The sequence below is a fragment of the Salmo trutta genome, chromosome 6 (assembly GCF_901001165.1).
Source record: "Salmo trutta chromosome 6, fSalTru1.1, whole genome shotgun sequence".
Lineage (NCBI taxonomy): Eukaryota > Metazoa > Chordata > Actinopteri > Salmoniformes > Salmonidae > Salmo > Salmo trutta.
Genome location: NC_042962.1, coordinates 25800860 through 25861807, shown reverse-complemented (window position 1 = coordinate 25861807; position 60948 = coordinate 25800860). Strand labels below are relative to the sequence as shown.

Here is a 60948-nt window from a genome sequence, read left to right as displayed (position 1 = left end):
TTGATCTGTAGCTCTCTAGATGTTGTTCTCTAAACAATACAACACAATGTAGGAGTGTCCTGCCAGCCAGTTCCACAAACCGAGACTATTGATTTTAGTGACACCTGGGTCCCTGCCTGGCATAAAGTGTAAGAACTCACCGCGCTTGAATGTAGATGGGAAACATCTTGGCCTCTGTGACTGAGTGGCAGAGTGATGTTGAGAGTGGGGCAGGGACACGGAGTGGTCACGTTATGGAGCATCTGATTCAAGGGCCTACCAACCATGTGCTGCTTATTAGCTAAATTGAATTATAGATAGACACAAGAGGAAAAGGGAGCATTTGGCTTCCCTACGATCCTGCAAAACAAACCTTACATTGATATCTACAGGCTTCAGAGAAAGGAGGAAAAAAGGGAGGCCGAATGAACATTTACTAACTTTTTATTTGGTTCACAGGGAGTCAAATGGGAATGAAATCCCACACACACGTTGTCTATTTATACATCATATTCATCTTTTAACCACATTGTCAAACAAACAGATAAGGGGTTTCCGATCTGCAACAACAAGTTAACAGAGTCAGGGGCCTGTAAAAAGGTCACAGACCACATAATTAGCTAATAATTACATAATTAACCATTTAGAAAAATTGGGCAGCGTAATATGTGTCCACACATCAAGAGGTCAACATGTCATGTAATAGGCCTAATGTGTACTGTCATATGTCATCCTTGAACAATTAATTACACAAATTCCAAAGTTTTATAAAGACGGTATACTGTATACGTAATATAGTATTTCTTTCTGATTCAAAAAGAAGAATAAAGCCAGCGAAAGAGTAGAAATACTTCCCCATTGTATAAGCTGATAGTTTTCCTTCCTATGCAATGTGACGCATCCTCTAACATACAGCATCATTGCCTAGCTCACCCCCATATAAATTGACTTCATTGCTTAGACACAAAGAAACTGATAAAGTGAAAGATACACTGCTACCTGGATCAGCCTCCAACTCATCAGATTACACTAGCCTGAATCCTCAGCATACATTGCATTACTATCTGGTCAAAACACCTGTCCCTCATCTCTACACCTCCTTGTGAGTTTTCCTCCTGTGGTGCAGCTGCAGTTCCCCTCTTGGTCAGCGGGGGGTAGATATGAGCTGGTAACGGCGCGGCACGTTACCGAAGCTGCTAGACTCTGGGCTGAGGTCAATGCTGTCAGGTCCTCCAGGGCAGGAGAAGGAGAAACGCTGCAGCAGAGACACCAGGAAAAGAAAGATCTCCATACGAGCCAGAGATTCCCCCACACAGGCACGCTTACCTGCAGAGAACGCGAAGAAAGCAGGGTTCTTCTGGAAGTTTCCGCTCATATCTAGGAAGTGACTGGGGTTGAAGGTTGTTGGCGTGGCCCAGTGGTCCTTGTCTCGCAGAACAGAGTGCAGCATGGGAAGGATCACGGTGCCCTGAGGGATAGTGTACCCTCTGAATGAGATATTCTTGGTAGCGTAGTGTGGGAGGTTGAGCGGGACGAGGTCCAGGAATCGATGCACCTCGTGGATGACAGCGTCTGTGAAGGGGAGAGACTTCCTGTCCTCCACTCGAGGGACGCGGTGTCGACCAATCACTGTGTCGATCTCCTGCTGCATGTGCTCCTGTATGTCAGGGTATTTGATGAGAAGATTGAGGGCGTATCTCATAGTGGTGCTGGTGGTCTCTGTTCCTGCCAGGAAGAGGTTTAACACTGTGGACACCAGGTTCTCATAATGGAACTCAGAGGAGGACACATCCTTCTCCTGGTTGAGTCTGGTGAGGAAACAGTCTATGAAGTCTCTAGGGATGCCTGGGTCCATGGTCTCCTGGTGCTCGTGGATCTTCTTCATCACAAAGCCTCTCAGCTCGTCCACCTGGCTGAACATGACATGCTGCCGACCAGGCAGGCGTTCCATCAGCCAGGGGAAGATGTTGTAGAGCTGTCCCCAGGCGGTGCTTCCAAAGCGCAGTAAGTTCGTGAGGATGTTGAGCAAGCGCAAGAATTTGTCGTCCTCGTAGTCGAAGCGCTGGCCAAACACCAGGGAGCAGATGACGTTGGACACACTGCGACTCAGGAAGGGCTGGGGGTCAAAGGGCATGGCTTTAGTGCCGTTCAGACTGTCTATGAGGTATTGGCTCTCCTCCTGTATCCACTCCTCCATCCTCTTACGGCCCATCCCAAAGTCTCTTAGCGTGGTCAGGGTGAAACGACGCAGCTGGCGCCAACGCTCCCCGTTACTGATGACCAGGCCATATCCCTTGGTAGCTCGGACCAGGAAGGGGATGGGAGCTCGTCCTGTGAAGTCCTCAGCCTGGTCCACCAGAGCCTCCTTGACCGCCTCGTACCCCACCAGCACCACGGCCCGCTGGGGCCCCAGATACACCGTCATCACTGGCCCATAAACACCACTCCACTTGACGAAGCTCTTGTAGGGGGCCTGTTTGTCCATCTGAAGCAGGTTGCCTATCAGCGGCAGGCCACGTGGTCCGGGAGGTAGACGGACATGTCGCTTCCTCCTCAGCATGAACAACCACAGTAGAACCAACACCAGGCCTCCCAACATCACTGTACTACATATCTCCATTACTCCGGCCTGCAAAACAAACAACGTCTCTTGTTCTTGTTCTTTCTTCTTCTTTTTTTAACCCACCTCTCTTTAGTGTTTACCTTCTATTCTGCCCTTGAATTGCGTTCCCATGCAAAACTAGGCAGATAGCTAACAACTAAGTCTTCAATAAAACTCCCAAGGCGTGACTTTTCTTGAATGAATATTGAAAACGTTTATGTTGTGAAACTGCAAAATACAGAAAAGAATATACATTCGTATTCAATTCAAATCGACATACTGTAGCTGTACATTATACATTTCAAGTTGAAGTTGCCTGAAAATACAAATCAAGTCCCGAGGGTACCATGGCAAAACGCTAAAATGTAGCTAAATGTTACTCATATGGTAATTGGCTAACTTCTTTCATTACTCTAATAATGTACAACCATCTCTGTAGAATAACAAAGCATATTACACGGCGTACATGAAAAGCATTGCAATTTGTGTGAGTAAATACAACCAACATTGATATGTAAGCAACTCTATCAATAACAAGATTATCATCACTAGCTAAATGCTTGAATCTAATTTACAAAAAAATATTTTCAGAGGCTGAAGCGTGACAAGAAATAGCTACACTGAAAGACCTGCACCATAGCGTTGTTTTTAGCTGCTTCTATGCGTGCTGAACGAGTTCTCTACTTCCTTTTTGCGTACAGTCTAAGTACCAGAAAGCTCCACTAGGGGGCAAATAACACTATGGGACACAATGAAAATCCATCTTAACCATTGTAATAAAATTATCTGTTACCTTCTAACAGGATGGCAGCACACCTTCTCTCTGTGCAACATTGGCTGTCTGTCTATGTTGCCTGCCTGACTGTTTGTGTGTGTGTGTGTGTTGCAAATGTTTGCTGAGATAAGGGGTTGTGTTGATAATTCTCTGGGACAGAGTTGAACAACAGATCAGTGATTGGCTGCTAACATTACATTAATGCACCTTGCACCCATGTAAACAAAGCAAATGAAAACCCAAGGAGTGGAAAGGACTGATATCTTATACTGTGTCCGTCTAGGTTTAAAACAAAATTATACAAAAATTACGGAATACAAACAAGACAATGATAAGACAACCATAAAAGCTGAGGAAGACACGACAATGCTCAAAAAGACAAGCGCTCAAAAAGACAATTACTATATAAGCAATGCCATGTGATCTATCAATTATAAATAAAGCAGACTTGGAACGTTTTGTCTTTATAGTAATGTGCATTAATTCTAATTCATATTATTCAATAACAATTTTGTGGACTTTCTCAATAATAGGCCTAATGAGTTTCCAAAACACTCACTATTGCTCAGAATCTCTTTCTGGTTTTTAGTCAACATTCGAAGATAAATTGGTGCCTAACAAATTGTAAACAGGTTGGGTGTTAGAGATAAAATGTTATCTTGCAGAAGTATTGTGTTATAAACTGAAGGAATATGGACTTTGAGGTCACCCAAGATCATTTGTGGGTTAATATGTAGTTTGATGGAATGATGGGAAAGCCACTCTTGAACCTTTAAGAAAAATGGAACCACTGTCGGACAGTACCAAAAAAAATGCATTAGGCCTACGTCCTCTTTTTCATTACAGAACCTGCATTTTGACTTTGTTGACAGAATTTTGTGGGAACTCTTGTGGGAACTCACATATGTGGGAACTCTTGAAGGAGTTTCCACATATGCTGAGCACTTGTTGGCTGCTTTTCCTTCACTCTGCGGTCCGACTCATCCCAAACCATCTCAACTGGGTTGAGGTCTGGTGATTGTGGAGGCCAGGTCATCTGATGCAGCACTCCATCACACTCCTTCTTGGTTAAATAGCCCTTACACAGCCTGGAGGTGTGTTGGGTCATTGTCCTGTGAAAAACAAATGATAGTCCCACTAAGCGCAAACCAGATGGTATGGCGTATCGCTGCAGAATGCTGTGGTAGCCATGCTGGTTAAGTGTGCCTTGAATTCTAAATAAATCACTGACAGTGTCACCAGCAAAGTACCCCCACACCATCACAACTCCTCCTCCATGCTTCACGGTGGGAACCACACATGCGGAGATCATCATTTCATCTACTCTGCGTCTCACAAAGACACAGCGTTTGGAACCAACAATTGCACATTTGGACTCATCAGACCAAAGGACAGATTTTCACCAGTCTAATGTCCATTGCTCGTGTTTCTTGGCCAAAGCAAGTCTCTTCTTCTTATTGGTGTCCTTTAGTAATGGTTTCTTTGTAGCAATTCGACCATGAAGGCATGATTCACGCAGTCTCCTCTAAACGGTTGATGTTGAGATGTGTCTGTTACTTGAACTCTGTGAAGCATTTATTTGGGCTGCAATTTCTGAGGCTGGTAACTAATGAACTTATCCTCTGCAGCAGAGGTAAGTCTGGGTCTTCCTTTCCTGTGGCGGTCCTCATGAGAGTCTGTTTCATCATAGCGCTTTATGGTTTTCATGACTGCACTTGAATAAACGTTCAAAGTTCTTGACATTTTCCGCATTGACTGACCTTCATGTCTTAAAGTAATGGACTGTTGTTTCTCTTTGCTTATTCGAGCTGTTCTTGCCTCATGAAGCTGGTTGAGAGAATGCCAAGAGTGTGCAAAGCTGTCAAGGCAAAGGATGGCTACTTTGAAGAATCCCAAATATATTTTGATTATTTTTTTTTTTTAAATGGTTACTACATGATTCCATATGTGTTATTTCATAGTTGTGATGTCTTCACTATTATTCTATAATGGAGAAAATAGTAAAAATTAAGAAAAACCCTTGAATGAGTAATGTCCAAACTTTTGACTGGTACTGTATATATATTATGTAAGCTGCACTGCAATTCAGTTTTACTGTAAACTGCCAAAGTGCTCCGTTGTGCCACATGTATTTGTGTAAATAAAACCTAGCTATCTAACATGCAAATATCTGAATGTAAGGTGATTTCCCATTCTTTAAGGGCCACAATAATAGCGATGATGACCCTGTGGGTGTAAACTCTGTAGAATGGACCCGCCTTTTATGGCGATACAACGTATAGAAAATTGTGTACGGTGCAATATGTCTAATATGGGAAAACAATTGGATTTAAGCTGATGGGCCACCATTACTGCCGCAAAATGAGCAGCGACGCTCTTCTGGTTGTACACTCCGGATTTGGAAACTAGAGGTGCTCCTGGTACATCGTACAGAAAAGTGAACAGTGCAATATGTCCATTACAAAACACGTACTGCATTTAAGCTGATTGGCCACTCTATAAGGACCACAGAATTGTGACATCATGAGGTTGGACCAAGGTGCAGAGAAGAGACAAGAAATCAGTGGTTACGGCACACTACGTCTCACAAACACACTCAGGAAACACCCACACACGGTAAACAATTCAAGCTTCTGCAAAGGAAACCAGAAAACACACCTCTTTTAACAGGGAAATCATAAGTAATAGGACACACCTGAGTGTCATTAATGTCTCTAGGACGGTCTCTGCCGCCCTCTGGTGACAGGTGGAACCATGACAAGAATGAGCAGTGACACTCCTTGGGTTGTACACTCTTTGGATTTGGAAGCTAGAGTAGAATGTACCCCCCTTTTACAGTGACACAATGTACAGGAAATTGTGTACTACGGTGCAGTATGTCCAATATTAAAATACATAATGAACATTGTGCAATACGAATGGGGTAATTAACAATGGGATTTAAAAGTGCTTTCTAAAGTTGATTATTATAATAATAATAATATTCATTTTGTTATTCCTACTATTATTAATAATAGCATTATAACTTGTGTTTTGTTGTAACTATCTAGTAATCATTGCTTTTAATGCTGCTAACAATAATTGCAACGCTATAATATTATTTGTGATATAGAGGCGATTCACTTTATTCTTTTTTTAATATTGTTAAACAAAAGTCTGCTAACATTTGCTCATAAAATGTTACGAATTTCGACCATTTGTATTATTTTTCACCATCGTCATTGCGGGACTTTTATTTTTGAAGGAAAATCAACAAGGTTACGGCTTTTATTCTTGCTAGGTCTTGCTTATTCTTGCTGGCGGAACGGAGGTCCCCATGGCCCTGGGAAAGATGAGGTGTCCAATGTTATGTTGGCCCATTTTAGTGATGAGGCACTGAATAAGGTATTGGTGTTGTACATCAGAGCGTGGGAGGAGGGGAAACTACCAGGAAACTGGAAGGAGGCAGTAGTGGTACCAATCTGGAAGCCAGGGAAGGACCGTACGAGGCCATCAAGCTATCAGCCAATAGCTTTAACATGACATGTATGTAAGATTATTGAACATATGATTACGGAGAGGCTAACTTACTTCCTGGAGAGCAGGGGGCTAGTATCGCCACATCAGAGTGGGTTCAGGAAGGGAAGGGGAACTATGGACCCAGTGCTCTGCTTAGAAGCAGAGGTCAGGAAGACTCAGGTGAACAAGGAGACTGTTGTAGCTGTCTTTTTTGATGTGGAGAAGCCATATGATATGATGTGGAAGGAGGGGTTGCTAATCAAGTTTGATATTATGGGGTAGGAGGAAGAACGTACAACTGGATGAAGGACTTCCTGGGACTCACCCAAAAACAGGACCAAGCCTGACCTGTTGAGGAGTGACGGACTCCATCCTAGCTGGAGGGGTGCTCTCATCTTATCTATGAACATAGACAGGGCTCTAACTCCCCTAGCTCCACAATGAAATAGGGTGCAGGCCAGGCAGCAGGCTATTAGCCAGCCTGCCAGCTTAGTGGAGTCTGCCACTAGCACAGTCAGTGTAGTCAGCTCATCTATCCCCATTGAGACCGTGTCTGTGCCTCGACCTAGGTTGGGCAAAACTAAACACGGCATTGTTCGCCTTAGCAATCTCACTAGAATAAAGACCTCCTACATTCCTGCCATTATTGAAAGAGATCGTGATACCTCACATCTCAAAATAGGGCGACTTAATGTTAGATCCCTCACTTCAAAGGCAGTTATAGTCAATTAACTAATCACTGATCATAATCTTGATGTGATTGGCCTGACTGAAACATGGCTTAAGCCTGATGAATTTACTGTGTTAAATGAGGCCTCACCTCCTGGTTACACTAGTGACCATATCCCCCGTGCATTCTGCAAAGGCGGAGGTGTTGCTAACATTTACGATAGCAAATTTCAATTTACAAAAAGAAAAACAACGACGTTTTCGTCTTTTGAGCTTCTAGTCATGAAATCTATGCAGCCTACTCAATCACTTTTTATAGCTACTGTTTACAGGCCTCCTGGGCCATATACAGCATTCCTCACTGAGTTCCCTGAATTCCTATCGGACATTGTAGTCACAGCACATAATATTCTAATTTTTGGTGACTTTAATATTCACATGGAAAAGTCCACAGACCCACTCCAAAAGGCTTTCGGAGCCATCATCGACTCAGTGGGTTTTGTCCAACATGGACCTAGTTTTGTCCCGTGGAATAAATGTTGTGGATCTTAATGTTTTTCCTCATAATCCTGGACTATCGGACCACCATTTTATTACGTTTGCAATCGCGACAAATAATCTGCTCAGACCCCAACCAAGGAGCATCAAAAGTTGTGCTATAAATTCTCAGACAACCCAAAGATTCCTTGATGCCCTTCCAGACTCCCTCTGCCTACCCAAGGACATCAGAGGACAAAAATCAGTTAACCACTAACTGAGGAACTCAATTTAACTTTGCACAATACCCTAGATGCAGTTGCACCCCTAAAAACAAAAAATGTGTCATAAGAAACTAGCTCCCTGGTATACAGAAAATACACGAGCTCTGAAGCAAGCTTCCAGAAAATTGGAACGGAAATGGCGTCACACCAAACTGGAAGTCTTCCGACTAGCTTGGAAAGACAGTACCGTGCAGTATCGAAGAGCCCTCACTGCTGCTCGATCATCCTATTTTTCCAACTTAATTGAGGAAAATAAGAACAATCCGAAACCACCCCGAACCATATAAACCAAATACCCCCTCTACATGAACACATACACAAACACACCCTGAACCACAAAAAACAAATACCCCCTGCCACGTCCTGACCAAACAATAATAACAAATAACCCCTATTACTGGTCAGGACGTGACAGAATCCCCCCCCCCCCCCCCCCCCCAAAGGTGCAGACCCCGGATGCACCTCACACAAATAACCAAAAATAACCCCCAAAAACAAAATAAATCCCAAGACTACATGGGAGGGAAGGGAGGGTGGCCACCGTCACCAACGGTGCTCCTGCAACACCCCCCCCTTTCCCCAAATACTTCCCCCTCAGGAGGTGGCTCAGGAGCTGGACGCAGACCCCGCTCCACCCCTGGCTCACCCCGCTCACATAACGTCTCTACAGCGATGTCCCTCTCTGTCGACCCCGGACTGTAGGGCGACTCTAGGAGCTCTGGACCGTAGGGCGAATCTGGGAGCTCCGGACCGTAGGGCGACTCTGGGAGCTCCGGACCGTAGGGCGACTCTGGGAGCTCCGGATCGTAGGGCGACTCTTGGAGCTCCGGACCGTAGGGCGACTCTTGGAGCTCCGGACCGTAGGGCGACTCTGGGAGCTCCGGACCGTAGGGCGACTCTGGGAGCTCCGGACCGTAGGGCGACTCTGGGAGCTCCGGACCGTAGGGCGACTCTGGGAGCTCCGGACCGTAGGGCGCCTCTGGGAGCTCCGGACCGTAGGGCGCCTCTGGGAGCTCCGGACCGTAGTGCGCCTCTGGGAGCTCCGGACCGTAGGACGACTCTCCTGATTCCGGACAGTGGGCCGTCTCTCCTGGTTCCGGACAGTGGGCCGTCTCTCCTGGTTCCGGACAGTGGGCCGTCTCTCCTGGTTCCGGACAGTGGGCCATCTCTCCTGGGTCCGGACAGTGGGCAGTCTCTCCTGGTTCCGGACAGTGGGCCATCTCTCCTGATTCCAGACAGTGGGCCGTCTCTCTTGGTTCCGGACAGTCTGGACGAGGCACTGTTGCCGGACACTCTGGACGAGGCACTGTTACCGGACACTCTGGACGAGGCACTGTTACCGGACACTCTGGACGAGGCACTGTTACCGGACACTCTGGACGAGGCACTGTCGTCGGAAGCTCGGGACTGGGCTGATGCACTGGAAGCCTGATGCGTGGGGCTGGTAGTGGAGGTACCAGACTGGGGACATGCACCTCAGGGCTAGTGCGGGGAGCAGGAACAGGACGAGTTGGACTGGGCTGACGCACTGGAAGCCTGGTGCGTGGTGCTGGTTTAGGAGACGCCAGACTACGCACCTCAGGGTCAGCACGAGAAGCAGGAACTGGATTCACCGGGACATGGGTAAGCACTGGAGGTCTGGAGCGCACCTCTTGCACAACCCGTCCTGGCTGGATGGAAATAGCAGCCCTGCACAAGCGGAGTGCTGGTACAGGGCGAACTGGGCTGTGCAGAGGCCTGATGGTTGCCGTGCGTAGAGCAGGCGTAGGGTAGCCTGGGCCTAGGAGGCGCACTGGTGGCCAGATGCGCTGTGCAGGCATCCTCCTTCCAGGCTGGATGCCTACTCTAGCACGGCACTTGCGAGGGGCTGGGATCGCTCGCACCGGACTGTGCGTGCGCAAGGGCGAGATAGTGCGCACTACCGCATACTCCGGCGCTCTCCACTCCAAATGCTTCCCATAATAAGCACGGGTAGCTGGCTTAGGGCTCACCCTTGGCCCAGCCAAACTACCCGTGTGCCCCCCCCCAAAAAAATTATTGGGGGTGCCTCTCGTGCTTCCCCATCGGCGCGTACAAAGCTTCATACCGGCGCCGCTCCGCCTTGGCTGCCTCTATCTCCTCCGGTGGGCGACGATATTCCCCAGCCTGGTGCCATGGCCCAGCCCCGTCCAGAATTTCCTCCCATGTCCATGATTCTACTGGGCTCTGTTGCTGCTCCCTTCTCCGCTGCTTGGTCCATGTTTGGTGGGAGATTCTGTCACGGGTGTCGTAGGGTTTAGACCAAGATGCAGCGGGAAAATGTATACTCATCTTTTATTAAAGGACAAAGAAGGAAAACCAAAAACAAACACGTATACAAAAAACACGATGACAAAGAACAGGTTGGTAAGGCACAAAGCTATACACAGCAACAATCTCCCACAAAATCCCATGACAAAACACTCCTAAATATAGGACCTTCAATCAGAGGCAACGATAGACAGCTGCCTCCAATTGAAGGCCCCAATCCTCATTACCAAAACATAGAAATACAAACACCTAGACAGAACATAGAAAAACTAACGTATAACAATAACCAAAACCCTGGACTAATAAATCAAATACCCCTCTACATAAACAACCATCCCAAACCATATAAACCAAATACCCCCTCTACATGAACACATACACAAACACACCCTGAACCACAAAAAACAAATACCCCCTGCCACGTCCTAAGTCTTTACTGAAAACTCATCTCTTCAGTGGGTCCTATGATTGAGTGTAGTCTGGCCCAGGAGTGTGAAGGTGAACGGAAAGGCTCTGGAGCAACGAACCGCCCTTGCTGTCTCTGCCTGGCCGGTTCCCCTCTCTCCACTGGGATTCTCTTCCTCTAACCCTATTACAATGGTTGAGTCACTGACGTGGTCTTCCTGTCTGGGTTGGCGCCCCCCTTTGGGTTGTGCCGTGGCGGAGATCTTTGTGGGCTATACTCGGCCTTGTCTCAGGATGGTAAGTTGGTGGTTGAAGATATCCCTCTAGTAGTGTGGGGGCTGTCTTTTGGCAAAGTGTGTGGGGTTATATCCTTCCTGTTTGGCCCTGTCTGGGGGTATCATCGGATGGGGCCACAGTGTCTCCTGACCCCTCCTGTCTCAGCCTCCAGTATTTATGCTGCAGTAGTTTATGTGTCGGGGGGCTAAGGTCAATCTGTTATATCTGGAGTATTTCTCCTGTTTTATCCAGTGTCCTGTGTGAATTTAAGTATGCTTTCTCTAATTCTCTCTTTCTCTCTTTCTTTCTCTCTCTCGGAGGACCTGAGCCCTAGGACCATGCCTCAGGACTATCTGACATGATGACTCCTTGCTGTCCCCAGTCCACCTGGCCGTGTTGCTGCTCCAGTTTCAACTGTTCTGCCTGCGGCTATAGAACCCTGACCTGTTCACCGGACGTGCTACCTGTCCCAGACCTGCTGTTTTCAACTCTCTATAGACAGCATGAGCGGTAGAGATACTCTCAATGATCGGCTATGAAAAGCCAACTGACATTTACTCTTGAGGTGCTGACTTGTTGCACCCTCGACAACTACTGTGATTATTATTATCTGACCATGCTGGTCATTTATGAACATTTGAACATCTTGGCCATGTTCTGTTATAATCTCCACCCGGCACAGCCAGAAGAGGACTGGCCACCCCTCATAGCCTGGTTCCTCTCTAGGTTTCTTCCTAGGTTTTGGCCTTTCTAGGGAGTTTTTCCTAGCTACCGTGCTTCTACACCTGCATTGCTTGCTGTTTGGGGTTTTAGGCTGGGTTTCTGTACAGCACTTTGAGCTATCAGCTGATGTAAGAAGGGCTATATAAATACATTTGATTTGATTCCTGTTTGGAAGGTCTATCCAGGTGAGGGTGGGGAAGTCTCTATCAGGCAAGCTACCTGGTGGATAACGGTACACCGCAGGGGAGCGTGATTAGTCCTCTGTTGTTCTCAATCATGATCAATGATGTTTACTCTCAGGTACGGCCGGATATTGGGAGGTCGTTATTTGCAGATGATGGGGCCTTATGGAATAGGGAAAGAAATGTGCCTTACATAGTCAGGAAGATAAAGGAAGCAATTGATGAGGTAGAGCGGTGGGCATTAATGTGGGGATTCAGGTTTTCTGTAGAGAAAACTTAGACAGTGTTCTTAACTAGGAGGAAGGTGGGAGAGGAGGTACACTTGAGGTCATATGGTAGAAACTTGGATAGGGTGGGGGCCTTCAGGTTCCTTGGGGTATACTATGACACGAGGCTGACCTGGGCAGAACACATTGAGAGAGTGGTGGGAAAGGGTAAGAAGGTGCTGAATGTGATGCGCTGTCTGACAGGGAAAGAGTGGGGGGCTGGGCATACCTCATTGAGGACCATGTATGTTTTAGTTTTTTTTTCGGGGTTGGATCAGCTTTAATATTGCAAATAGATTCTATCAATGTAATTGTCTGCATGATTTCCAATCCCCCATATATGTATTTTTGAAACATATACAGTATATTAGGACCAGGTATGTTGCATTGATCTGATCTGTAATAGACTATGGCAGTATAGCGTATGGTTCAGCAGCCCAGACCTCATCAATATGTAGTGGGGCGTTTCGAACCACCCGTGTCTGCACTACAGGTGGAGATGGGTATGTGCCATTGTAGATTTGGAGACCACAGCTGGAGATCATCCTACAGGGACATGGGGTGTCTCATCCTGCGAAAGGGATTTTAAAGACATGAGCAAGGACAGGACACACGCTTTGGGTAGGTGATACCCAGGCGAGGGAGATGGGACTGTATGGGAGGGAGTTTGGTCCAAAGATAGCTATTCCTGTGAACACACCATGGCTACTCCCGCCTCCAGTTGTTGATCTAGAAGTGTTGGAGAGAGTACAGAAATATAGGGAGGGTGTTGATCCATCTGATTGATTTAAGAGACGTCTGGATACTGTGCCTCAGGATTTTGTGGCCATTTACACAGATGGTTCAAAAGATGGTTCAAAAGAAGGACAGGACGTACTGGGTAAGCATTAGTGCAGGAATGTGGGGTGGCAGTCAGGAAACGTATTACAGATCATGTGGCTGTATTTATGGCGGAGCTGAGGGCAATACGGCTGGCCTTGCAGTGAGTGGAGGAAGTCAAGCCAGACAGAGTAGTTACACTATATATATATATATATATATACAAATTAGTGGATTCGGCTATTTCAGTCACACCTGTTGCTGACAGGTGTAGACAATCGAGCACATAGTCATGCAATCTCCATAGACAAACATTTGCAGTAGAATGGCCTTACTGAAGAGCTCAGTTACTTTCAACGTGGCACCACCTTTCCAAAAAGTCAGTTTGTCAAATTTCTGCCCTTCCCCAGTCAACTGTAAGTGCTGTTATTGTGAAGTGGAAACGTCTAGGAGCAACATCGGCTCAGCCGCAAAGTGGTAGGCCACACAATTTAACAGAACAGGGTTGCAGGGTGCTGAAGCTTGTAGTGTGTACAAATCGTCTGCCCTCAGTTGCAATACTCATTACCAAGTTCCAAACTGCCTCTGGAAGCAACGTCAGCACAATAACTGTTTGTCGGGAGTTTCATGAAATGGGTTTCCATGGCCGAGCAGCCACACCCAAGCCTAAGATCACCAATGTGTAATGCCAAGCGACGGCTGGAGTGGTGTAAAGCCCGCTGCTATTGGACTCTTGAGCAGTGGAAACAGGTTCTCTGGAGTGATGAATCAAGGTTCACCATCTGGGAGTCCGATGGACGAATCTGGGTTTGGTGGATGCCAGGAGAACGCTACCTGCCCCAATGCATAGTACCAACTGTAAAGTTTGGCCGAGGAGGAATAATGGTCTGGGGCTGTTTTTCATGGTTCGGGCTAGGCCCCTTAGTTCCAGTGAAGGGAAATCTTAATGCTACAGCATGCAATGACATTCTAGATTATTCTGTGCTTCCAACATTGTGGCAACAGTTTGGGGAAGGCCATTCCCTGTTTCAGCATGACAATGCCCCTGTGCATAAAGAGAGGTCCATACAGAAATGGTTTGTCGAGGTCAGTGTGGAAGAACTTGATTGGCCTCCACAGAGCCTTGACCTCAACCCCATCGAACATATTTGGGATGAATTGGAACACAGACTGCAAGCCAGGCCTAATCGCCCAACATCAGTGCCCAACCTCACTAATGCTCCCGACAGCAATGTTCCAACATCTAGTAGAAAGCCTTCCCAGAAGAGTGGAGGCTGTTATAGTAGCAAAGGGAGGACCAACTCCATATTCATGCCCATGATTTTGGAATGAGATGTTTGACGAGCAGGTACATTCTTTTGGTCAAGTGTTTGCAGTCTTTTAGCTCACATAGCAGACAAGACCTGCTTTATGACATACTACAAACCCATGGCAGGGTTAGACAGATGGGTATACAGACAAGATTTTCTTGGGTCCTAGCCCATGTGGGGGTGGAGGGGAACGAGGCATTTGATGTACTGGCAAAACAAGTACTTAGTAGTGGGGATGTTGATGTTGTAGTTTCAATGAGCAAGGCTGAGGCAAAATGCCTGATATGGACAGTGATGGTGCAGCGATGGCGGAAGCAGTGGAATAGAGATACTAAGGGCAGGTATTTATTTCAAGTATAGAGGAAAGTCGGGGAGGGAAGGACGGCAGGAAGAGAAAAGAGGAGGTTATTTTTACAAGATTAAGGGTGGGACACAGACGGTTGAATAATAAGACTTTAAATGTGATAGGATACCATCCAACAGGAAAGTGTGATTATTGCCAGGAAACAGAGACAGTGGAGCATGGACTGATACAGTGTGGGCAGTATGAGAGGGAAAAAGAGAGGCTGAGATCCAGTATGAGGGAGAAGGGGCTACAGGAAATTTGTTTAAAGAGTATACTGAGTAGAACGTCATTAGATACAGTCTCAAATATTTTGTTATCTTTTTTAAGAGAAACAGGGCTGGCAGGTAGGATTTAGATTCTCTGTCTCTGGCTCACACTCCAGTACAGTAGGTGGCGGTAATGCACCATAACGTTGGATGCCAACCGCCGATAAACACCACAGAAGAAGAAGAAGAAGAAGAAGAAGAAGAAGGTCCCCATGGTTACCAAAGCAATTACTCTATTCGGTATCCAATAATCTCCACTCTGCACTGAATAGCGGAGCTCGCTGATAACGTTATTAGATTTTCTCAGATATCACTATAAATAAGTAACGTTACATATAAATCGTACTGTACCTGTTTGTGCATTGTGGCCTAGTCAGTTAACTTACAATTTAGCAGTTAAGGAGTCGGGTGTTTGCTGGCAACAATGGTAAGTAACATTAGCCAAATGTTAGCAGGAAGCTTGCTAGCTCGTTATAGTAGCCACTGTAAGCTAACGTTACTAGTAACGTGTAACGTTAGCCACATAGAACAAGGAGCGGTTACTAGTGGGTGCGTTCGAGGGGATCACTTTTGTCAATGGTCACCGCCTTTCAAAGTGTGTTAATAAAACAACGTTTATAAACAATGGCAACACTGCCATGTTGCACTGAGCCTTGCTATTGGAAAACCACATCAGTGTCCGACTTTCGGCTGTCGCATATACACCTACCCCGACTTCACTCATCAACTCTCGTCTGCAGTCGGTTGATTTCGTCTTACCACTTAAACGAGCCCAGTATCTTTGGCTAAGCTATGATATGGACGGTTTGCTGATGTGGATTTTGCAAGGGATGTAGCTTTGCCTTGCGTCTAGTACTTCACTAACCACTGCAATCGATGCGGTCTACTGCACGCATAGTTAGCTAGTTTAGTAGCACTCTGTACTGGTTAGCTAGCCATCCATATCATAGCTTAGTGACTGCAGCCAGATAACCTTGCAGTACTGTACATTTATTGAATAGCAGGACCCCTCCATTGCCTTATTCAATGTTGTGCTTGAGACAATAACTAGGCAGTTAGCTAACGTTAAGGAACTAGTCTATAGTTAATCAATCAAGAGGGCCACTGCCACTGATTAGAGTCTTCTAGCTAACATGACTTACCTGCATATTCACTGACATCCATCCCTGTTCCTCCTTGTCTCTCCTTGAAGGCTGAGTTTGGTTTCAATGAACACCATCAGAATGAGGCGATCAACTACATGCGCTTTGCACGCTCCAAGAGGGCCATCAGACTCAAGACCATTGACTCCTGCTTTGAGGACCTCAAAGACAGCAGGTGTTGTGTCACAAAATTTGAGTATTGTTTATCACAGCTAGCCACCAATGTTGGTCAGAGGAATGCAAGTCCATCTTTTTAGGACTGCTTTTTATGGTATTTGTGTGTATGTTATTGGGAAAACAAGTTATTCTATTCTAGGCTAGTGGACGAGACCTTTACGGTGGACGAGGTGCGGGACATGCTGGACGGGCTGCAGCTAGTGGTGCGAGGAGAGGTGGAGACGGAGCTCATCAACACGGCCCACACCAATGTGCTGCTGCTCCGGCAGCTCTTCTCTCAGGCCGAGAAGTTCTACCTCCGTCTGCAGACTGACATCTCGGAGCTGGAGAACAGGTGGGCTGTGGAGTGGCTGGGAAGGGGGCTGTGAGGATGGGTGGGATGGCTTGGAGGTGGACTGTGGGGATGAGGGGTGGCTGTGAGGGCAGGCTGAGGCCTACTTTGAAATTTCAAACTGATGGAAGTACATGATGGCAGTACGTAGGTAGTACTGAGAATTAGGCAGTTTGTGAAGGTTTATGGGAGTTTAAGGGTTAAACAAGCGGGTGAAACTCAGGTGGGAAGCAGCCTTTTAACCCCAACATGCCTGTGTGTGTGTGTGTGTGTGTCAGTAGAGTCACTTATTATGTACACAAGAGTTTGAGCAGTGAGCACCCCCATACTCAAAGCAGAAGCCACTTCCTTCAGTGTTTTTCATGTACGCCCTATATGTAAGGCACTGAGGTCATTGCTGAGCCACTCATTCGTATGCGAATGGTACCCTGCTTTTCCATTTCTGTGGTTTCCTACTGTCACTGATATGTGGCCAGATGCAACCACAGCTTGTGTGACCTGTGTGGGTGGAGTAGTTCACATGATACGATACCTAGGTAAGGTTTGTTTGGGTTGTTGTTGCCTGCCTTGCCTGGCGTATATTGTCAGGAAGTTTGCTTTTCTCCACATGCAGTGTAGTGAATGTTTTGAAAGTTAACATGCACATTTTCTTTATTTTGGCAGCTAATTTTGTCCAAATGAATGCCATTAAGAAAATGTAAATAACCTAGGCTAAGTGGAGACAAAGCAAAATGTGTAGAAAAAAACTGCCAATGAGAGGTCTCTGTTGCATCCAGGGTTACTAAGCATGGCTGCCAAGAATGTCTTACAGGAATGCTTAATAACAAGCCTGGACACAGAAGGATGTGGGAATGTTCTCTACCGTTGAAAACAGCTATATCTCATGGGGAGGGGTTGTCACATTTTTACTTTGCCCCTCGAGGGCATACTGACACTTTGCCAAAAAACGTATTAGCGCATTCCCTTTCATCACGCTGAATTTACCACAGGACCATTCATCATGGTGCCTCAGACCAGAGGTGCTAAAGATGTAACAGGGAACAATGCAGCGTGGCCAAAGTCAGCCGGGTCAGCGGTGAAACGTTGGCAACTAGCTGGTCGCGCGATTCATCTCAATTGTTCCCTTCCGAAATCTAAACCCCACTCCCTCTTTCCCCCAGCAGTAAGATCAAATGGGAGGATGAGGCTAAGGACTTTTCTCTCACACTCACTCTCCGGATGGATCTGAACTTGTTACTGGGGCACAGGAACATGACACTGTGAAAGTTCTAGCATGACTCTGTGATGTGGAGTACAATTCCAGGCCCATGGACTGTGTTAATGTGTCTTTTAGAGATGGAGGGGGAAAGCCATTCCTTTTTACAGTCCCAACTTTTTGATATTCAAAAGTTGGCAGTCCATCAGCACGGTAGAATGCTGTGGTTACATGGCAAATTGACATAGAGAGATCATTTTTGTACTTTACAGACAAGACTTTGATTTTCCTGTACTGTGGCTGTGAATATCAAATCAAATTGTATTAGTCACATGCGCCGAATACAACAGGTGTGGTAGACCTTACAGTGAAATGCTTACTTACGAGCCCCTAACCAACAATGCAGTTTAAAAAAAATACGGATAAGAATAATAAATAAGAGTAACAAGTAATTAAAGAGCAGCAGTAAAATAACAATAGCGAGACGATACACAGGGGGTACCGGCATAGAGTCAACCGGTTAGTTGAGGTATTATGTACATGTAGGTAGAGTTATTAAAGTGACTATGCGTAGATGATAACAACAGAGAGTAGCAGCGGTGTAAAAGGGGGGGGCATAAGTGTGAGGGCGCTTCAACTCCATTTCACCTTTATTATTGACACCAGTCAAACAAAAACATAACGTAAAAAAAAACAAGCACTGTGCTTTTGTAGATTGTTTTTGTAGTACGCCTACATTCATGTGATAAGATAACCAAGCCCTTGAAAGTGTTCCGTAGGCCTCAATCCTGTGTGGCTGTTAGTAGGGTGTCAGAAGCAGGGAATACGCCCCTAGTAGCCACAGATCTACGTGCGTTCTGCAGCTTTTTATCAAACCACATATGCAGTAAGTGTGTAGAGCGGTGCTTTGTTCACCACAAACATTTAGTGTTAAACTGTCTTCAGGAGGACAACAAGTGTGTTTTATTTTATTTAAAGATATGGAACTGTCAGTTGGCTGCTCCTCCATACTTGACGTCAAATGTTTTGCAATATGTTATACATCTCTTTCATAAAGAAGCATGGAGCTGTTATAGGCCAACGAGTCAGTACACTGACACTGACTGTATGGTATCAAACAGTCTGTCGTTACTCTGCTTTGTTTGTATTCCACATGGGGTCCTGTGTGGCTCAGTTGGTAGAGCATGGCGTTTGCAATGCCGGTTGTGGGTTCAATTCCCATTAAGGACCAGTATAGAAAATGTATGTACTCACTAACTGTAAGTCGCTCTGGATAAGACCATCTGCTTAATGACAACAAAAGGAAGCTATAAATGTGCTAATTGTCTAATTTACATGTTATCTCTCCCCTTTTTTTGTTTTCCTTCTCTACAGAGAGTTGTTAGAGCAAGTGGCTGAGTTTGAGAAGACTGAATTTAAAAACCCAAATAAGGTGACTGTTAACTAAAGCCCAACCACCTAGACTTTTATGCAACCATTTGCCCTTTATATATATATATATATATATATATATATATATATATATATATATATATATATATATATATATATATATATATATATATATATATATATATATATATATATATATATATATATATATATATATATATATATAAAAAAAAAGAATATATTTATGACATGTTTATTCATACTTGTTAAGATGAATTATTGCACTTACATTAAATACACTGCACTTGAATCATATCACAATTGGAAACGGCAGACCACACAATGTGACCATAGAAAATCAACTATTTTTAGTCACCAGCCCTCTGATAGGATCATCTCTTCTAGCACTTCACACCCTCCCCGTGCAACACATTTCTAGCACGTCATACCCATGCAACACATTTCTATGAAATCCAGACTTCGGGCTTGTCGAGGTGTGGGTTTTCACTTGAGTCTGAACAACAATTCATCAACAACAACCCATAACGTTTCACTTAGTTTATAAGTCAATGTTTTAAATCATCGTCATCAAAGTCATTGACAGCTTAAATCACCCATCGAAAATAAGCTTGAATGTATAAGTTTATTCATACTGGTTAAGCTGAGTTATCGCACTTACATGAAATACGCAGCACTTGAATCGTATCGCAATTGGAAACGGCAGACCACACGATGTGACCATAGAAAAATAACAACGTGGTCATCAGCCCTCTGATTGGAACATCTCTTCTAGTATTTCACACCCACCCCATGCAAAACATTTCTATGAAGTCCTCACTTCAGGCTTGTCGAGGTGTGGTTTTCACTTGAGGCCGAACAACAATACACCGACAACAACTTGTGTGTTTCACTTTGTTTTTAACTCCATGTTATCAAGGTCGTTGACGGCTGGAATCATGAATAGATGCCACTCATTGATGTGAAAGGAGGTGCTCTATTTCACTTCATTTTATAGTACTACTGATATTGAGTACTGCATTGTTGGGAAAGAGCTTGCAAGAAAGGCATTTCACTGTACTTATGCGCGTGAAAATGTCATTTGAAACTTGAAAACTTGCCTTGCTTTCTTACCCAGACTAACCAGCAAATTAGCAAGCCCAAGTTATCACCGCTGAATGAAGGTGGGGTATCTGAACTTCTCAACAAGGTAAAGAACTCAACTCTCCTGTGGTAATATAGAGTTAGCAGAATTAACACCAGGTCATTGTATGAGACTCATGCGTAACTGTTACATTACATTGGTTTTTCATCAGGAGATATCCAGGCTACAAGAGGAAAAGGATAAGCTCAAGGGCAGGCTCCGAACTTTGGAAACACAGGTATTTAAATCCACGATGTGTGTTTCTGATTTAGGATATTCTTACTTAAATGCACTCTACTTCTTGTAACTTTTGACATCATATTTTGTGCTCATGTTTCCACCTAACCTACACCTGACCTTGCTAATTGAATGATCAATGTTGGAATCACTTTGATGAAGTAGCTTGCGATGTACTGATTGTGTTTCAGGCCATGGGTGCGTTGGATGAGAAGACGAAGGCAGAGAGGGCTCTCAAAAACCTGCAGAAGGTCCAGGGGGAACAGAAGGTACTTTAGCACTGTAAGGGTTAAGGGTTAACAATATAAATATAACAAAATGGGCCAAAGGAACATAAGATGACTGTTGCAGTTGACTTTTCACTCAGTAATATTTCCTGTTTCCTTCCTGTTTTGATTTGTGCATTGTAGTATTTTTTCCTTTTAAATAAGTTGACCCCATGCTGGCCTTGTGTTTATGATGTGTTGAACCTTTAGTCGTTCTTTTTTCTTAACAATTACTATTATTTTGTTTGCTTTCATGGAAATCAACTGGTATGTATCAATCTGACACTATGCTTTGTGTGTTGAATACATGTCCATCTAAGTGTGCATCCCAAATGGCTCCCTATTCACATAGGGCTCTGGTCAAAAGTAGTACACTGTATAGGGAAAAGGGTCCATTTGGGACGTAGCCTAAAAGTCCACCCACTGAAGTGCTTTGTTTCTTTCCCCAAGATGGCCACCCGTTCTCAGGAGATCACTAGTCTTGAGGATACGGTGGCAGCGCTGCAGGAGGACTACCAGAAGTCCCTGAGTGTCAACGCTGCCTCCCAGAGAGACCTGCAGGACAACCTGGTCTCTGCCAAACACGACCTGCTCAGGGTACAAGAACAGCTGGCCCTAGCAGAGAAGGTACGTTCCTCCACCCCATACTGGTACCTGGAGCCTTTCACAGAAATCATGCATTGATGGCATACAATGCAAGGTTGGGTGAAGTGTCTGAAGTAAGCATTTGGCTCAAGAGCTATGGACCCAATTATATCAGCTATATTTGCCAATAAAAGGTTATCATGCAACCCTGTTGTGTGCTTGGTGTGTGTAGGAGCTGGATAGGAAGTTCCAGCAGACGTCTGCCTACCGCAACATGAAGGAGATTCTCACCAAGAAGAACGAGCAGATCAAGGACATCAGGAAACGCCTTTCAAAGTAAGTCCGTTGATTATCATAAGAAATGATCATGAATGATAGACAGACAGATTGACTAATTCATCTTCTGCTGAATGATGATTATGTTTGCGGTTCCTGTCTAACAACCTTTTTCGCTAACATTTCCAATATTTAATTTCCAGATACGAGTCAGATGAATGAACCCTTTGCCTCACACGACAAGACACAAAATGGAGGTTGAAGCGCATGACAAGAAGGTGGAAATGGCCCAAATCTAGGGACTGTCACGGTGGAGAATGTTTTGGCCCATTCCTCATTTATTCTACCCCACTGCAGGAGTAGGCGGTTCGGAATAAAAAGTGCACTTGAGAATATCACAGTTCACCGGTAGTTCAGAACCTCCTACAAGAATCGTATCATCTCGCTGATCCAGCAGCTTTTGTAGTCATTAGGTTTAGGAGAGGATTGTGGGAGATTAAGGGTTGGGGGCTAATCGACAGAGCCTCCTATGGTCAGTCTCACTGGGAGAAGAACCTTGAATGTCTCTGTCCCTTTGCTTCTCTATTCTGTCCCATATCTATCATACCCATGGAGTCCTATCTAGTAGCTGAAGTTTTGTATGTAGTAGTAGGTTTTCCTCACTGCACTATGCAAGTACTTTCAAGTCCTTGACTCACTGTCTAAAAAGGAGGCCTTCTGAATAAGGGAGATATGCCTGAAGCTTTGCAGGCATCTATATCTGTCTGATGGTGATGTGTAATTTTTTCCATGACACCAACTCATGAGTTATTGTCTCTTTTCAAGACAGTACATTCTTTTTCATCTATTTCTTTGTACATGTAGCTAAGGTATGATGCAACATCTATGTATATGTATTCAGATGGTGTAATTCTGAGCTCCATGAATAGAGTCATGGCTAATGGTACATGTTAGGAAACGCAGCATAGCATAACATTAAACATATCTTGAGAGAAGTTAGTGAGGGAAATGTTTACATAGTTTGATTTGGCATGTTTTTGTAATTTTCTTACCATCTATCCTGTTTTAGCATATCAAATAATTATTGGAAAGATCAGAGGTTGGACCTTAGCGAATACAAACAAATATTTATGGAGTATAAGCGCTACACTGACTGTACAAAACATTAGGAACACCTTCCTAATGTTCTGTTGTAACCCCTTTTGCCCTCAGATCAGCCTCAATTCATCGGGGCATGGACTCTACAAGGCGTCGAAAGCGTTCCACAGGGATGCTGGCCCATGTTGACTCCAATGCTTCCCACAGTTGTGTGAAGTTGGCTGGATGTCCTTTGGGTGGTGGACCATTCTTGATACACACGCGAAAATGTTGAGCAAGAAAAACCCAGCAGCGTTGCATTTCTTGACACACTCAAACCGGTGCACCTGGCACCTACTACCATACCCTGTTCAAAGTAACTTACATTTTTTTGTCTTGCCCATTCACCCTCTGAGTGGCACACACACACAATCCATGTCTCAATTGTCTCAAAGATAAAAAAATATTTTTTTAACCTGTCTCCTCCCCTTCATATACTGTACAATAAGGGATTGTAGCTTTCACCTGGACTCACCTGGTCAGTCAATGCCATGTAAAGAGCAGGTGTTCCTAATGTTTTGTACATGTCTGTATCATGACAGGGTTATGATCATATTTTGACAGGTTATGTCAGCTGTCATGACATATTATGACATGGTTATGACCGTGTTATAACTTATGACGCTTGGTGTCAAAGTGTTACCGTATATTGTTCCAAATAATGTCTTAAAATGAGCATAATCTGAAAGGGTACTTTTGAGATATCAATATTTTTCATGTTGAATAAATGGATGTGAATTTTTTTATTTCAGAATGTAGACCTACTCCATATGTTCGAGCACATTATAAGGAGTATAATGACATCAAGATGTTGTCTGTATCCTGTACGGTTCACAGATCATAGGGTTTTACAGGAGGCATGTATAGGTCTAAAAAGGGCCTAATGTGGCCACTTTTAACACGATTCTCTCAAAAATGGTTTGTCATGCAAATGTAAAAAGCATGTCAAACGAACTTCCTCTCAATGAAGTTTCTATGTGAGAATTGCCAGAACGATCTGGGATACCAAAAATATTTTTGGGCTAAGCTGGCGTGGAATAGCCCTATAGCACTTACTGTGTCAGAGGTACAACCATCAAAGTAATTGGAATGCTAGAGCAATGCATGCAATGCAAAAGCCTAACCCATCTTTATTCAGTAGCCCTTAGGTGACTGTAAAGACTTCTATAAAACCTGGACATTCCACAATTTAGATTTCACCTGGGGATATATACACCACTGGGCTAGGCTGGGTGGGGCTTGCCTCTCGAGCTTTATATATAAATCCTGGATATTCATCCATAGCTCACTTTTGCAGCTCCAGCTGTACCATCCACCGAGCCTATCATTATCTGAAGACCATGCCAATGGCTCTCTCTATGGGGTCCTCCACGCTGTCCGGGGAAGGAGGTTATCATAGGGGCTTCGGGCTTCTCTGGAGGCCTTGGTGGGGGAGGTGGTCGTGGGGGAGGGTTGGCCCTGGTTCTCCGCTCTGGAGCTGGCTATGGAATGGGGCTGGGGGCAGGAGCACGGCTGGGGTTAAGTGGAGGCATGGGGGATGCAGGACTAGGTCTTGAGGGTGGAGGAGGATACGGGGCTGGGATGGGAATGGGGGGTGAAGCAGGCCTAGGTGTTGGGGAAGTAGGAGGCTACGGGGCTGGGATGGGGATGGGGGGTGGAGTAGGCTACGGGGCTAGGATGGGGATGGGGTGGAGCAGAAGTAGGTATTGAAGGTGGAGGAGGCTACTGGGATGGGCTTGGGTATGGGTGGTGGTGGTGGCAGTGCTGCCTTCTCTATGGGACGCACCATGGCAGTTGGGGGGCTGGGGGCGGGTGCATTTCTGGATGCAGCGGGAGCATCTTCTTCTGCGGAGCCCTTGCTGGCCCCGGTCCTCTCGCGGGCTGCAGAGAAACACCCTCTCTGGGCTCAACGAGCGCTTCTCAGGCTACATGGCCAAAGTGAGGCAGCTGCAGCAGGAGAATGTAGTCCTGGAGGCTCAGGCTGGCAGATATGACCAACGAGTCCACCGGAGCCACCACCACCACGGCTGAGTACGAGACCCAGCTGATACTGGAGAGCCTGACCCTGGACACGGTCAAGCTTGGGATGGAGCTGGACTGCATCCGGGGAACCGCCCATGAGATGAAGGCCAAGTAAGTCTCACTGCATGCCTTCTCATTGGGAGAAGTGCATGTATGCTCCCAAATGGCTCCCTATTCCCTTTATAGTACACTACTGTTGATCAGGGCCCATAGTGACGCATCCAATGTGATTTATTTTTACATGCTAGCTATTCATTGTCTGCTAAACACATTGTGAAGAGGCAATTATGATTTCCTGTCATACCTGTCACCTTTTGTCATGCAGGTATGATTTTGAACAAGGCATGAGGTATCAGCTGGAATCAGATATTGCCGATATGAGGAGGGTACTGCAGAATCTATGCTTATAAATATCAGATTTCATTCAATATAATTTCCTGTTCAGTTAGACAACAAATCGCTATGACTATAGCTCTCCATCCTGTAGGACATTGACATGGCCCACGTTCTCCGCATTGAACTAGATGCCAAACACTCTAGCCTTAAAGATGAGCTGGACTTTATCACCAAGACTCAGGATGAGGTAATAGCCTAGAATACATCACAGAGCACAACACTGTATGAGTGCATGCGATGCTTGTGTGTAGATGTGTGCATCTCTACATTCATTGTGAGATGGTGAGCAAGGCAAACTTCAGAGAGAACACTGAAGTTCCCTTTGTGAAAAGTAAAGTAATTATATTGTATTCTATTAAACTACATAGAACTGTATGAGACTGTACCAGATTGTACGAGTGTTGTCATGTGAACTGTAATGAGTGGTATTGGCTGACAGATGGATGGTTTTACAGGAGCTGTTCAGTATTCAGTCCGAACTGGGCACCTCGTCCACTGACACATCAGTATCTATGATTGAGGTGGACCTGGTCAAGTCCTTTGACATCGCTTCTGCCCTCAACAAGATAAGAGTGGAGTATGAGAAATCAGTACAGCAGCACAGAGAGAAGGCAGATGCCTACTACAAAATCAAGGTACAGCTTACTCAAAATGCAAATTGACAGCATTAGGCCTACTAAATGTAAATATGACATTTTATTTTTATAATACCATTTAGATTTCTAAACAATATGAATTATATTTGCTACTTATTTTAAAGACACTAATTGTTTGCTGTGAATGTACAATACACTCTCTGCCCAATAGGGGTCAGTAGATATGGTTGGATGTCTCATGGGGAATGAGATAAGCCTACTTAGAAAATATTTGGACATAGGGATGCTATGTTTTTGGGGAGCGACACAAAGTATAAATCCCTTGAAATCTATGTAATGAAATAACTAGCGCATGGTTTACAAAGTCTGAAAAGCAGATCACTCAGAACAACTAGTTACTGAACAACTAGTCACTGAACAACTAGTTACTGAACAACTAGTCACACTGTTGTCTTTTCACTCAGAAAAGGCCTATAAGCTACTCAAAGGGCATTACATTTTGGCCTGCGGGAACAAGGGGGAGGAACGCTTTGGCTTGATCTGATGATCTTCTTAGAGCTGAAACTGTCACAGACACCACAAGCTTGTGTCCCCAATATAACACTAGAACCTATAGGGAATAGGGTGCCCTTTGGGACGGAAAATGGTGTGATGGTGTGGTGACCAGCCAACCGTTACTCTACTCCTGTTTTGAGTGAAACTCATCAAGCTGCAGAGCAGTTTGCTGTGGGTTAATCCCCAGTTAGTGGTGTCTTTGGTGCAGACAAAAGAGTCAGGGAACCCAACTTCCTAAAGCAGGGGAAGAAACAAACAACTGCCGGCCATTTTGTTGTTGGATTGATGTTTTATTAAAAGAACTGACATGCAGACAGATATAGATGTACATACATGCATACTTACACACAAGACACTCACTCCGCCTCTCTCATGCAAACATCTACATGCATCTTTCACTCTGAAAGTGACTCACATCAAGAATCCTGCAGCTCGTGTAAAGAATACACTGAATGATGTTATCAAAGTGTGTATGAGACAGTAGCTCATGGTCCTGTGCTGCTCTGTCTCTGCCTGCAGTTGGATGAGGTCCAGGCTGTCAATGCCACCAGCTCTGAGGCCCTCACCACCTCCAAGGCAGAGATCTCTGCCTCTAGGAAAGAACTGCAGGCCCTCAGTCTGGAGCTGCAGAGTCTGGTCAACATGGTGAGTCGGGTGTCACACACTGTGTGTGTGTGTGTGTGTGTGTGTGTGTGTGTGTGTGTGTGTGTTTGTGATTACACCATTTCAATCTATTGTACCAATACCATATCGTATGTGAATAGAACTCTTCACTGGCCTTAGAGAGATATCTATAGTCATAGTGAAATGAAACCATGTATGTACAGTACCAGTCAAAAGTTTGGACACATCTACTCATTAAAGGGTTTTTCTTTATTTTTTACTATTTTCTACATCATAGAATAATAGTGAAGACATCAAAACTATGAAATAACACATATGGAATCCTGTAGTAACCAAAAGAGTGTTAAACAAATCAAAATATTTGCTTAGATTTTAGATTCTTCAAAGTCGCTACCATTTGCCTTGATGACAGCTTTGCACACTCTTGGAATTCTCTCAACCAGCTTCACCTGAAAGGCTTTTCCAACGGTCATGAATCCAACTCATCCCAAACCATCTCAATTGGGTTGAGGTCGGGTGACTGTGGAGGCCAGGTCATCTGATGCTGCACTCCATCACGCTCCTTCTTGGTCAAATAGCACTTACACAGCCTGGCGGTGTGTTGGGTCATTGTCCTGTTGAAAAACAAATGATAGTCCCACTAAGCGCAAACCAGATGGTATGGCGTATCGCTGCAGAATGCTGTGGTAGCCATGCTGGTTAAGTGTGCCTTGAATTCTAAATAAATCACTGACAATGTCACCAGCAAAGCACCCCCATACCATCACACCTCCTCCTCCATGCTTCACTGTGGGAACCACACATGCGGAGATCATCCATTCACATACTCTGCGTCTCACAACGACATGGCGGTTGGAACCAAAAATCTCAATTTTGGACTCATCAGACCAAAGGACAGATTTCTACCGTTCTAATGTCCATTGCTCATGTTCCTTGACCCAAGCAAGTCTCTTCGTCTTATTGGTGTCCTTTAGTAGTGGTTTCTTTGCAGCACACATACAGATGTGTCTGTTACTTGAACTCTGAAGCATGTTTTTGGGCTGCAATTTCTGAGGCTGGTAACTCTAATGAACTTATCTTCTGCAGCAGAGGTAACTCTGGGTCTTCCTTTCCTGCGGCGGTCCTCATGAGAGCCAGTTTCATCATAGCGCTTGATGGTTTTTGCAACTGCACTTGAAGAAACTTTCATAGTTCTTGAAATTTTCCAGATTGACTGACTTTCATGTCGTAAAGTAATGATGAACTGTTATTTCTCTTTGCATATTTGAGCAGTTCTTGCCATAATATGGACTTGGTCTTTTACCAAATAGGGCTATCTTCTGATTACCACCCCTACCTTGTCACAACACAACTGATTGGCTCAAACGCATTAAGAAGGAAAGAAATTCCACAAGGAATACTTATTAATTGAAATGCATTCCAGGTGACTACCCCATGAAGCTGGTTGAGAGAATGCCAAGAGTGTGCAAAGCTGGCATCAAGGCAAAGGGTGGCTACTTTGTAAAATCTTAAATATACTTTGATTTGTTTAACACTTTTTTGGTTACAACATGATTCCATATGTGTTATTTCATACACTGCTCAAAAAAATAAAGGGAACACTAAAATAACACATCCTAGATCTGAATGAATGAAATAATCTTATTAAATACTTTTTTCTTTATATAGTTGAATGTGCTGACAACAAAATCACACAAAAAGAATCAATGGAAATCCAATTTGTCAATCCATGGAAGTCTGGATTTGGAGTCACACTCAAAATTAAATTGGAAAACCACACTACAGGCTGATCCAACTTTGATGTAATGTCCTTACAACAAGTCAAAATTAGGCTCAGTAGTGTGTGTGGCCTCCACGTGCCTGTATGACCTCCCTACAATGCCTAGACATGCTCCTGATGAGGTGGCGGATGGTCTCCTGAGGGATGTCCTCCCAGACCTGGACTAAAGCATCCGCCAACTCCTGGACAGTCTGTGGTGCAACGTGGCGTTGGTGGATGGAGCGAGACATGATGTCCCAGATGTGCTCAATTGGATTCAGGTCTGGGGAACGGGTGGGCCAGTCCATAGCATCAATGCCTTCCTCTTGCAGGAACTGCTGACACACTCCAGCCACATGAGGTCTAGCAATGTCTTGCATTAGGAGGAACCCAGGGCCAACCGCACCAGCATATGGTCTCACAAGGGGTCTGAGGATCTCATCTCGGTACCTAATGGCAGTCAGGCTACCTCTGGCGAGCACGGAGGGCTGTGCGGCCCCCCAAAGAAATGCCACCCCACACCATGACTGACCCACCGCCAAACCGGTCATGCTGGAGGATGTTGCAGGCAGCAGAACGTTCTCCACGGCGCCTCCAGACTCTGTCACGTCTGTCACATGTGCTCAGTGTGAACCTGCTTTCATCTGTGAAGAGCACAGGGCGCCAGTGGCGAATTTGCGAATCTTGGTGTTCTCTGGCAAATGCCAAACGTCCTGCATGGTGTTGGGCTGTAAGCACAACCCCCACCTGTGGACATCGGGCCCTCATACCACCCTCATGGAGTCTGTTTCTGACCGTTTGAGCAGACACATGCACATTTGTGGCCTGCTGGAGGTCATTTTGCAGGGCTCTGGCAGTGCTCCTCCTGCTCCTCCTTGCACAAAGGCAGAGGTAGCGGTCCTGCTGCTGGGTTGTTGCCCTCCTACGGCCTCCTCCACGTCTCCTGATGTACTGGCCTGTCTCCTGGTAGCGCCTCCATGCTCTGGACACTACGCTGACAGACACAGCAAACCTTCTTGCCACAGCTCGCATTGATGACTCCGTCTCATGCTACCACTAGAGTGAAAGCACCGCCAGCATTCAAAAGTGACCAAAACATCAGCCAGGAAGCATGGGAACTGAGAAGTGGTCTGTGGTCACCACCTGCAGAACCACTCCTTTATTGGGGGTGTATAATTTCCACCTGTTGTCTATTCCATTTGCACAACAGCATGTGAAATTTATTGTCAATCAGTGTTGCTTCCTAAGTGGACAGTTTGATTTCACAGAAGTGTGATTGACTTGGAGTTACATTGTGTTGTTTAAGTGTTCCCTTTATTGTTTGAGCAGTGTAGTTTTGATGTCTTCATTATTATTCTACAATGTAGAAAATACACCTGTATTGAGTAGGTGTGTCCAAACTTTTGACTGGTTCTGTAAGTCAGTGATGCTGTGACAGTGCCGTGATGCAGCTGATGAGTATCAGAGTTTGATATAAATCAGTGCTAACAGTCACACAGGAAGTGGTTGCTATGGTGTCTCACATTGTTAAACTCCCCTACTGCTGAGCTTAGGCACAAACAGCAATACTGCTTCCCAGAAGACATCATAGTGATGTATTCATTCACCTCAGTTTTGTGCCTTCCAGTAGAAAGACAGGGGACTAAGGCACCAACAGGATTGTTTTCTTTTTACCTCAAAATCAGTTTACTGTTTTGTGTTTTTCTTTATACATTTTAAGTGAGGTTCTGCTTATGGGAAATGGGTTGCATTGACTGGCACTTTTATTTTGAATGATACACTTTTGATAACAGGGTGACGGTGGTTATGTTGTCCCAGTTAAACAATGCCACATAGGTTCTAGCATGAGCTAGCTAGTTAGTTAACAGATCCTCCTCCCTTCTCTCTGAAGAACATGTCCCTGGAGCTTAGCTTTGCCAAGGCTCATGCCCAGTCCAGTGGGGGCATGGCGGAGTACCAGACCCAGATCAGGGGCCTGGAGGGGACCATCGAGGTGGCTAAGGTGGACCCGCACAAGCAAATCCCCAGCTACCAGGAGCTCCTGGATGTCAAGCTGGCCCTGGACGCTGAGATCACCACCTACCGGACACTTCTGGACTGGGATGACCTTAGGTTAGAGTGCTGATCTATGATCAGTTTTGCCTTATGAATGCGGTCTCGGAGCTCTCATTCAATTCAATTGAATGAATACTTTATTTCCAATCGACAATGGTTAAAAAGGATATGGATAGGACCTCACATTATCCACATAATCCACCAGTGTCAGTGAGGCAATAACCAGTTGGCTGTCCTTCTAGCTTCCCCGTCCAGTCCTTTGGCTCCTCCCCTCTCTACATGTCCATCTCCCCTGGCCCCTCTTCCCACATCAGGAGCCCCTCCTCCTCCAAATCTGGAGTTCTGGCAGAGCTCACTACAGTGATGAAGAAAGAGTTTAGTTAAAGATCAAATAGTCAGTTCTGAGCAAATCGGTAAATGTCTTGCATAATTCAATATCATTGAAAAATGAAATAGTTACCTGTTTTTGACCTCTCTTTCATGGTATTTGTAGAGAGTATGTCTTTCACAAAGACTTCCTACACTGACACTGGTGAGAAAACAGTATGAAGCCCACCTGGCATCTATAGTCTCTTTCAGGGAAGGACTGGGACCAGAAATAGTTTTCCCCCCTTGAGAGCCCTACAATTGGCCCATTTCCCCCCTGAAGGCCCACATTACTGGCGAAATAATGATCATTCTGTAAAATAAAATAAAAATGTGGACAGGCCCACTGGCTTAAAGATGGACCAGCCCATCTGGCATTTGCCCAAACTGCCATAATGCAGTCTGAGGATATGGGTAAATTAATGACTAGGTAAATCATAGATGTCACACATCCACACCATTGAAACAAGACAATAACTATTTAACCTTTCTTATCTATGCATCACTGTGTTGTGTCATTTGTCTTAGGAAGAGTGCCACTCTTTCTTGATCAATTCTATCTTAGATGAAAAAAAACGTCATTAAAGACTGTTAGTACTAATTGATGTTCTCTAATTCTTGTTACAGTGACAGATGAGGTCATTGAGAGTGAGACCAAAGAAGAAGTGGTCACGGGCGAGTTTCCATAACCGTATCATTTGACTAGACAGAGCCAATGTGTTATAACAGACCAATGATACTGGACCATGTGGTTTAGGAGGGTCATTCCAAGTGCCGTGAATCACTGCCAAGCTGAATCAGTCTCAAGCACTCAGATTATCCGCTGGAGTTGCCCTTATCTGCAGGGGACTTCACAGAGCACTCATGTTCTCAGTATCACCATCAACAACATAATGTTATGTACATAGCATAGGCCTGTTACTTAATAAATCAGTCCTTCTAAGTCTTAGACAGAATGCTTTCTCTCCACAGGGGCCTACTCTGAGACCACTACTAATGCATCTGATGCAGAGTCTGAGTCCTCGGTCAGACCTCAGTATCACAGCATGGTGACCCGATATGACCTTACATGACCTTTGCCCAATAAACTTTGCTTCATCATATAGGATTTCATTGTGGTTATTATTGTATTCTAGTGAATCGTAAGATGTATATAAGAATGTCCATAGTGCAGACAACGTTTAGATATGGATTTTCCTTCTGTGTATTCTGTGGGATTTGAGTAATTTATGCAAGAAGCGCAGGATCATTTGGGGACTGGGTTTGCCATATTTCAGGATCAGTGTGTGTTTTCGAGCATTGCGTGTGTGTGACAGAGAGGTCTGTCTTTGTCCTGCACAGGTGTTAATGCACCTACCATGCACATCAGAGCTACAGTAATGCTGCTTTGCCATGTGTCAATTGGTACTGATGTCACCACCAACACCTTTCCGTCTGTCACTTTCTTCAAGAGTGGGTTCTCATAGGCACCCTAATGTACCCTTAACCCGGCTAACAGGCCACGGTTGTTTCACTTCACCTCTTTGTGGTCCAAACCGAGAAACGCAATCTGAAAATGACAGAAGAAGAGACTGGTATCTACTCTCAACCGCTCATATCTGGGTCCTCAGTCTCAGACGGAAACTGCTAAATCAGCTTGGGTAGCGAAACCTTTATGAGGATGGCACAATGGCTTGCTCTGATCTCTGTTGTACTCAGTGCCTAAAGATGGTTCGAAACGCAGAAGGTTAGAGAAGACTCTTCCTTACACCTGCTCACAGGAAACACACAACCATGCAGGCTTCCCTCTCCCTTTATGTCTCGATCATAACATAGTCACTTTGGAAACTCAAAAAGTTGATATCAAGACAGTATCAACAAAAAATAGAAAAGACAATATCAAGTTTTGTCAAACTTGCTGGAATCTGGAACTCCGATAAAAACACGATTATATCTTTAAATGAATTCAATCAAAACGATCAATACCGATTGTTCATTTTCATTTATCCGTGTTGTAAACAAGTCCAGGAATGCAAGGTACTATTGATTCAGGGATTCTTGGGGATTATAAATGTGGTTTACTTTGCTTACATTTCTTTAACTTCCCATTGCCCTTCACAATGTCTTCCCATTGCCCTTCACAATGTCTTCCCATTGCCCTTCACAATGTCTTCCCATTGCCCTTCACAATGTCTTCCCATTGCCCTTCACAATGTCTTCCCATTGCCCTTCACAATGTCTTCCCATTGCCCTTCACAATGTCTTCCCATTGCCCTTCACAATGTCTTCTCATAGTAGTTGCACTTCCCTTTCTACAGCGTTTGCTCCTTCCCCACAATAGTAAAACATGGGTGTTTCTCAGATGTAGTTTCATATAGGGAACACCTGACCAGATCATTGTGAGTCCTGTGACATACAGATACATCGTCTTCTCTTAGAAAACCCTCTACGCCGTGCAAATGTCTGTTCACTGTGATAATGCTGTCACAACAGCTCACCATGAACCTCCCCTCACCATCTCATCCCACTGGTGTTATCTTACACCTACTACCAAGGTTCTCCATTTCACTTCTCCCAGGCACTATGTGCTTAACTTAGAATACGGTGTTGTGTAAAATGTGGTGTGACATGAAGGTCTATGACGTGTTTTTGGAGGGATGAATGGGAGAATTGTAACAGCAGAAAGAGACAATAGACGTGAAACCCAATGTGTAGAGCAGATATGACTAATAACACCTGCATGCAATGCTATTCGTTTCTGTCTAAGATGGTGTCTCATAGAACATATGCAAGTAATCACTAGCATGCCGACAGACATGAGTGCCAGAGAGGTTCCCTAAAATGAAACGCAGTATCTCAATTTAATACTCACAATGTAGCCAGTGGAGGCTGCTGAGGTGGAGCACAGCTCATGGTAATGGCTGGAATGGAGTCAGTGGAATGGTATCAGCCACATGTTTGATGCCATTCCACTGACTCCATTCCAGCCATTATTATGAGCCGTCCTCCCCTCAACAGCCTCCACAGCAGCCTCCATTGTAGTTAAGGCAAAACCATAAAAGCTGGTGACGTTGAGACATGTAGCAATATTCGTCGAGGGTTTGAGGAAAGCATTGATATCTAGTTTGCTAGTAGCACTCATCACAGACTGGGTAAGTTCTTGTAACATTGTCTTTGTTATCAACTTTTTAGTGAGTTTTGTTCCAAAATGTGGGATGTTCTTTCATAGTACTGGAAAGTGATCAATTATGATATGATCAAGTTTTAAAGTGTATGTATGTATGCAGTAAACAAAAACATTATCTCACATATTAGGTTATTTGGGGACTAAACTATACATTTTTTTTTTATTTTCCTTCTTTCGACAGGCAAAATGGAGTCACCATCATTCACAATATTTCCGACTTCTGAAACTGTAAGTATTATCTCAATCTAAATGCTTGTATTTACAACTATAAAGCCAGGCTATAAAATGAGTTAGAGAGCAACATCAAATCAGCAGAGAATGGATTCAATCCAAATGTGTTAATTTAACCAAGAGTATCTAGTGCAGTAGCTCGCCAAACAATTCTGAAGGTACCTGCAATTTATAAGTGTTCCACCTCAAACTGTCATTAACAAATCTCACACGTATCAGACACCACAAGCTCCCAGTTATGCTACTATCTAATCAACACAACCTTGACATTATCCCACCCCTGGGTAGCCACTATTGGCTTAAAAAGCCAAACCTAACACAATATCTGCCAATTCATTTCCAGCAATATTGCCTGTCTGTGTGGTGCCCGCGTTTGTCTGTCCCTCTGCGTGTTGCCAGTTGATGTGATTAACGTCTTGCGGGTTGACAGAAATAGTTTCACCAAAACCCTCACAATTAAAATGTTAACTGCAAAGTAGGCTCACCTGGCAGAAGTGTATCATGAGTAAGTATGTCATGTGTATCTATTATTTGCAAACTTTGCCGTGAAATGAGCAGCAGCAGTACAGAACCATCACTAGACGGGCACATTCTTCACTGGCTAGATGCACAATTAAAGGGGAATTCAACTCAAAAAATCAAAATGTGTTAGTTTTCTTCCAGACCTAAAAATTGTGTTGTTTCTATATGAACAATTGTAATTGAGAGTGAGAAACCAACAAATCTAAACCAGAAAATAAATGAGAAAAAATAATATATAAAACAGAATTTGAGAGGAAAAAAAAAAAATCACAGCTTTTATAGGGCCCCCTAGAGTTGTTTATGAACTATTACTTTACCAGGTATATTGGCAGAAAACAGTGCACTACTTTCTCTTCTACACTAGGATGTGGGGAAGAGTTTTAGGGGAGAAGAGAAAAACGTGCCTATTTGAAAGCTAGAAGAAATTAGTAGCACGCGACCAGTTTCATATATATATATTTTTTAAGTAGCTCTCATGATAGAAAAGGCTGGAGACCCCTGATCTAGTGTTTGTCTTTTGAACTCCCATACAAAGACCACATAAAGTTTCACATCAACATTAATGTGGTTGGAGAGAAAAAAAAAAATATTTTTTATTTTAGTACCCAAAGTAGCCAAGATTTGGATCAGACTGGAAGGGTTGTTTATGATGTTTGTAACAATGTTTTTGTAGTCTGTGTTCGTGCGAGTGTACAAGAACTCTTGTAGCAAATATTTCTAACACACACGCAAACATCAGCATCAAATATCTATGGTGCGCACAAAAGAACTGTCACCTTTCCCCCCATATTTATCTCTGTCCTAGATCTGTGTTGGAGGCGACAACGAGCGCAGTGTCGTTGACGTGCGTCGTGAACCTGAGCCCCTCTCTGTAGCCCCCCTGGAGCGTTAGCCCCCCCGTCTCACACAGAAGGAAGTGGTGCAGCGGTGTGGTTTCTCCTGTTGTGAGACACAACACCTGCTTCTGAGAGCAACCACAGCAGCATTGGCTTTAGGTAGAACGTCACTACCACCAGATCTTGATGTCGCCGTGCTGTGCTCCACTAAATGCACTATGTTATGAAGCACTGTAGTGTAGGCAGACGGTTTAGGGGAACAGGCAGCTAGCTAGTCAACCACTGCAGACAGGAAGCCATGAAAAAAATAAATGGAAACAAAAATGCTCAAACTACATTTAAATCTGTTGGTCTTAAACCGTTATGAAAGACACCGTGACAAAAGAAATGATTAAGGACACCTGTTGCACAAATTCAAAGTAAAATGCTTGTTTGTATTACAGGGATCTGGAGATTACACAGAGGACTATGAGGGAGGCTTTACTGAGACCCCAGGGGGAATGTGTGATAAGTCCTGGGTGAGGGAGTTCCGGGGTCTTTACGAACCCCCTCTGTTCTGGCTCATCTTCGCCCTGGGCGCCGTGGGCAACCTGATGGTGGTCTTCATCTTTACCACGGTACGCCACCGCCTCAAGACTATGACAGACGTGTACCTACTCAACCTGGCTGTGGCTGATCTCCTCTTCCTGGGTACACTGCCCTTCTGGGCTGCTGATGCCACCAGGGGCTGGGTGTTCGGCCTGGGCCTCTGTAAGATCCTCTCGGCCGTCTACAAAATCAACTTCTTCAGCAGCATGCTGTTGCTCACCTGTATCAGTGTGGACCGCTATGTGGCAATCGTCCAGGTCACCAAGGCTCACAACCTAAAGAACAAGAGGCTGTTTGTCAGCAAGCTGGTTTGCCTGGCTGTCTGGATCATCTCAGGCCTCCTGGCTCTGCCCGAGTTCATTTTCGCCCAGGTGAAGCCTGACCGCAGGGGGAATTCCTTCTGTGTCCTGGTCTACCCCAACAACCTCTTCAACCGCACCAAGATCCTGGTGCTGGCTCTGCAGGTCTGTGTGGGCTTCTGCCTGCCTCTGCTGGTCATGGTTCTATGCTACTCGGTCATCATCCGCACCCTGCTGCAGGCCAAGAGCTTTGAGAAGCACAAGGCACTGAGAGTCATCTTCGCCGTGGTGGCTGTGTTTGTCCTCTCCCAGCTACCGTACAACGGGCTACTCGTGGTTGATGCCACGCAGGCCGCCAACACCACCATCACAGACTGTGCCATATCGGGCCATTTCGATGTCGCCGGGCAGATTGCGAAGAGCCTTGCATACACCCATGCTTGCATTAACCCCTTCCTGTACGTGTTCATTGGCGTTCGCTTCCGGAAGGATCTGCTGAGTCTGCTGAGGCAGTACACCTGTGGCCTGAACCAGAGAGGCCTCAGTAAGATGCAGGCCGTCCCCAAACGCCCCTCCGTCATGTCCGACACCGAGACCACCCCTGCACTCTCCTTGTAACCCCGCCTCCCTGAGACCACTCCCCCCCCATCTTGGCGTTACCACACCTACCCACATATTAAACATCACCTCAGACCATACCGTTGGGTTGAATCCTAGCTAAAGATCTGTGTGCGTAATTCAAATTTCTCATTGACATCCATACATTTAAACGTGTAAAGGTTAATACCAGGGGTCTCAAAGTTAGGCTTCATTCCCCTGTGAATGCCTCCGACCTTATCATTACTTCCATATGATATCATAGGCTGCTATGGACTGCACGTTTCCAGGGCGACAAACCCAGCTGCATCCTGATTGTGTTAGTATTTTGCCAGTATAGAAATTCATTGTTGTTTACATATACCCCATGCAGACAGTCAAGAAACATACAATACATCCAAAGCATACAGTTCTCTAGGTCCTTGTATAAAAGTGTACATTACTGTATATAAATTGTGTCATTGAGTATTGTTACCATGACTGTGTTACTGTTTTCTGTATTTGAAGAGTAGGTGCTGCTGCAAATCCTCATAGTTATTTGCATTATAATTGTGAAAGTATCAATTAAAACTGAAATAAAATGATTGTCCTCTGTTGTTTGTCAAAGTGAAAACAGTCAAATCATTATCTTGAAAACCAACACCAGTTAGTGACCAACACCAGTTAGAATACCTCACTTAGTCCTTTCTTCAAAATGTGTCACAATAATGAGACTCACATGCTCTCTTTTATAAAGGTCATACAATTGAAATAGGTAGCGCAAAGGCCACGTGAATAAATGCAACCGTTTGAGACACGAGCGACGTCCACTTCTTATTTTTCACTTGGTGTGAGAATACGGCACACTGTTTTCAATGGTGTAACGTACGTCCTGTGGTGGGGAAACAGACTAAGTGCGGCTTGTTGCGTCCACAGCACTTTCACTATGACTGCAGCCTATGACTTGCTCTTAGTCGGCTGAGCAAGCACAATTGGCAATCTGTGTTTACCCATTGAAAAGCAGTTGTACCCCATGTTGGTTTGGGTATGACTAGGCATTTTCAAAGTTGGTGAAGTTTGCCCACCTCATTCATACTGGTATGAGAAATGTTTACTCATTCACCTCTGAAAAACGTTGAGTCAGCACCATTGGTTCAGACAGGGTGAAAGTAGCCTCGGGCTCCAGGCTTCGCTCACATTGTGAGGTGAAAGTCTGTGGCAGAGGCTGAAAATAGCATGTCATGAAGTTTGACAATAGAGAATTTGATTCTGAGCAACCTCATTCTATTGAGAATGATATACTGAAAACCCCCTGTCCGCTGCTTGTTGTTGACCTGAATTTAGCCTCAAAGCAGAGGAAGCCAAGTTTGAAATCTAATTGCAATTTTACACATTCCACTTGCTTTGTAGCATCTAAACACTTGTCTTTGAAGATTACCAGCATACTGTAGATGACATAAATACATACACGTGGTGTGTCTGAAAACTCATTATTGAGCCAATATTCTCAAACCCAACAGGTTGAAAAGAGGCATGAGATCGTCACAACCCGAACCAGCCATAGGCAGTATAGACACAGACACCCCGTCTGATCCGATACAGGCAGACACTTTTGGGAGTGTTTTTCTACAGTTGGCCATGCTACTGAAAACATGAGAACATCAAAGGCCAGTAATGGTGGGCAGTTGCTGGCAAGGCCTCCTTATCTCTTCACTCCTCAGTGCAATTGGAGATGGTGAAGCAGTGTGAGCTTTAATGTAGGCTGTCTGCCCGTTCCATAATCTGTTTCATAACTCCCCCTCGAATGCACTCAAACCTCCGCTATCAAAGCATAAATCTGAAATCAGACTGAATAGCAAATAGACTGAGAGTGACTGAAGTTGGGGTTGACAGAGGCATACCACGGCGTTCCATTTACCAGACTAAGCTAAAACATGCCTTTATATTTCCAAATTACAACTGAGCATGGTAGGCAGTGCGTGTGTTTTTCCTATAATGATGAGATAATTAAGTTGCACTGCAAAGGTGGATTCTCGATTACATATCAACTTTTTCATGAGAGCTAGGAAATTCAACAAATTTGTGATGAGAAACTTTTCATCGTTTACTCACTTGACAAGCTGCTCTGCTTGAAGCCCACTCTGCCTCAGACTGAGGGTAGGAAAAAAAGCATGGTATGTTTTTGAGGTTAGTGAGGTCGGCCATGCACCACTGTACCTGTTCAATTCAGGTGAGACCACAGACACACACTTTCATGTCTGTTTTGTTTTGTCTGCTCATTGCACGACAGGAAGCCATCAGTCATGTCAACAACTTGCTTCCTGTATCCCTGTATAGTACTACTGCAATTCTACAGACACTAGATCCCTGTACAAAAGCTACACTACAGACAGCTTGGCCTCCATAGGGAGACCAGCCAAATAGCTCACCTCCAGCAGTAACAGCTTTCTCTCAGCTTCTCCTCTGCCTACTCCAAAGTGACTTACTTCATTTTATTTAACTGCCATCTGTGTAGATGTGGCCTTGAAATGTTAATAAGTTACCTTAAGTTGTTACTTTGCAAAATGGTAATGTATAACATTTCCCACACTCTCCTGACTGACTTTCCACCAATGACCAGTCACCCCACACCAATGTCCTGCAGGGGCGGGCCTTCCTTCCCTGAAACACCTACTTCCAATCTAATTGACTGACCTACAAATAATATTGAGTAGTTATTTATGATGCAAGGTGATTTGTAGATTAGTCAATCTTGCACTGTGTGCCCAGTGAACACAGACAGACATTGATGTCTTTTTTTGGTTCAGTCCGGACCGGCCTTGATTTCAACTTCCACGGATGTTGATTTTTGTTCATAGATGTCTTTGTTTGGTTCAGATTTGGTCTGTTTGGTTCAGATTTGGTCTGATTTGGTTTGTTTGGTTCACATTTGGTTACCTTGAAGTGGCCCAAACATAAATGTCTATAACTGGTTCAGATTTGGTCCAGACCGGCTTTTATTTGGTCCAAACATAGGCACCTATGATTGATTATGAACCAATCATAGACATCTATGCCCAATCATAGAAGTTTCACATGTGTGGACAGCACAGTAGAGCACAGCAGAGTACAATAAAGTACATTATAGTACAGTATGTTACAATAAAGTAGAGCACAGAAGAGTACAGTACAGTAAAGTAAAAACAAGTATAGTACAGTAGAGTACAGCACAGTATAATTTACTGTATTGTACCCTACTTTATTCTAATGTACTCTACTGAACTAAACTGTACTCTACTGAATTAACTGTACTGTACTGTACTGTACTGAATACAATTCTGCTGTCTTGTCTTGTACTGTACCGTACTATAATGTACTCTACTGTACTAAACTGTGCCATACTATACTGTTCAAACTTGGGAAACATAGACTTGATGTCTATGATTTGTTCAGATTTGGTCTGGTCTGGACCGGACCAAATGTGTAATTGTCTGGGAGCAGAACTCATTAGAATAACACCCAACATGCTTTGCAAATGTTGGTTTTTAGATTTACATTTACATTTGGTGATTCAGCAGACAGACACTTATGCAGAGCGACTTACAGTCTGTGCGTTCCACTAAGCTAGATTAAAAAAAGAAAAAAGAAATAAATAGTTTTTGTCACATGCGCCGAATACAACAGGTGAAGTAGACCTTCCAATGCAGTTTTAAGAAAAATAAGTGTCAAGTAAAAAGTATATTAAATTAAAAAATATATATTAAAAAAATTATAAAGAGCAGCAGTAAAATAACAGTAGCGAGGCTATTTACAGGGGGTACCGGTACAGAGTCAATGTGCGGGGGCACCGGTTAGTTGAGGTAATTGAGATAATATGTAGATGTAGGTAGAGTTAAAGTGACTATGCATTGATAATAAACAGAGAGTAGCAGCAGCGTAAAAGGGGGGACAATGCAAATAGTCTGGGTAGCTATTTGATTAGCTGTTCAGAAGTCTTATGGCTTGTTAAGAAGCCTTTTGGACCTAAACTTGGAGTGCAGTAGCTGAGAGAACAGTCTATGACTGGAGGGGCTGGAGTCTGACAATTTTTAGGGCCTTCCTCTGACATTGCCTGGTATAGAGGACCTGGATGGCAGGAAGCTTGGTCCAAGTGATGTACTGGGCCGTACGCACTACACTCTGTAGTGCCTTGCGGTCAGAGGCCAAGCAGTTGCCATACCAGGCACCCGGACAAATCAAATTGTATTTGTCACGTGCGCCGAATACAACAGGTATGAACACCTTACCGTGAAATGCTTACTTACAAGCCCTTAACCAACAATGCAGTTAAGAAAAATAAGTGTTAAGTAAAAAAATAGATACGTAAAATAATAAAAGTAGCAAATAATTAAAGAGCAGCAGTAAAATTACAATAGCGAGGCTATATACTCCGATGTCAACTACAGACCAGTATCCCTTCTTTCTTTCCTCTCCAAAACTCTTGAGCGTGCCGTCCTTGGCCAGCTCTCTTGCTATCTCTCTCAGAATGACCTTCTTGATCCAAATCAGTCAGGTTTCAAGACTGGTCATTCAACTGAGACTGCTCTTCTCTGTGTCACGGAGGCTCTCCGCACTGCTAAAGCTAACTCTCTCTCCTCTGCTCTCATCCTTCTAGACCTATCTGCTGCCTTTGATACTGTGAACCATCAGATCCTCCTCTCCACCCTCTCCGAGTTGGGCATCTCCGGCGCGGTTCACTCTTGGATTGCGTCCTACCTGACAGGTCGCTCCTACCAGGTGGCGTGGCGAGAATCCGTCTCCGCACCACGTGCTCTCACCACTGGTGTCCCCCAGGGCTCAGTTCTAGGCCCTCTCCTATTCTCGCTATACACCAAGTCACTTGGCTCTGTCATACCCTCACATGGTCTCTCCTATCATTGCTACGCAGACGACACACAACTAATCTTCTCCTTTCCCCCTTCTGATAACCAGGTGGCAAATCGCATCTCTGCATGTCTGGCAGACATATCAGTGTGGATGACGGATCACCATCTCAAGCTGAACCTCGTCAAGACGGAGCTGCTCTTCCTCCCGGGGAAGGACTGCCCGTTCCATGATATCGCCATCACGGTTGACAACTCCATTGTGTCCTCCTCCCAGAGTGCTAAGAGCCTTGGTGTGACCCTGGACAACACACTGTCGTTCTCCGCTAACATCAAGGCGGTGACCCGATCCTGTAGGTTCATGCTCTACAACATTCGCAGAGTACGACCCTGCCTCACACAGGAAGCGGCGCAGGTCCTAATCCAGGCACTTGTCATCTCCCGTCTGGATTACTGCAACTCGCTGTTGGCGGGGCTCCCTGCCTGCGCCATTAAACCCCTACAACTCATCCAGAATGCCGCAGCCCGTCTGGTGTTCAACCTTCCCAAGTTCTCTCACGTCACCCCGCTCCTCCACACACTCCACTGGCTTCCAGTTGAAGCTCGCATCTGCTACAAGACCATGGTGCTTGCCTAAGGAGCTGTGAGGGGAACGGCACCTCCGTACCTTCAGGCTCTGATCAGTCTCTACACCCAAAGAAGGGCACTGCGTTCATCCACCTCTGGCCTGCTGGCCCCCCTACCTCTGCGGAAGCACAGTTCCCACTCAGCCCAGTCAAAACTGTTCGCTGCTCTGGCACCCCAATGGTGGAACAAGCTCCCTCACGACGCCAGGACAGCGGAGTCAATCACCACCTTCCGGAGACACCTGAAACCCCACCTCTTTAAGGAATACCTGGGATAGGATTAAGTAATCCTTCTAACCCTCCCCCCCACCCTCCCCCCCCAAAAAGATATAGATGTACTATTGTAAAGTGGTTGTTCCACTGGATATCATAAGGTGAATGCACCAATTTGTAAGTCGCTCTGGATAAGAGCATCTGCTAAATGACGTAAATGTAAAATGTAATATGTACATGTAGGTAGTGTTAAAGTGACTATGCATAGATAATAAACAGAGTGTAGCAGCATCGTAAAAGAGGTGGGGGGCAATGCAAATTGTCTGGGTAGCCATTTGATTAGCTGTTCAGGAGTATTTTGGACCTAGACTTGGTGCTCCAGTACAGCTTTCCATGCGGTAGCAGATAGAACAGTCTATGACTAGGGTGGTTGGAGTCTTTGACATTTTTAGGGCCTTCCTCTGACACCGTCTAGTATAGAGGTCCTGGATGTCAGGAAGCTTGGCCCCAGTGATGTACTGGAGGCTCCGGACTGGGGAGCATCGCTGGAGACTCCGGACTGGGGAGGCGTCGCTGGAGGCTCCGGACTGGGAGGCATCGCTGGAGGCTCCGGACTGGGAGGCGTCGCTGGAGGCTCCGGACTGTGGAGCGTCGCTGGAGGCTCCGGACTGAGGAACGTCACTGGAGGCTCCGGACTGGGAGGCGTCGCTGGAGGCTCCGGACTGGGGGGCGTCGCTGGAGGCTCCGGACTGGAAGGCGTCGCTGGAGGCTCCGGACTGGGGAGCGTCGCTGGAGGCTCCAGACTGGAGAGCATCACTGGAGGTTCCGGGCTGAGATCCGTCTCAATAGGTTCTGGACTATAGGCCGTCTCAGTAGGTTCCGGACTGTAGGCCATCTCAGTAGGTTCCGGACTGTAGGCCGTCTTAGTAGGTTCCGGACTGTAGGCCGTCTCAGTAGGTTCCGGACTGTAGGCCGTCTCAGTAGGTTCCGGACTGAAAAACGTCGCCGGAAGCTGTGGACTGGGAACTGTCGCCGGAAGCTCTGGACGGGGAACTGTCGCCGCAAGCTCTGGACGGGGAACTGTCGCCGGAAGCTCTGGACTGGGAATGTGCACTGGAATCCTGATGCGTGGTACTGGCATGGGTGGCGCCAGACTGGTAACCCCCACCTCAGGATGAATGCAGGGAGCAGGAACAGGACACTCCGGACTGGGCATGCACACTGGAGGTCTGATGCGTGGAACTGGCCTAGGTGGCGCCAGATTGGTAACACGCACCTCAGGGCAAGTGCGGGAAGGAGGCACAGGACGTAGCGCACTATGGAGGCGAACTGGAGACCAGGCATGCTGAGCAGGCCTACTCCTTCCTGGCTGAATGACCATCTTCGCGATACACCGGTGAGGAGCTTGCACCGACCGCACCGGGCTGTGAGTGTGTATGGGCGATATAGTGCGCATCACACCATAACCCATTTCTCGTTCATCCACTCGCTCCTCAGCACGCCCACTCCGCAGTGCTCTCAATGCCAGTACCTCTCTCCGGAATCTTGCGTTGAGCTCCGCGCTTGACTCCTTGACTGGCTCCGGTTCACTCCACGGCTCTCTCCGATAAGCACGGGAAGTTAGATCAGGTCTCCCCCCTGACATTGCCAAACTCCCCGTATGCCTCTCAGCCTTGCCTCTCGGTGCGTATAACGCCTCGTAGTATCGTCGCTCCCTTTTTGCTGCTTCGATTTCCTCCCTCGGGCGACGATACTCCCCAGCCTGCCTCCAGGGTCCTTTCCCATCCAAAATCTCCTCCCAAGTCCATTCCTCCAGCTGCTCCTTACCACGTTGCTTGGTACTTTTTTGGTGGGTGATTCTGTCACGGCTGTTCAAAGGATCGGACCAAAATGCAGCGCGTTCCACATATTTTATTTACCGTGAAACTAAATGCAGTACACTAAATACTTGAATACACAAAAACAACAAACTGTGACGCAGAGAGAAAACACACTACTCAAAAATGAATCACCCACAAAAACAGGTGGGACAAACATCAACTTAAATATGACCTCCAATTAGAGACAACGACAACTGGCTGCCTCTAATTGGAGATCATACCAAACAAAACCAACATAGAAATACAAAACTAGAAACTGAACATAGAAATACAAAACATAGACAAACACCCCCGTCACGCCCTTACCTACTCTACCATAGAAAATAACAACTTACTATGGTCAGGACGTGACAAGTTGCCATACCAGGCAGTGATGCAACCAGTCCGGATGCTCTCGATGGTGCAGCTGTAGAACTTTTTGAGGTTCTGAGGACCCATGCAAAATCTTTTCAGTCTCCTGAGGGGGAATAGGCTTTGTCGTGCCCTCTTCACGACTGTCTTGGTGTGTTTGGACCATTCTGGTTTGTTGTTGATGTAGACACCAAGGAACTTGAAGCTCTCAACCTGCTCCACTGCAGCCACGTCGATGAGAATGGGGGCGTGCTCGGTCCTCCTTTTCCTGTAGTCCACAATCATCTCCATTGTCTTGATTACGTTGAGAAGGAGGTTGTTGTTCTGGCACCACACGGCCAGGTCTCATCGTTGTCGGTGATCAGGCCTAGCACTGTTGTGTCATCTGTAAACTTAATGATGGTGTTGGAGTCGTGCCTGGCCAAGCAGGAGGGGAAAGAACACGCACCCCTGAGGGGCCACTGTGTTGAGGATCAGTGTGGCGGATGTGTTGTTACCTACCCTTTCCACCTGGGGGCGGCCCGTCATGAAGTCCAGGATCCAGTTGCAGAGGGAGGTGTTTAGTCCAAGGGTCCTTAGCTTAGTGATGAGCTTTGAGGGCACTATGGTGTTCAACGCTGAGCTGCAGTCAATGAATAGCATTCTCACATAGGTGTTCATTTTGTCCAGGTGGGAAAGGGCAGTGTTGAGTGCAATAGAGTTTGCATCATCTGTGGAGCTGTTGGGGCGGTATGCAAATTGGATTGGGTCTAGGGTTTCTGGGATAATGGTGTTGATGTGAGCTATGACCAGCCTTTCAAAGCACTTCATGGCTACAGATGTGAGTGCTACGGGTCGGTAGTCATTTAGGCAGGTTACCTTAGTGTTCTTGGGCACAGGGACTATGGTGGTCTGCTTGAAACATGTCGAAACGACAGACTCAGTCAGGGACAGGTTGTCAGTGAAGACACTTGCCAGTTGGTCAGCGCATGCTCGGAGTACACGTCCTGGTAATCTGTCTGGCCCTGCGGCCTTGTGAATGTTGACCTGTTTAAAGGTCTTACTCACATCGGCTACGGAGAGCGTGATCACACAGTCGTCCGGAACAGCTGATGCTCTCATGCATGTTTCAGTGTTACTTGCCCTAAAGCGAGCATAGAAGTAATTCATCACTCCAGAGAAAGCATTTCCACTGCTCCAGAGTCCAATGGCTGCGAGCTTTACACCACTCCAGCCGACGTTTGGCATTGCGCATGGTGATCTTAGGCTTGTGTGCGGCTGCTCGGCCATGGAAACCCATTTAATGAAGCTCCCAACTAACAGTTCTTGTGCTAGCATTGCTTCCAGAGGCAGTTTGGAACTCGGTAGTGAGTTTTGCAACCGAGGACAGATGATTGTTACGTGCTACACACTTCAGCACTTGGCGGTTTCGTTCTCTGAGCTTGTGGGGTCTTAGCAGCTGAGCCGTGGTTGCTCCTACAGGTTTCTACTTCACAATAACAACACTTACAGTTGACCGGGGCAGCTCTAGCAGGGCAGAAATTTGACAAACTGACTTGTTGGAAAGGTGGCATCCTATGACGGTGCCACGTTGAAAGTCACTGAGCTCTTCAGTAAGGCCATTCTACTGCCAATGTTTGTCTTTGGAGACGGGTGTGGTTGAAATAGCCGAATCCACTCATTTAAATGGGTGTCCACATACTTTTGTACAGTGCATTCAGAAAGTTAGCAGACCCTTTCCCTTTTTCCACATTTTGTTACGTTACAGCCTTATTCTAAAGTTGTACACACAATACCCAATAATGACAAAGCAAACACAGGTATTTAGAAATATTTCCAAATGTATTCAAAATAAAAAACAGAAATACCTTATTTACATAAGTATTCAGACCCTTTGCTATGAGACTCAAAATTACAATGATCATCCTTGAGTTGTTTCTTCAACTTGATTGGAGTCCACCTGTGGTCAATTCAATTGATTGGACATTTGGAAAGGCACACACCTGTCTATATAAAGGTCCCACAGTGAAAGTGCATGTCAGAGCAAAAACCAAGCCATGAGGTTGAAGGAATTGTCCGTAGAGCTCTGAGACAGGATTGTGTCGAGGCTCAGATCTGGGGAAGGTTACCAGCATTGAAGGGCCCCGAGAACACAGTGGCCTTCATCATTCTTAAATGGAAGAAGTTTGGAACCACCAAGACTCTTCCTAGAGTTGGCCTTCTGGCCAAACTGAGCAATCGGGGGGGAAGGGCCTTGGTCAGGGAGGTGACCAAGAACTCAATGGTCACTCTGACAGAGCTCTAGAGTTCCTCTGTTGAGAACTTTCCAGAAGGACAACCATCTCTGCAGCACTCCACCAATCAGGTCTTTATGGTAGAGTGGTCAGACGGAAGCCACTCCTCATTAAAAGGCACGTGACAGCCCTCATGGAGTTTGCCAAAAGCCACTCAAAGGACTCTCAGATAAAACAAGATTCTCTGGTCTGGTGAAACCAAGATTGAATTATTTGGCCTGAATGCCAAGCGTCATGTCTGGAGGAAACCTGGCACCATCCCTACGGTGAAGCATGGTGGTGGCAGCATCATGCTGTGGGGAATTTTTTCAGCGGCAGGAACTGGGAGAGTAGTCAGGATCGAGAGAAAGATGAACGGGGAAAAGTACAGAGAGATCCTTGATGCAAACCTGCCCCAGAGTGCTCAGGACCTCAGACTGGGGCAAAGGTTCACCTTCCAACAGGACAATGACGCTAAGCACACAGCCAAGACAATGCAGGAGAGGCTTCAGGACAAGTCTCTGAATGTCCTTGAGTGGCCCAGCCAGAGCCCGGACTTGAACCCGATTAAACATCTCTGGAGAGACCTGAAAATAGCTGTGCAGCGACGCTCCCCTTCCAACCTGACAGAGCTTGAGAGGATCTGCAGAGAATGGGAGAAACTCCCTAAATACAGGTGTGCCAAGCTTGAGAAGACTCTAGGCTGTAATCTCTGCCAAAGGTGCGTCAACAAAGTACTGAGTAAAGGGTCTGAATACTTATGTAAATGTGATATTTTGTTTTTTTTTTGTGTTTTGTTTTGTCACTATGGGATATTGTGTGTAGATTTACAAGGGGAAAAAACTATTTAATCCATTTTAGAATAAGGCTGTAACGTAACACAATGTGGAAAAAGTCAAGGGATCTGAATACTTTCCGAATGCACTGTATGGTGTACTTTTGTATATATAGTGTACTTTTTAGTCCAGTCTTAAGTGTAGAGTTATTTGTACATGTGTTTTTTCCACCAGAATCTATCCTCATCGTATTATTCCGTTTCATCCTGAATCATCAATTGAGAAAGACCGTACTAGTGTTCATAATATTCTCCACTGCAAAGCTTTCACTACCACACTTGCAACTCTTTCAATATTTTCCATGTAATAATTCAAGTTCACAAGTAATCTGCTTCACAAATGCTCTTCTTCTACTTTATTGTTCACTTGAATTCTTCACCTCAGAACTTTGAGAAGAACATCACAACTTTCAGAGGGGCATGAGGGCCCTTATTCATGACAAACACTAGGGGGACTTGTCATTCTGTGTGAAAAGAAAATTACTATATCTGCCACAAGATGGCGAAATAGCTTTACCAAGTGTCACTCTGACGTTAGTCTGTGGTGTTCATGTTATTGGTAAATTAACGCCATCTAGTGGCAATGAAGAGGACAGCCTGATACCTCTTTCGTCAAATCGTCTTGAGAAATTAAGGCTTATTTTACATTGACTGATAGACTGTCTTGCAATAAGACAGTCAATGAATAACAAACTTTGCCAAAAGACAGGCTGATTGATCTGACATTTCATTCACTCTGTATAATGTTATGGCAATTAACACAGGGGAGAAGAAAAGCAGTTAAAACTGAGCTAGAAGGATTGTGGTGGGAGGTGACTCACAACTGGAACAACACCTGTGTCCTAAGATCACCATTTCATCTTTCTTCTCCCAGGGATTTAGGTGTGTGTGTGTGATAGATTGTATAAGAGCAGCGGTGTGTGTGTGCACACGCAGGTGCCTGTGCACAGGTGTGTATATGAGAAACAGCGAAAGGCCTCTGAGTTATGAGCCAAGTAGAATGGGAGAGTCCAGTGTGGAATGTGTTGACCCATTGGCCTGGCTGCATTCTGGCACCAGAGAGGATTTGGTACTGTGAGACTGAGGGACCATGGCTCATGTATCAACAATGACAATGGCCTGCGACACACATGGGATCCTATTCTAAGATCCCAAAATACGTTATGACAAATGCACTGTGTTGCAAAAGTTTAGGACTGACTTAAAGGATAATACAATTCAAAAACGTTCTCTGTGAGTTCAAGCTATCCAGAAGGCAATACAAGTATTTTCTTAAAGGCAAATAAAAGATAGGACCATTTATTCTATGCTAAAATGATCTCCTTAACACTCTCTTAAAAAAAAGTTTTATAGCAATTTATCCACACCCCAAACAGGGACCCTGTTATCCTTCTCCATCTCTCAGTTAATATTTCACTTCAGACTCCCAGGCCCACAGAAATAGAGACGTTTCCATTTCATGTCCGTCCTTTCCAGGGCTGTGTGTTACCTGTATGGTGATAAGTGTGTGACTGACTGGGAGTGTCATTTGTCACTGTCCAACTCTGAGTGGCAGTCACAGATTGACGATGGTGATGATGGGAAGAGCCCTTGTGTTGTTCTGTCGCCACACACTCTTAACACCCAGCCACAATACACAGCAGTAGGGCTATGGGGAAAATACACAAGCATGCACACACACACACACACACACACACACACACACACACACACACACACACACACACACACACACACACGTTCCTCATTTCAGAACGTGTCAGTGTATGAACATTTGTTTAGTGTACAAATCTTGCGACAATCCAACATATTGCACAGTGACAAATCCAGAGCAATATCAAATAGATAATTCCTTTGATTTTATTCAAAAGTGGTGTCATGTTAAACGCAAGGGATTTCCAGTTGTAAAACTGGTTCATCCGTTTTTTGCTTTGGGTCCTTAATGTATGATTCTCATGTTGTGAAAAAATAGCATATACAAAACACAGAACAATCTTTAAAAAGGAACAAATGACAACAAAACCACAATGATAGATGAAAGTTAGAAGATCACAAAACAAAACATTCCGTTCCGTGGAAATGCTTAGGAAAACACAGCAAATTCTCCAGTGTTAAATCAACACTGACCCTGTTAAATTTAACACTGGGCCAGTGTTTATATGGGACCACACTTTTAATTGTTAAAATAACACTGTACTTAGTGCTGACTCAGTTACACTTTATCAGTGTTAGGGAATTAACACTTTCAGTTTTATGCAATAAAACCTTATTGTATTTTTAACATGAAGAAGTGTATATACAGTGCATTCGATAAGTATTCAGACCCCTTGACTTTTTCCACATTTTGTTACGTTACAACCTTATTCTAAAATTGATTAAATCGTTTTTTCCCCACTCATCAATATACACACAATACCCCACAATGACAAAGCAAAAACTGGTTTTTAGAAATTGTTGCAAATTTATAAAAAATATCAAACCGAAATATCACATTTACATAAGTATTCAGACCCTTACCTCAGTACTTTGTGAAGGACCTTTGGTAGCGATTACAGCCTCGGGTCTTCTTGGGTATGATGCTACAAGCTTGGCACACCTGTATTTGGGGAGTTTCTCCTATTCTTCTCTCCAGATGCTCTCAAGCTCTGTCAGGTTGGATGGGGAGCATCACTGCACAGCTATTTTCAGGTCTCTCTAGAGACGTTTGATTGGGCTCAAGTCTGGGCTCTGGCTGGGCCACTTAAGACCATTCAGACATTTCTCCGTTGTCTTGGCTGTGTGCTTAGGGTTGTTGTCCTGTTGGAAGGTGAACCTTCACCCCGGTCTGAGGTCCTAAGTGCTCTGGAGCAGTCCTTGCCGCTGAGAAATATGATGCTGCCACCACCATGCTTCACCGTATGGATGGTGCCAGGTTTCCTCCAGACGTGTTGCTTGGCATTCAGGACAAATCTTGGTTTCATCAGATCAGAGAATCTTGTTTCTCATGGTCTGAGTCCTTTAGGTGCCTTTTGGCAAACTCCAAGCGGCCTGTCATGTTCCTTTTACTGAGTGGCTTCTGACTGGCCACTCTACCATAAAGGCCTGATTGGTGGAGTGCTGCAGAGATGGTTGTCCTTCTGGAAGGTTCTCCCATCTCCACAGAGGCACTCTATAGCTCTGTCAGAGTGACCATCGGGTTCTTGGTCACCTCCCTGACCAAGGCCCTTCTCCCCCGATTGCTCAGTTTGGCCAGGCGGCCAGCTCTAGGGAGAGTCTTGGTGGTTCCAAACTTCTTCCATTTAAGAATGATTGAGGCCACTGTGTTTTCGGTGCGCTTCCCCAGATCTGTGCCTCGACACAATCCTGTCTCGGAGCTCTACAGACAATTCCTTTGACCTGGTTTTTGCTTTGACATGCACTTTCAACTGTGTGACCTTATATAGACAGGTGTGTGCCTTTCCAAATCATGTCCAATCAATTGAATTTACCACAGGTGGACTCCAATCAAGTTGTAGAAACAGGATGCACCTGAGCTCAATTTCGAGTCTCATAGCAAAGGGTCTGAACTCTTATGTAAATAAGGTATTTATCTTTTTTTTTACATTTCTAAAAAACAGCTTTTACTTTGTCAATATGGGGTATGGCGTGTAGATTGATGAGGGAAAAAAATATTTAATTTATTTTAGAATAAGGCTGTAATGTAACAAAATGTGGAAAAGGGAAGGGGTCTGAATACAATCCTAAAGGTTTTATGGAACAACACCACTTATAGCATTTTTATATAATATATTTCAGTGTTGAGTTAAGGACATTACAAGAATATTTACAAGCCTTTATTTGTCCTTGCTCTTATGTAAGCATTTCTAAAGACTTCAGATTTGTCCACAGACATGCTCAAATTTGAATTAATGTAACCATGGAGCACTTCAACGGGTACAACACTTCCATTCACGGGTGGCCAAAAATAATTGAAAGCCACTCACTAAGCCACGCCTTCACTATCATTTCCCACTGCCATTTCGAGTAAATTGTTGAATTACCAGAGATACTTTTGAGGAGATAGGAAACTCCATTGGAATCGTATTAGCGCCCATTGTGGACGTTGCACATGTGTCGTCAATGGGCCGCGTGGTGCATTCTGGGCAATTCTGGGACAATGAGAGCTCTCATTCAAGGAATGAATGGGTGTCAATTGGGCGCCAGCTCAAAAACCCAAATTAGCATGAATTTTGTGAACAAGAAGTTCAACATTGCAAATCTTTTCCGAGATGTGAGATAATTCACTTATTCTCTGTAATATTGTATAGCTTTGCAATCGTGTCATTACGTACTTTCGAGGGAAATAGGCAGGTTTATCGACTCATAGCCTGACATTTTCGAAGGGATTGAGTGACGATTAGCTTAGCAACTGCGTGACACAGCATGACAACCTGAACACAATTGGTCGACAGTCAGTTGGGTGGTATTTTAAGTTCCTCCATTTATTGCCCAATGGGATCTCCTTTTTTTCTGTAATATCTCTGGAGTTACAACCCACGACTGTATTTGTTAGTGACAGAGACATGGTTCTTGAATTTGTTCATTTTCACTCCTAAGGATTTCAATAAGTAAGTTCCTACTGTAGGTGAATGTTATTAGTGATGGGCATTCTGGCTCTTTTCGGTGAGCCGGCTCGTTCGGCTCAGCTCACCAAAAAGGTATTTAAAAAAATATGTTGTTTATTTTTTCAAGTCAAACAGTTTGACTATGATTGGTGTTAAAACAATTCTAATTAAATTATTAAATGAAATCATACTCTACCTTAACCACAATGTATTTAAAAATGCATTGGTTTGTTATGAAAAAGAATGCTATTAAACATTTGTATTTAAAGTATAACTTTTTAATGTATATAAACAAAGTGCATATAAATGTAACAATTCAAAACGAATACAATCTGAACAGAATAATAGAATATTGCACCAAATTAAAGAAAAATAAATAACAATTTGCAAAATTGCAGCATCCCACTTAACATTTACATTTACGTCATTTAGCAGATGCTCTTATCCAGAGCGACTTACAAATTGGTGCATTCACCTTATGATATCCAGTGGAACAGCCACTTTACAATAGTACATCTATATCTTTTTTGGGGGGGTTAGAAGGATTACTTTATCCTATCCCAGGTATTCCTTAAAGAGGTGGGGTTTCAGGTGTCTCCGGAAGGTGGTGATTGACTCCGCTGTCCTGGCGTCGTGAGGGAGCTTGTTCCACCATTGGGGTGCCAGAGCAGCGAACAGTTTTGACTGGGCTGAGCGGGAACTGTGCTTCCGCAGAGGTAGGGAGGCGAGCAGGCCAGAGGTGGATGAACGCAGTGCCTTTCTTTGGGTGTAGGGACTGATCAGAGCCTGAAGGTACGGAGGTGCCGTTCCCCTCACAGCTCCGTAGGCAAGCACCATGGTCTTGTGGCAGATGCGAGCTTCAACTGGAAGCCAGTGGAGTGTGCGGAGGAGCGGGGTGACGTGAGAGAACTTGGGAAGGTTGAACACCAGACGGGCTGCGGCGTTCTGGATGAGTTGTAGGGTTTTAATGGCACAGGCAGGGAGCCCCGCCATCAGCGAGTTGCAGTAATCCAGATGGGAGATGACAAGTGCCTGGATTAGGACCTGTGCCGCTTCCTGTGTAAGGCAGGGTCATACTCTGCGAATGTTGTAGAGCATGAACCTACAGGATCGGGTCACCGCCTTGATGTTAGCGGAGAACGACAGGGTGTTGTCCAGGGTCACGCCAAGGCTCTTAGCACTCTGGGAGGAGGACACAATGGAGTTGTCAACCGTGATGGCGAGATCATGGAACGGGCAGTCCTTCCCCTGGAGGAAGAGCAGCTCCGTCTTGCCGAGGTTCAGCTTGAGGTGGTGATCCGTCATCCACACTGATATGTCTGCCAGACATGCAGAGATGCGATTCGCCACCTGGTTATCAGAAGGGGGAAAGGAGAAGATTAATTGTGTGTCGTCAGCGTAGCAGTGATAGGAGAGACCATGTGAGGATATGACAGAGCCAAGTGACTTGGTGTACAGCGAGAGTAGGAGAGGGCCTAGAACTGAGCCCTGGGGGACACTAGTGGTGAGAGCACGTGGTGCGGAGACAGATTCTCGCCACGCCACCTGGTAGGAGCGACCTGTCAGGTAGGACGCAGTCCAAGAGTGAGCCGCGCCGGAGATGCCCAACTCGGAGAGGGTGGAGAGGAGGATCTGATGGTTCACAGTATCAAAGGCAGCAGATAGGTCTAGAAGGATGAGAGCAGAGGAGAGAGAGTTAGCTTTAGCAGTGCGGAGAGCCTCCGTGACACAGAGAAGAGCAGTCTCAGTTGAATGACCAGTCTTGAAACCTGACTGATTTGGATCAAGAAGGTCATTCTGAGAGAGATAGCAAGAGAGCTGGCCAAGGACGGCACGCTCAAGAGTTTTGGAGAGAAAAGAAAGAAGGGATACTGGTCTGTAGTTGTTGACACCGGAGGGATCGAGTGTAGATTTTTTGAGAAGGGGTGCAACTCTCGCTCTCTTGAAGACGGAAGGGACGTAGCCAACGGTCAAGGATGAGTTGATGAGCGAGGTGAGGTAAGGGAGAAGGACTCCGGAAATGGTCTGGAGAAGAGAGGAGGGGATAGGGTCAAGCGGGCAGGTTGTTGGGCGGCCGGCCATCACAAGTCGCAAGATTTCATCTGGAGAGAGAGGGGAGAAAGAGGTCAAAGCATAGGGTAGGGCAATGTGAGCAGGACCAGCGTGTCGTTTGAAACATTAAACTTTTCTCTCTCTTCTTTATTGCCATGTTATAAATCAAATCAAATCAAATGTATACGTCACATACACATGGTTAGCAGGTGTTAATGCAAGTGTAGCGAAATGCTTGTGCTTCTAGTTCCGACCATGCAGTAATATCTCACAAGTAATCTACCAATTCCACAACAACTACCTTGTACACACAAGTGTAAGGGAATGAATACGAATATGTACATAAAAATATATAAATGAGTGATGGCCGAACGGCATAGGCAAGATGTAATTTTCCCATTATTAAAGTGGCTTGAGTTGAGTCAGTATGTTGGCAGCAGCCACTCAATGTTAGTGATGGCTGTTTAACAGTCTGATGGCCTTGAGATAGAAGCTGTTTTTCAGTCTCTCAGTTCCAGCTTTGATGCACCTGTACTGACCTCGCCTTCTGGATGTTAGCGGGGTGAACAGGCAGTGGCTCGGGTGGTTGCTGTCCTTGATGATCTTTTTGGCCTTCTTGTGACATCGGGTGGTGTAGGTGTCCTGGAGGGCAGGTAGTTTGCACCCGGTGATGCGTTGTGCAGACCTCACTACCCTCTGGAGAGCCTTCCGGTTATGGGCGGAGCAGCTGCCGTACCAGTCGGTGATACAGCCCGACAGGATGCTCTCAATTGTGCATCTGTAAAAGTTTGTGAGTGTTTTTGGTGACAAGCCGAATTTCTTCAGCCTCCTGAGGTTGAAGAGGCGCTGCTGCGCCTTATTCACCACGCTGTCTGTGTGGGTGGACCATTTCAGTTTGTCCGTGATGTGTACGCCGAGGAACTTAAAACTCTCCACCCTCTCCACTGCTGTCCCGTCAATGTAGATAGGGGGCTGCTCCCTCTGCTGTTTCCTGAAGTCCATGATCATCTCTTTTGTTTTGTTGACATTGAGTGCGAGGTTATGTTCCTGACACCACACTCCGAGGGCCCTCACCTCCTCCCTGTAGGCCGTCTCGTCGTTGTTGGTAATCAAGCCTACCACTGTAGTGTCGTCTGCAAACTTGATGATTGAGTTGGATGCGTGCATGGCCACGCAGTCGTGGGTGAACAGGGAGTACAGAAGAGGGCTGAGAACGCACCCTTGTGGGGACCCAGTGTTGAGGATCAGCGGGGTGGAGATGTTGTTACCTACCCTCACCACCTGGGGGCGGCCCGTCAGGAAGTCCAGGACCCAGTTGCACAGGGCGGGGTCGGTAAGCAAATTGGAGTGGGTCTAGGGTGTCAGGTAGGGTGGAGGTGATATGGTCCTTGACTAGTCTCTCAAAGCACTTCATGATGATGGAAGTGAATGCTACAGGGCGGTAGTCATTTAGCTGAGTTACCTTAGCTTTCTTGGGAACAGGAACAATGGTGGCCCTCTTGAAGCATGTGGGGACAGCAGACTGGGATAAGGATTGATTGAATATGTCTGTAAACACACCAGCCAGCTGGTCTGCGCGTGTTCTGAGGACGCGGCCAGGGATGCCGTCTGGGCCTGCATCCTTGCGAGGGTTAACACGTTTAAATGTTTTACTCATGTTGGCTGCAGTGAAGGAGAGCCCGCAGGTTTTGGTAGCAGGCCATGTTAGTGGCACTGTATTGTCCTCAAAGCGAGCAAAAACTTGTTTAGTCTGTCTGGGAGCAAGGCATCGTGATCCGCGACGGGGCTGATTTTTCTTTTGTAGTCCGTGATTGACTGTAGACCCTGCCACATACCTCTCATGTCTGAGTCGTTGAGTTGCGACTCCACTTTGGCTCTGTACTGATGCTTAGCTTGTTTGATTGCCTTGCGGAGGGAATAGCTACACTGTTTATATTCGGTCATGTTTCCGGTCACTTTGCCCTGATTAAAAGCAGTGGTTCGCACGTTCAGTTTTGCGCGAATGCTGCCATCAATCCACGGTTTCTGGTTGGGGAATGTTTTAATAGACGCTGTTGGTACGACATCACCGATGCAGTTGTTAATGAACTCGCACACCGAGTCAGCGTATTCGTCAATGTTGTTTTTCGCAGCAATGCGGGACATATCCCAGTCCACGTGATTGAAGCAATCTTGAAGCGTGGAATCCGATTGGTCGGACCAGCGTTGAACAGACCTGAGGGCGGGAGCTTCCTGTTTTAGCTTCTGTCTATAGGCTGGGAGCAACAAAATGGAGCCGTGGTCAGCTTTTCCAAAGGGAGGGCGGGTGAGGGCCTTATATGCGTCGCGGAAGTTAGAATAACAGTGGTCTATGGTTTTGCCCGCCCTGGTAGCACAACCGATATGCTGATAGAATTTGGGGAGCCTTGTTTTCAGATTAGCCTTGTTAAAATCCCCGGCTACAATAAATGCAGCCTCAGGATATGTGGTTTCCAGTTTACATAGAGTCCAATGAAGTTCTTTCAGGGCCGTCGATGTGTCTGCTTGGGGGGGATATACACGGCTGTGATTATAATTGAAGAGAATTCTCTTTGTAGATAATGCGGTCAGCATTTGATAGTGAGGAATTCTAAGTCAGGTGAACAAAATGACTTGAGTTCCTGTATGTTGTTATGATTACACCACGTCTCGTTAATCATAAAGCATACACCCCCACCCTTCTTCTTACCGAGAGATGCTTGTTTCTGTCGGCGCGATGCGTGAAGAAACCAGGTGGTTGTACCTACTCAGATAGCGTGTCTCGAGTGAGCCATGTTTCAGTGAAACATAGAACGTTACAGTCTCGGATGTCTCTCTGGAATGCTACCCTTGCTCGGATTTCGTCTACCTTGTTGTCAAGAGACTGGACATTGGTGAGTAGTATGCTCGGGAGCGGTGCGCGATGTGCCCGTCTACGGAGCCTGAGCAGAAGACCGCTCCGTCTGCCCCTTCCACTGCGGCGCCGTTGTTTTGGCTCGCCGGCTGGGATCCGATCCATTGTCCTGGGTGGTGGGCCAAACAGAGGATCCGCTTCGGGAAAGTCATATTTCTGGTCGTAATGTTGGTGAGTTGACGTTGCTCTTATATCCAATAGTTCCTCCCGACTGTATGTAGTAAAACCTAAGATTACCTGGGGTAACAATGTAAGAAATAACACATAAAAAAGCAAAATACTGCATAGTTTCCTAGGAATGTGAAGCGAGGCGGCCATCTTTGTCGGCGCCGGAAGTGCCAGCAGCACACAGCAATGCTGACCATATTTTGCTTTTATGAGAGATTTGCATTCAGAAATGCAAGCTGCCTCACTTTCGAGGGGCTGATGCGGTTTCTTCTCTCAGTAATTATTTGTCCTGTTTTCGAGAAGACCCTCTCAGAGGGAATGAATGTGGCCACTATACAGAGTCTCCCTGTCATGATTTTAGTAAGCCGTGGGTAGACAGAGGCCTTGTTCTTCCACCAGCTCAGAGGATCTGAAGATCTTTGGAGGAGGGGCTCCTCCATATAGGATCGGACCTCCATTATGGCATCTGCTGAAGGATTCCTCTCTCGTCAAACAGCATCCAAACAGCAGACGTTTGTGGCACTACTGCTGGTGCTTCAGCTCCATCTGATCCCTCTTCTTCTTCTTTCCCTGGTGCCTGAGCCAGCTGACTGCTGGGGCTGTCCCTCCCTGCTGCTAAGGTTATTCTTTGAAGAGCCTCATCAATTGCTCTGGCATCTCTGAATACTAATTTCTTAAACCTGGGGTCAAGTGCAGTGGTTTCTGCACGTGATTATATTCCATTCTGTGGAACTTTCTGTCTATTGATGAACATAGGGTGTCCATCAACTCTGTCACATGTCCTGTGGGTACATTTGCTTCTCTCTGGCAGCTGGCTGAGATTCGCTGCAGACCCTTACACAGGAGTATCATTTTTGAGGCTGAAAAGAGAGAACAGTAACTTATGAGTTCAGGTTCATGTTTTGTCTACTGATACTACATTCTCATCTACTGCTCATATACATATATAATACTGGATTAAATAATGATGTAGTAATAACTGCTTACTGTACCTCTCTCCACAGTGACCTGCTCAAAGGGTTCCAGGACTCTGCACACTTCCTCCACCACCTCCCATTCCTCTTGGGTCAGAGCATCAACAGGTCATTGACAATGGCCAGGATAGAGATGATGGCATCCTTTGACTCAAGAAACCGCTTCAACATATAAAATGTTGAGTTCCACCTTGTAGTGTGCAGTCTTGTTTAGGCCTCAGATCAGGCATCGCCATCTGGTGTTGTGTAGACTTTAGTTTTTCAGCACCTACTGTTTTCACTTTGTCCACAGTGGGCTTCATCACCTTCAGAGCATCTCTTACAATCAGGTTGATTGTGTGAGCAAGACATGGATGATGGGTCCATTTTAAAATGTTCATGGCTTTGGTTATGTTAGCTGCATTGTCGCTAACACAACAGACTACTTTTCCATCTACTTGCCATTGTCTGGCCACTCTCAACAGTTCCTCTGCCAAGTTCTCTGAGTGGTGTCTGTCACTGAACTCAAAGCAGTCCAGAAGACAGCTAGACTGTGATTTTGAAAGTGATTTTGAAAGGGTTTTCCTGTTTGGAATTGTGTACATTGGATTTAGATTATTGCTATAATTTCCAAAACCTCTGTCCTCCAAAATCGAAAATGATTGGAAATCGGTGGCAATCATTTTAGCCAATGCAATATCAATTTGGCCTTGTTTTGCTACAGACATAGACTTTGGCATAAACTGGTCCATAGAAGACTGTGTTGCTGTGGGTGTCGGAGTAGGTCTACTTGATTGAGTGGATACATCTCCACGTGGGGAGGTGCTGGCTCCACTACTATCACTAGCAGGCCGCTAGTTTCTCGAAGCTCCACTACAGCTAGCTTCGCAATTGGTTGCACAGTTCGCATATGCCGGTGTAGGTTGTGCGTAGATTCGGCTTTATATGAGATTTTGTTTTGGCAAATTCTACACTGTGCTCTAACATTGTCTACATTATTAAAATGCATCCAAATGCTACTGTGCTTCCGACTCATTTTCCAGCTGTTGTTTTCACAGCTGTCCTTCCTCTCTCCTCGGCTGCTAAGTGTGTGACTGTGAGTAAGTTGGCTCGGCCCTCCCTCACACATCTTTGGTTCATTGGTTGACACTGCGTGTCTGATTGACAGGAACAACAGGTGAGGCTGTTAGTCTGAGCAGACAGTCAGAACGAATGTGTGTGCGCTTGAGCATTTAGGCCTATATTATTATATATATTTTTTCGTTCTTTGAATTAGTTCATTCCATTCATTCAAATCTTTTGATTATTCATATCTTAATTTTTTAAATATTTTTTTAAATAAATTCGGCTCTTCTGATAAGCGAGCCGGCTCCCAACGTTCACCAACAAGAGCCGGCTCTTAGAACCAACTTGTTTGCGAACGACCCATCACTAAATGTTATCATTAAAATGAAACTTTATGCCAATACTTTACATATATCATAAAGCCTTACTTTACTTTGAAGGCCAAGTTTTACCCTAACACAGTGGTGTTGGGAACCTCCTGGTTTACAGGCCACATCAGGCCTGCAAATCACAAAATGCTGGTTTACGAAGTAATGTGTAATTCCTATTGCAATCCAGACAGAGTTAGGACATCCAATAGTT

General features: G+C 45.3%; 3 protein-coding genes and 1 pseudogene across 6 annotated transcripts; 3 read left to right on the top strand and 1 right to left on the bottom strand.

Annotated features, from left to right (window-relative positions):
* Nucleotides 1-405: 405 nt before the first annotated feature.
* LOC115195735 (cytochrome P450 2F3) lies at nucleotides 406-3486 on the bottom strand. Of its 2 annotated transcripts, none has more exons than XM_029755906.1 (2): nucleotides 3375-3486; nucleotides 406-2809 (listed from the first exon to the last, which is right to left on the bottom strand). In XM_029755906.1, the coding sequence occupies exon 2, from the start codon at nucleotides 2597-2599 to the stop codon at nucleotides 1124-1126; it is 1476 nt and encodes a 491-aa protein (XP_029611766.1). In that variant the 5' UTR covers nucleotides 2600-2809; nucleotides 3375-3486; the 3' UTR covers nucleotides 406-1123. The 2 variants fall into 2 exon arrangements, with proteins under 2 accessions (XP_029611766.1, XP_029611768.1); XM_029755908.1 differs by having other exon boundaries at nucleotides 406-2608; nucleotides 3375-3473.
* An 11084-nt stretch (nucleotides 3487-14570) lies between these two features.
* On the top strand, nucleotides 14571-22989 carry LOC115195734 (leucine zipper transcription factor-like protein 1). 2 transcript variants are annotated; one of them, XM_029755905.1, is made up of 10 exons: nucleotides 14571-15593; nucleotides 16359-16483; nucleotides 16625-16819; nucleotides 19386-19443; nucleotides 20539-20610; nucleotides 20717-20782; nucleotides 20973-21050; nucleotides 21516-21674; nucleotides 21865-21968; nucleotides 22112-22989. In XM_029755905.1, the coding sequence occupies exons 1-10, from the start codon at nucleotides 15591-15593 to the stop codon at nucleotides 22128-22130; spliced, it is 879 nt and encodes a 292-aa protein (XP_029611765.1). In that variant the 5' UTR covers nucleotides 14571-15590; the 3' UTR covers nucleotides 22131-22989. The 2 variants fall into 2 exon arrangements, with proteins under 2 accessions (XP_029611765.1, XP_029611764.1); XM_029755904.1 differs by having other exon boundaries at nucleotides 14572-15593; nucleotides 21498-21674.
* Nucleotides 22990-24763: 1774 nt separating this feature from the next.
* On the top strand, nucleotides 24764-32507 carry LOC115195732 (thread biopolymer filament subunit gamma-like; annotated as a pseudogene).
* A 1952-nt stretch (nucleotides 32508-34459) lies between these two features.
* On the top strand, nucleotides 34460-38253 carry LOC115195731 (C-C chemokine receptor type 9). Of its 2 annotated transcripts, XM_029755903.1 has the most exons (4): nucleotides 34460-34549; nucleotides 34766-34812; nucleotides 36617-37699; nucleotides 37764-38253. In XM_029755903.1, exons 2-3 carry the CDS (start codon nucleotides 34771-34773, stop codon nucleotides 37676-37678), a joined length of 1104 nt encoding a protein of 367 aa, XP_029611763.1. In that variant the 5' UTR covers nucleotides 34460-34549; nucleotides 34766-34770; the 3' UTR covers nucleotides 37679-37699; nucleotides 37764-38253. The 2 variants fall into 2 exon arrangements, with proteins under 2 accessions (XP_029611763.1, XP_029611762.1); XM_029755902.1 differs by having other exon boundaries at nucleotides 36617-38253.
* Nucleotides 38254-60948: the final 22695 nt, after the last annotated feature.

Bases quoted from the DNA above. Each gene is read 5' to 3' on its own strand.
- LOC115195734 (XM_029755904.1), top strand. The intron at 19,444-20,538 runs GTGACTGTTAAC...TTTCTTACCCAG, and splicing joins AATTTAAAAACCCAAATAAG to ACTAACCAGCAAATTAGCAA. The intron at 20,783-20,972 runs GTATTTAAATCC...ATTGTGTTTCAG, and splicing joins TCCGAACTTTGGAAACACAG to GCCATGGGTGCGTTGGATGA.
- LOC115195731 (XM_029755903.1), top strand. From the start codon at position 34,771: ATGGAGTCACCATCATTCACAATATTTCCGACTTCTGAAACT. The intron at 34,813-36,616 runs GTAAGTATTATC...TTTGTATTACAG, and splicing joins TATTTCCGACTTCTGAAACT to GGATCTGGAGATTACACAGA.
- LOC115195735 (XM_029755906.1), bottom strand. From the start codon at position 2,599: ATGGAGATATGTAGTACAGTGATGTTGGGAGGCCTGGTGTTGGTTCTA.